At 37.6% G+C, this 72,089-nt stretch overlaps 1 pseudogene across 1 annotated transcript; it reads right to left on the reverse strand.

Annotated features, from left to right (window-relative positions):
- Nucleotides 1-23,702: 23,702 nt before the first annotated feature.
- Nucleotides 23,703-25,737, reverse strand: LOC114287288 (ethylene-responsive transcription factor RAP2-4 pseudogene; annotated as a pseudogene). Its single transcript, XR_014332708.1, has one exon. The product of XR_014332708.1 is annotated as an ethylene-responsive transcription factor RAP2-4 pseudogene (transcript).
- Nucleotides 25,738-72,089: the final 46,352 nt, after the last annotated feature.

Raw genomic sequence — 72,089 nt, forward strand, 5'->3', positions numbered from 1 at the left:
CTAAGCAAAACCTCCCTTTTGTAGAGAGGCAACCGTGGGCACCAAGCCACAAGGCTGCCCACGTGTCCAATTCTCATTCATTTGCCATTAATTCATGCTTATCTAATAATTCATACTTATCTAAAATGCTTAACTTTAGGTTCATTTCTACTTTGGCCCAAATCTTAAACTAATTATATAACCTTTTTTCCGATAAAATATAATCCCTAATTTAATTACACTTTATCTCATACACCCATAACATTCAATATTTTATTTTACTCTTACCGAATATTTAATTAAACATTTAGGATTTTTCTCATTTATAATTAAATAATAATAATATAAAATTTAAGGGACAACTTAAATTTTCGAATTGTTACGCCTCCTAACTCTCATGAGGCCTTTTCTAAAGAATAAAATTGTAAGGCTCCGGTCAAAGCGGACAATATTGTGCTAGTAGGGTTAGGTTGGCAACTTCATTTGACACCGTCTTTGGGAACTCCCTCCGATGTGAGTCCTTTGGCATTCAGAGCCAATCAACTAGGGACTTATGTGGGAGCCTGAAATGGGTTTTATCCCACATCGGTCTGAGAGGCATCCACAACCCACTTAATAAGTTGACTAACTCCTCATAACTAGCATGAGACCTTTTCTAAAGAAGAACAAAACCGTGAGGCTCCGACCAAAACGAATAATATTGTGCTAGTGGGGTTGGGTTGCCGCATCATTTGGTGTTGTCTATGGGTACTTCCTCCGATGTAAGTCCCTTAGCATTCGGAGCCAATCAACTGGGGACTTATGTGGAAGTCCGAAATCGGTTTGTCTCACATCGGTCTGAAAGGCATTTACAGCCCACTTAATAAGTTAATTAACTCCTTTTAACTAGCATGAGACCTTTTCTCAAAGAGAACAAAATCGTGAGGCATCAGTCAAAGCCAACAATATTGTACTAGTGGGGTTGGGTTGGCAACTTCATTTGGCACCGTCTGTGGGAACTCCCTCTAATGTGAGTCCCTTGGTGTTAGGAGCCAGTCAACTAGGGACTTATGTGAGAGCTCGAAATGGGTTTTGTCCTACATCGGTCTAAGAGGCCAAAGCGGACAATATTGTGCTAATGAGATTAGGTTGACAGCTTTATTTGGCACCACTTGTGGCAACTCCTTCCGATGTGAATCCCATGGCGTTCGGAGCCAGTCAACTGGGGACTTATGTGGGAGCCCGAAATGGGTTTGTCCCACATCGATCTGAGAGGCATCCACAACCCACTTAATAAGTTGACTAACTTTCCCTAACTAGCATGAGGCATTTTCTAAAGATGAATAAAACCGTGAGGCTCCTGGCCAAAATGGACAATTTTGTGCTAGTGGGGTTGGGTTGGCAACTTCATTTGGCGCCATCTATGGGAACTTCCTCCAATGTGAGTCCCTCAGCATTCGGAGCCAGTCAACTAGGGACTTATGTGGGAATCCAAAATGGGTTTTGTCCCACGTTGGTTTGAGAGGCATCTACAACCCACTTAATAAGTTGACTAATTCCTTCTAACTAGCATGAGTCCTTTTCTAAAGAAAAATAAAATCATGAGGCTCCGGCCAAAGCGGACAATATTGTGAAAATAAAGTTGCCAACCCAACCCCACTAGCACAATTGTCCGCTTTGGCCGGAGCCTCACGGTTTTGTTCTTCTTTAGAAAAGGCCTCATGCTAGTTAGGAAGAGTTAGTCAACTTATTAAGTGGGTTGTAGATGTCTCTCAGACCGATGTGAGACAAAACTTATTTCGGGCACCCACATACGGCTCCAAAATGAAGAGAGAAAAAGTGATTGAAAATGAGAGAGAAGAGAGAAAAAGTGATTCATTGATATGTAATAGAGAGAAAAATAATTTTAATTTTTTTTAAAAAAAATTTATAATCAAATATATTTTTAAAATTTTAAAAAAAAATATATTCCAAAACACAAACTAAACACACCTAATATTTCTTTCCTCTGGCTTAATCAGTCATATGGTGACTTGACCATAAAAGTGTGTTTTCGGGTTAAGTGTAGCGACGGAAAAAAAAAAAAAAATGACATGAATTAACCATGCCGATTAACACAATTTTCGATGGGCCATATGAATCGACTACCAACGTAAGACCTCCAAATGCGTTTGTAATAAGGAAATTGAGTGGGCAGTAATATGGCAGTGGGTCTTATTCATTGTTACAGTTTGTATTATGTTTATTTTTTTTTTTATCATTTTATTAGTGGCGGGTTTAGAGTCATTAAATTAGTGGTCTCTAATATTACTATTGTAATAATTATACTTTGCTCATTTGTTTGGATGTGTAGCACCCAAAATTATTTGCTATTTTAAAAATGAGAGTTTTTTTTTTTTTTTGATAAATTCTCTTTTTAAGAGTTTTATTTCATTCAACACATATTGTTTTTGGCTATATTATTAGGTTCTATTTGAGGTAAGAAGATCAAAACATCATCAATCTCTCCTACCCCCTATTAATGTTAATATTTAATATTGATTATTATTATGTTTTGGTAGTTCACATGTATCAAGATGTTGACTATCATTATATTCATAATAATTTAAAATAAATTTTTGTCATTGTATTGTCAATTACATGACGTAAATATTCACATCATGCAATTGAAATGAATATTCACATCATTATATTCACATTAATTTGAAATGAATTTTTGTCATTGTGTTGTTAATTACATGATGTAAACGTTTACATCACTATATTAGCTGAGAGAGAATGTTCACATCACTACATGTTGTGAATAAGAATGTGTTGTCAATTAAAAATATAATGAACATTATTTTAATGTGTTGTCAATTAAAAATGAGAATGTTCACATGTTGTGAATGTTCACATCACTACATTAGATAAGAGAGAATTTTTCGGAAAGGTGTTGTGAACGTTCATATCAGATGAGAGAGAATATTCACATTATTTTTAATGTGTTATCAGTTAAAAATATATTCACATCAGATGAGAGAGAATGTTCACATTATTTTTAATTGTTGTCAATTAAAAATATATTCAAATTATATAATAATATGAAATAATAACATCAATATTATTTAATTTATGTATGAAATTTTTTATGCCTTGGTCCTTTCCCTTATCTTTCCTCCCCCAACATTAAATATCAATATTAAATATAAGGGCATAATAGTCTAAGAAAATAATATAAATCAAGAAAATGACTTTATGGAATAAAAATATAATATATAGGACTAAGTGGGTTAAAAAATTCTTCATGAACTTCTTAGGTTATAACACTTCTAAATGAGATTTATCAATAAAAAGCCCTTTAAAAATAGATAAATTATAAACACACTCGCTAAAATTTACTTAAATTATAAATTATTCTTTGTAATTCTAGAAATTATATTATGCCTCCTAAGATTTCTAATTTCATAGGGCCTATTTGATAACACTTACGTTTTCAGTTTATATTTACAAAAATTTTATAAACTAGTTTTTGTTTGTTTTTAGAAAAACATAAACTACAAACGCGTTGGATTTTGACAAAATGTTTGAAAATTTTAAAAATATAAACTAAAAGAGTGAGAAATGGCGAGTGGCGGTGAGTAGCGGGAGGTGGGTGGTGACGAGTGGTGGCGGATGGTGGCAGCGGAAGACGGTGGTAGCGGGTGGGTGGCGACGGAAGACGGTAGTGGTGGATGGTGGCGAGTGGTGGTGACGGAAGACGACGATGGCGGGTGGCGGGTGATAGGTAATAGCGGCAGGTGGTGGGTAGTGGCGGCAGAAGACAGTGATGGAGGATGGTGGCGGAAGACGGTGGTGGAAAGTGGTGGCAGGTAGTAATGATAGCGGAAGACGGTGGTGGAAAGTGGTAGTAGATGGTGGCAGATGGTGGGTAGTGGGTGGTGGGTGGTGTTGGCAGAAGACGGTGGTGGGAAGTGGTAGTAGGTGACGGGTGGTGGCGGTGGAAAACGGTGGTGTGGTGAAAAATGGTGGTGGAAAGTGCTAGTAGGTGGTGGTGGCGAGTGGTGGTGGCGAGTGGTGGCGGGGGGAGACGATGGTAGAAAGTAGTGGCAGGTGGCGGGTGGTGGCGGCGAAAGACGGTGGTGGAAAGTGGTGGAAGGTGGTGGCGGCAGAAGATGGTGGTGGAAAGTGGTGGCGAATGGTAGTGGTGGAAGATGGTGGCGGTGAGTGGTGGCGGCGGAAGACGGTGGTGGAAAGTGGTGGCAGGTGACGGCAGCGGAAGATGGTGGTGGTGAAAAGTGGCGGCGGAACATGGTGGTGGGTGGTGGTGGCAAAAGACGGTGGTGGAGGGTGGTGGTGGTAGGTGGTGGTGGCAGAAGACGGTGGTAGAGAGTGATGGTGGGTGGTGGAGGGGAAGACGGTGGTTGGAAATGGTGACAGGTGGTGGCGAGTGGTGGGTGGTCAAAAAAAAAACTAAAAACGTAAACTCATTTTTTGAATTTACAAATTTTGGCCAAATTTATAAACTGAGACCACTAGTTTATAAATCAAAATATTTACCAAACAAGTTTTTATTACAGTTTTTAAAATTTTTGTAAATATAAATTGAAAACTGAAAACGTAAGTGTTACCAAACGCCACCATAACAAATATGTCCTTTTATTAATAAATTATCAAGTTAATTAACAGTTTCAATAATGTTAAAATTTTATTTTAATTAATAATTTAGATAATTTTATTATTATATAGGTGAACAATTAGAAATTTCACTTTTTCAATTAATTCTATTAAATAAAAAATTCTGACAGGGAGATATTTGTAATTTTCTAAATCATAGAGGACAATTTGTATTTTAAACAAATCTCAAAAAATGTTTTTGTAATTTACCCTTTAAAAAATCAACGTTTCATATTATTAATATTAAGGATATATTTTATAAGAATTTTTAAGATAGTAACACAAATGTGATAGACTTTACTGTTAAATTCAATAATTATTAAATTAAAATAATATTATATAAATGTATCCATTATGTTTATAGATTTTAGACAATTTTTTGAAAGTTGCAAAAAAAAAATGTTTGGTATTTATTTTTGTTTTTAAAATTTATATATAATTTATAAAATTTAATAAATTCTTGTAACTTAAAAAAAGAAGAGAAAAAATAGCTTCACTTATTTAGAGAAGAAAAAAGTGTCCTTCTTCCACTTTCTTTGGCCATCACCAATCGCTCATCGCTCATCACTCTCATAAATCGCCACATTTGGGTAATCTTTTGACCACTGCCTCTTGCAAGGAGCCACCTTCAATAATCACCTCTAGAAGCCAGTCATCATCGTCAACAATCACCTTTCAGAGCTAGTCACCACCTCCATCAGCTCACCATAACCTCCGATCATCAGCAATTACATTTGCCCACCATATTCAACTATTGACAACTGCTTTCAGTCATCACTTCTTGCTAGGCACTTTTTTCACTTATTTCCAAAACAAGTTTTTAAAATCCATGTATACCAAACATATTTTTTTGATTTTGTTTGTTATTAAAAACAAACATTAACATATTTAATGTTTTTCATAAATAAAAAAACAAATTTATCAAATGATGCCTGTATCTCCAATCATTTACCTTTTCTTTCATCAAATATAAATTTGATGGGAAAATGCTCAAAAATCATCTTTAATTCTTTAATCAAATGTTTATCAAATTGAGAGAAAATTATTTTTTTCATCAAATTGAGAACTTATCAAATTACCAAATCCTTCATGAATTTTTTTTTTTAATAAAAAAAATGAAGCATTGAAGATGATTTTTTTTTTCCCGTCAAATTTGATAAAAAGAGAAATTTGAGATAAAAAAAAATTACAAAAAAATTGATGAAAATTTGATAAAAAGATTAGATTAGTTTATATCAAATCAAGTGTTTTATTCTTTCATGGCCCGAATGTCTCAAAACAATATCGTTTTAGGAGTAAAACGACGTCATTTTAATACATTTGAGGCATTCAGACCATACAAATTCGAACTACTAAACAATTTTCTGCTTATATACATGGAAATTAGTGTCGACAGCTAGAAGTAGTAATCAGCATATCATGGGATTGAAACCATTTTGTGGTTTAATGATTTTTACGTGTTCAATTTAGGTTCCTCAAACTCAGTTGATTGCAAGAAACAAAAATGATATTTTTGACTACTTTAATTCTCTTCCAAGTTGATACATTCTAGTGTTAGATATGTACTCTTGATTTAAGAAAGAAAAATGAATATTATTTGATAATCTAACGAAATACTATTGGATGAGAAAAAATAATGTCAATTCTAATCTCATTAGGTAGGGTGTTATCATTGGAGAGTGTCGATTTGTTCAACATAAACAAGACAGAATGAAAAAGTCACGTCTATCAATGATTTTGGTCCGGAATAGAGGTTAGAAACAATCCAACCAAATCAAATAATAAAGTTAGGAAAAGAAAGAACCATCCAAGGGCAATGCCCTTAGTTTTTAAGAAATTATATTTTAAGAGTTTTGAAAATATTTTTAATTTTTTCCTCTAAATATATATATATATATATACTCTTTAAATATTTTTCATTCTTCTCCCAATAAACTAAATACTGTTATTCCTCCAATGGTTGTGTGTGTGTGTAAAATGTAAATAAAATGAACAACAAAAATTAAATAATTCAGAAAATAATTAGATAAATTATATTCTGAATTAATTACTTACAGAAATTTAAAGTCGAGGTTTATGTTGAACACAATTTCCTTAAAGTAAATTTCGCCTTCGCTTCGGTGTTTCGAAAATTTATTAGTGTTTACTGACCAGAATGCAGCGACTACTACTTGATTTGTAGCATTACAAAATCAAGTCTGGCGAATCAAAGATTTGTTGTAACTCTTTCTTTCTTTTGCTAAAAATTATATGCTGAATATATACAGAAAGACAATAGGATGAAAAGAAGGAAGAAATGTTCAGGAAATCGGATAGATTAAAATGCTAGAGTGGCAAGCTGTTTATAGCCAACCATGCACCTGTTCAGGGAGGCCTTGGTGGCTGTTCGGACATGGCTGAAAAGTTGTGACCGGAACAGCACCGGCTTGGGAAGGAGGCGACTGGAATTTGAAAATTCAGAAATTCGAATTTGAAACAAAATTTGAATTATTTCTGTAAGAAAAAATTAAAGGTAGGACCCGACCCACACAACACACTCAGCTCAGTCTACGGCGCGCGTGGTGGTTTTGGACCAAGCTTAGTTTGTCCATAACTCCTCTCCTTACAAAACTTGGGATATCCCTTGAGGCCCATTCCAAGTATGGTAAGCTAGAGTATATGTGCTCATATAAATCCTTAAGCATTTCCTATGTAGGACAAGCACATTTCACAAATATGTAAGAAATCCACTTAAAGCCATTTCCACGAACTCGAAAATACGCGTTAAATTCTCATTCATCCGAAAATAGTTTTGAGCAACAAAATACATGATGTTATTCACTACGCGGCATTAAACATGAACCTAATTAGAAACGTCAAAAATAACACTTGGGTCCTACCTTAGTTAATGCTCAAAGTTAGTAAAAAATAAAATATTACAAAGCCATTTTGCAACAAATACACTATTAATTTGATCATGAACCTAAATAGATATCATATTTAATTTACAAATAAATTTAAAAATCATTTCCTTTTATTATGTGTATTTAATTGACAAATTTATTTATTTATTTTTTTAATATTACTTGAGACTTCTATAGATTTGAATGTTAAGATGTTTTACTGTATTGATATGTATAATATTTGAATAGTTTTGAAATATTAATAGTTGATATTTTATTATTTTTTTAACAAAACTAAATTTGACTTAACCTGTGTGTGGCGTTTGCTCCCATTGACTAAATCCTTGGCTTCACCACTAGAGAGTATGAAGCGAACTCCTTGGAGAGCAAGCACATAGTGGCTATAAACATAAGCTCTCATGATTTGGGACACAAAGAATAAGGATTAGGATCTTCTAATTACACTATATTAATGTTTCTTTACATTAACATGTACAAACCTTTTTTCATAGGTGAAGTGATTCAGACCTCCCTCCAATCACCACCCCCACCAACACACACGTGGGGGTTAATGATTGGAGGAGAACAAAAAAAAAAACAAAACAAAACAAAACAAAAAAAAAAACTGGCCAATCACAGCCAAAGGGGTTGTGGAGGTGTCTCCCCTCTGGGGTTCCAAATCATTTTTGTTTTTGTAGAGTACAATTTTTATTTTTCTATAGTTTTTATTTTATTATATTTTATTTATAATCTCATATATTAACATTATATTAATAACAAATATAAGTGATGTGATTTATTAAACTAATACAATATTAACACATGAGGCAATAATAATAATTATTGACAAAAGTTAGAAGAAAAAAACACCAAAGTAATGATAATATAAATGAATTAAAAATGTGAAGCCATGGAACAGTAGCTCGTCCCTCTTGGTGAGTTACTGTTGCTGAAGGACATCTCCTCGAGGCTTGGACTAGTATGATGGAGTCCAATTCAGAATTTCATGCTAAACAAACTAACAAAATAGAGCAAGTAGCAAGGCTGTTGTTGTTGATGCTCTTACATCCAGATCTTTTATTTATCAAAAATGATTGAGGCCTCAAATTTTTTGGCTCAAATTTGCCTCGAATTTGCTTTTTTTTTTTTTTTTTTTTTTTTTTTTTTTTTTTGCTGGGTTGATGCTTTGCTTATTATTATTATTATTATTTTTATTTATTTTTTTCTACACCACATGTTAGGCATCAAGAAACAAGTTACAGATCTACAATGCCATTTCTATATTCCATATTTATTTATTTAGTCATCATAAATTTGTTGAATGCAATAGAAATGACATTTTTTGAGAAAATTATAAATCAGTGAGAAGACTAAAAAAAATTACAAAATTATGTATCACTTTAATTATTTAAATGGGTAAGTTCTACCACTGAAATGCAGTAAGTTCTACCACTGAAATGCAATTTTTTAATTTTTTTTTTTTTTTGTCATGCACTGAAATGCAATTTGCCCTAATTTTTTTTCAATAAAATACACTTAGGTAGTGTTTGGTTAACTGTAATGAAACGGAATGAAATGATTATTCTATCAAAATATTCATTCTCATGTTTGGTTGACTAAATAAATAATGACAAAATACATTATAAATAGAATCATCATTCACTATTTTAAGGAGATGGACATTGCATATGAGGGCTTGAGGAATGATTATTTCATTCCATTTTAACTCAATCTAGTGAACCAAATAGAGCATAAAAGCAGTATTTGCCTCCTTTTTACTAGAAAAAATATATCTTATTGAGTTTATACATTCAAAACTAAGGGAAATCCTTCGTAAATTCATATTCTCACCCCAATAAGGCTACAAGTCATTAAGGATAAGGGTGATTCTATTGACGACATAAGGATATTTGTTGGTCAAAAGTTTATTAACAGATTTTATTCCATAAATACCACCTATCTGTTTAAATTTTTATTTTATCTATTTGATTTTTTGAACCTATTTGTTCAAATTTTTGTTTTATCTGTTTGATTTTTTGATCATTTTAACCTATTCAAAAAAAAAATTATCTATTTGATTTTGGAATCTAGTCTTGGATCTTTTTTCTGTGGACTCTCTAGCACGAACAAACAAATATACAAAATCAATTGCGGAGCTACTAATGAATTCCCTCTTTCGACATCAAAAATCAAACAAACAAATACACATACCCCACTGGACCATCTTCTTTCTTTCACCTCCTTCAAATCACATCTCTCTCTCTCTCTCTCTCTCTCTCTCTATCTCTCTCTCTCCCTCCCTCTCTCCTTCTATATTGATATATATATATATATATATGTAAGATTTAAAAATGATGTTGGTTATATCAATTTTTCCGAATCGACGGCCACTTTTGTCGATGATCCTAAACCTACATTTGTCGTCGTATTCTTATTCAACTTCGGCTTCTTCTGTTGCTAAAATTCAAGCAAAGCGAACAATTAGAAAAGCCCCAGACACGATTGGACTCAAGATGGAATTAAGTACTTCTACGACTCTTTTGATCTAGTAGCCTATGCCAGACTCAAGATTTAAGACATTGAGCTCGTCTCTCATGTGATGCTCTTGAGGTTCTACATGGCGGACGTAAGGGCCTTATATGATCTTCATCTCCTAAGCTGATTTGAAGAGATAGACAAGGGTTTTTTGGGCACAATTTGTATAGATAAATAGTCCTTATGGACCCAAACAAATTAGCGCATGTCCTTGTGGATCCAAACAAAAAGATCTTTCGATCTATACCCTTAAAAGTCTATAAAATAGATCTGTGGTCTAAACACCGCTAAAAACTATTTCCTTATTAAAAATCTATGGTGAGAGACTTTTAATTAACCAAATTTTGTTGGAAATAATGGTTTTATAGGCTTATTTTGGGCCAATTTTGAGCCCAAATTTGAGTGGGTCCCACACGTCTTTTGGGGTGGGTCCAAAGAGGAGACGTATTCCTTGTCGCTTGGCAAGTCACACAATGAAGACGGTTCATCAAAACCATTTATGAGTGAATAGGAAGTTGACATCGTTTTCAGGTTCGTAGAAAGGACAATTAAAGAGTCAATAGTGGGTTTCCTTCAAATGTTAATCCCACATTGAAACTTGAAGAGAACTTATGTGTGTATATAAGATCTAGGTAGCAACACTTGGGTTGGCCCCTCAAGGGGCACCCCAAGTTTTTAGAAATGAGGAGTTATGGACAAATTGAACCTTGACTCAAACCACTACACACGAGCGCTGTAGCTCAACTTTTCCGCTCCCCTTTTTGGAAGTTGGAAATAAGCCCTACAGTATCGAACTCTCGCGGTTCCGAATCTAATCTCACAAGTGTAATGTGAAATTGATAAACACCAAAGAGTCCAAATCTGGCAAATCTTTTAAAAAATCGATTTTAAATCAAAAATGCCAAAATTAGACTACTTTGCCAGATACAGAGTCCCTACCTAAATATTTTATTTTTGGGAAAAGTTTAGGAAACCCATGACTCGTGCCAAAGGCCACGTGTCCGTCATCACCAAGATTGTCTCGACTCGGGAACTTAGGTACGAGAGGGGATGGTCATGAATACATTTGAGCACCACCGCTCGTCCAATCAAAGATCAGCCTCAACTAATCATGATATGAATCTTTATTTACATTATATGCTCTTGCTCCAGTTATTAAGCTAGCATTACTATGTGATGTGTACACACAAGTATAGACTAAATCGCAAGAATTGGAACATTTCAAGTCATGTTTGTTTTGAAAATTGTTTTGAAATATGTACCACTTGAAAAAATGATCGCAGATACACATTACTCAAATTATTCCAATTCACGCGATTAACCTTCACCCACAGGCATTCAGGCAGTTTATAACATTTAAGCAATTAGCCTCATGGCAAGCATGCTAGACATGGCAAATACCACACACGATGCAATATGCTAAAGCGAGTGAAAGCTCACCTAATACTCCAAGCCAAAACAAATAAATAGTTAGAAAAAATGCATGATTCCTAACTATGCGAGATGACTAATGCAACACATGCAAGAATACAACTAAATAGGTTCGTCTACTTAACATGGCATATGAATCACTTAAATAGCATGCAATCTAAGCACGTATTCAAAGAAGTATTGAAACAACAATATAGTTAGAAAGATGAACCAAGCCTCGGTGCATGTAAGACAAATGGATGCAAACATGGAAAATGCTAATTGACACATGATGTCCCTAAACTAACCATCATAAGCTAGTAAATAAAAGGGAGAAAGATGTGGGGTTGGAAGACAAACACATTATTACATTGCGTTCTCACGAAGGAAAGTCCAAATGAATAAACTAGCTAACTAATTAACTAAGCTAAACTAATTAAGCTAATTATTACAAAACAAGTTAAATAAACTAGCTAAGCTACTTAACAAATTATTACAACACTTGAATTAACTAACTAGTTAACTAACGAACTAATTACAACACAAGTGCGATTAAGATAAGTAATTAAACTAAACAACTAATTACTATGCCTCAGGAAACGAGGGACATTCATGTGCATGCTTAGTTTCTGCCCGAAAAGACCATCATTTTGCTTCTAAATGCCTTTGTTTGCATAGTTGAACACCAACACTGCTGCTTACTCTATTCTGCCTTACAAACTCACAGCTAAATTTTGCACCAGTGGCCGGCTGGCCAGTGATGAGGGTTGCCGGCCACCTGTCGGCCATGAAAGTGGCCGACAAGTTCATCTTGCTGTAACAGAGGACAAACAGAGCATATACAGGGTATTTCAAGGGTTTGTTTGCACACCTCACCCCTCATTTTCATGAACAAATCAAATGAGTAGCAAGTTTGGTTCACAAACCATCAATGGATGCAATTTCATTGCATGATGGCTTGTGAAACCAAGCGTGCAATTTCAATAAATGCAAAACAAGACACAAAGCTTCTCCCTTTCATGAAAGATCAAGGGAAGTAGTTGACTTTGGAGACTTGACACATTTCATCACTAGTAAGTATGAAATGGTTCAAGCATCCATGTGTTCAATTAACGTCTAATTGAATACAACCAAATTATTATCTTGCATCATTTTAATTCCAAGTTACTCCATTTTAGTTTACCAACCATTCTTTAATTCAATTTAGTCCAATGGTGAATTAAAGTCCTCTAATGGAAAGATGGCTCAAAACACAAGTTGTTTTGAGTATGAAAGAAGCATTATACCGTTGGTAATGAACCCCCTAAAGAATTAAACCATTAAGTATGAAATCTCAATTTCATACTTGGGCAAACAAGTGACTTAAAAACACTTTCAAAGCAAAATAAAAGCCAAGAAAGGGGGAAGATTGCAGAGATTATTAGTGCTGAAATGAAGTATGAAAAGCCAAAAAAGAAGTGTTATCAACTCAAATAAGTGATGTCTAAGACCTAAAACATCAAGCTTATGAGTACTATTACACTAGAAGCATGCAAAACAAAGCTCAAATGCAAACAACAGCCCCAAACAGTCTAAAATAAATCCTAAAACATGCTAAAATTGAGCTAAAAAAGTCTAGATTAAAATGCTAAAATGTAGCACCAACTAGGCTGGTAAACAACACATAACGAGGGGAGGCTAACCCCTCCAAATTTGGATTTCAAAACATAATTTTAGCTACTGAAAAGGCTCTGAAAATCAGTGTTTAAAAGCTTGGGAAAAGATAGCAAAAGGTTGGGAAACACAAGGGCAAAGGCCTCCAAAACAAGGTACAAAGAAGGGTTATTAACCCCTCAACCTTTAATGGCCTTAAACCCAAGCTTCAGCCCAAAAAACATAGAGTTTTGACTGCCCGAAACAATGGAAAAATAGTAAGAAAAAAAGTAGAGAAAACAAGCAAATAAGTAGAGCCTTATATCTCTTGAAGAGAAGAAGCAATTCCAAGCAACAAAACAAGCAAACAACACCCTCTAGAGCTCAAAACAAGCTCAAAGACACCTCAGCTCAAAGATGAGAAGATTTGGTTAAGGGTGTATAGGGAAAGGTTAAAGGTTTATAGGTAAAAGTGTAGAGATTTGGTAGAGAGAGAGAATTGTAGAAAGAGAGGAAAATTTTTGAGCTCAAGAATTTCTAAGCCTCAAACATGAGAGAGGGGCCTCCTATATATAGAAAACATGAAATTTCCTCAAGGAGATCCAACCCTATATGTGGGGATAAATACATGCATCTATGCAAACAGATGGCATAAAATATCTGCAAAATACACTAACGGCCGGTCGGCCATCACTGGTGGCCGGCAGCGCAAAAGTGATGGCTGATAGCCTCTAGGGATGGCCGGCAGGCCACCAGAGGTTACAAGCTGGAAATACCAAGCCATAGTCCAAGAATGAGGCAAAAAAGGGGTAGGGTTTGAAAGGCTCAAAGTTGTGGCATTATGCTAAGGACTTCGAGCATTTGGCGAGCACATAAACTCATCATCGGGTGTACATACGAGGACGTCGAAGTCATAAGGGTCGTAAAAAATGGGGTGTCTATACGTGCGCTCTGCCACCGTCTGGCCGAGCCGAACACGTTTGTAGATCAGGTCAGTTCTAATATTAATTTATTTGAATTCTTGCAAGAAATTATTTGAATTTTAAAATGTAATTAATTCAAGTTTTTTGTCCAAAAATTGTGCCTTTTTCGAGTCTGAATTCCACAACAAATTAAAATATCCAAACAGATTTTTTAACCTGTTGCACCCGGACAGATTCAGTTTCTTCACAGAACATATTCAAATCTGTGTTCAGAAAAGTTAAAAATTGCCAGCAGTAATCTGTTCAAAACAGTTTCTGCACCTATTCATTTCAAACTGCATTTGTTCAGTTTGGGTTTGTACTTGTTCAGATCTGTCCAACAAGTTCCAATTTTCCTATAAATTTAGAATAATTCCAGCAGATTTCTTAAAGATAGAGCGTCACACACTTGACTTGATCTAATTTTGTACTTTTCATTTCAGTAAATAAATTCTATAAGTAATTAATTTTTATTTGTTTGATTTGGTTTCATATTATTTATTTTACACAGAAGATTATTCCAACAATCTTAAGACAGATTCGAATTATTTTGTTTACACAGAATTTTTCGTTTGTTTCCTTTTCTCTTTCTTCTTCTTACAGAAATTATTTTTTGTGATTTTACAAAATAATATTCTGGTTGGAAAAATAAATAGTAATAATATACTGTTTGACAAATAGTAGTAATATAATGTTTATTTTCTTTGACAACTAGTAGTAATATACTGGTAGTCATTAACAATTCAGAATATTTATTTTTGAAGTTTGTTAGAAATTAATTTTGATTTTCAGAAATAATTTCTGAGTGATCATTAATTCAAATTATGTTTTCAGTATTTTAATTTTTGAAATGTTACAGAAATATTTTTTTGTGTGGAATTAAGTTGTTTAAATAAAATTTTATTTTATTTTCAAATTAATTGGAAATAAAAGTTACAATTCTTGTTTCTTTTATTTTTACAGAATTTAATTATGTGGTTTTGGTTTAAATTTTTTGTGTAGTATAAAATTTTAATTATAATTTTGTTTTATAATTTAGAATTCATGACTACTGAAACTGGTCAAACTAATGCTCAAACAAGTACTGATATGGTGACTGGAATTACTCCAACCCCTCTTCTTGTTGTGACTGTGCTAGTTAATCACGGTGAGAAGCCATAGAAGTTCTCAGGAACTGATTTTAAAAGATGGCAATGGAAAATGTTGTTCTATCTTACTACTCTAAACTTGGCACGTTTCTTCCGTGAAAATGCTCCTACTCTGAACGAAGATGAAACCGATTGGCAAATAGTTGCTGCAGTCGATGCCTGGAAACATGCTAATTTCCTTTGCCAGAACTACATCTTGAACGGACTTGACAGCACATTATATAACGTCTACAGTCTTATCAAAACGGCAAAGGAACTTTGGGAGTCTTTGAAAAAAAAAGTAAAAAACAGAAGATGCTAGCTCAAAGAAATTTGTGGTTGGCAAATTCCTGGATTTTGTGGTGGTTGATTCAAAGACTTTGATCAGCCAAGTTCAGGATATCCAACTCATTCTGCATGACATTTATGCAGAAGTCATGTCTCTCAGTGAATCCTTCCAAGTTGCTGCCTTAATTGAAAAATTACCACAAGGCTGGAAGAATTTCAAAAACTATCTCAAACACAAGTGCAAATAAATGACTTTAGAGGAATTGATTGTGCATTTGAGGACTAAGAAGGAAAATCGTAATTCAAAGAAACGGGCTGGTAAGCATCCAATGGAGTCTAAGGCAAATGTGGTGGAACATACTTCAAAAGTAAAGAAACGGAAGTATTCTGGAAAAAGTTTTGCACAAGCCTCTAAAAGAGGGAAAACTAAGAAATACAAGTTCACTGGCAAGTGTTACATCTGTGACAAAGAGGGACATCAGGCCAAAGATTGTCGTAGCAAGCGCAAAAGCAAGGAAAGATCAAGCAAGAAGCCTGCTTAAGCCAATATAACCGAAATGGACAAAATTTCCAATAGTGTAGATGACATAAATCTTTCTGCAGCTGTTTCCGAGGTAAACCTTGTCGTAAATCCTAAAGAATAGTGGGTGAACACTGGCACTAGTCGCCATATCTGTGCCGACAAAAAGATGTTCACATCTTATTTTGTGTTAGACAACGGTGAATAACTTTTCATGGGTAACTCCTCGACTTCTAAAATTGAAGGACAAGGAAAGATTATTCTAAAGATGATATTTGGAAAGGAGCTCACTCTCAACAATTTGCTACATATACTGGACATTCGTAAGAATCTAGTCTCTGGATCTTTGTTGAGTAAAAATGGATTTAGGCTAGTGTTTGAGAGTGATAAGGTTGTACTTACTAAGAATGAGATGTATGTAGGAGAAGGTTACATGTCTGATGGCCTTTTCAAAATGAATGTAATGACTGTTGTAACCTCTGTTATTAATAAAAATACATCTTCTTCTTACTTGCTTGCGTCTTCAAATTTGTGGCATGGTAGATTAGGACATGTTAATTATGGATCTTTGCGTAGATTAATTAATATGGAATGTTTACCTAAATTTGACATTAATTTACATCATAAATGTGAAATTTACATTGAGGCAAAATTAATTAAAACTCATTTTCATACAATTGAAAGAAGTACGAAACCACTTGAATTAATTCATAGTGACATTTGTGATTTTAAATCAATTCAAACTAGAGGTGGGAAAAAATATTTTATCACTTTCATAGATGACTATACTAGATATAGTTATTTTTATTTAATGCGAACCAAGGATGAAGCTTTGGAAACTTTCCTTCAATATAAGAATGAAGTCGAAAATCAACTTGATAAGAAAATTAAAAAACTTAGAAGTGATAGAGGTGGTGAATATGAATTACCTTTTTGTGATTTTTGTAAAGAACGTGGAATAATTCATCAAACCACCGCTCTTTACTCACCTCAGCAAAATAGAATTGCTGAAAGAAAAATAGGACCTTAAAAGAAATGATGAATGCCATGTTAATAAGTTCTAGATTACTTCAGAACTTGTAGGGGGAAACAATACTTTCTGCTAATTATATTCTAAATAAAATACCCCGAAAGAAAGTGAACCAAACACCTTATGAAATGTAGCATGGGAGAGTACCATCCTACAAATACTAAAAAGTGTATGCATGTTTGGCTAAAGTGGTTATTCATAGTCCTAAAAAGACTAAGATAGGTCCTAAAGCAGTTGATTGCATTTTCATTGGTTATGCCAAGAATAGTTGTGCATATTGGTTTTTGATTCATAAGTCAGAATATTCCGAAATGTATGTAAATGCTATTATTGAATCTCAGAATGCATTGTTCTTTGAACATGTATTTTCGAATAAAGTTGGACAACAGGCTAGTACTAATAAAAGATCTTTTGATGCTACTACTAGTTATGATAAAAAACAAGAGCAAAAGATAAATCAAAATAAAGAAGAGGAACTTACGCGTAGTAAACGTGCTAGAACCTCAAAATCTTTTGGTCCAGATTTTCTAACTTTTTTGTTAGAAAATGAGCTTTTAACTGTCAAAGAAGCTATGACCAGTCCTGAAGCTCCTTTATGGAAAGAAGCTGCAAATAGCGAAGTTAAATCCATCCTGCAAAATCATACTTGGGAATTGGTGGATTTGCCACCAGGATGTAAACCTCTTAGATACAAGTGGATTTTCAAAAGAAAAATGAAAGTAGATGGATCAATTGACAAATACAATGCAAGACTTGTGGTCAAAAGTTTTAGACAAAAAAAAGGTCTTGATTATTTTGACACATACTCAGCGGTTACTAGAATAACATCTATTAGAATGTTAATTGTTATTGCATCGTTGTACAATATAGAAATTTATCAAATGTATGTGAAAACCGTTTTATTAAATGGTGAGTTAGATAAAGAAATTTACATAGAACAACCAAAAGGATTTTCTGTTTCAGAAAAAGAAAAGAAAGTATGTAAATGGTTAAATCATTATATGGTTTAAAACAAACACTAAAACAATGGCATGAGAAATTTGACAAAGCATGGATTCAAAATTAATAAATGTGACAAATGTATTTATATTAAAAATACATACAAAGTCTATGTTATAGTATGTCTTCACGTGGATGATATGCTCATCATAGGTAGTAATAATGACATGATTAAAACTACCAAGAAAATGTTGAATAAACATTTCGACATGAAAGACATAGAGATTGCTGATGTAATTCTTGGTATGAAAATTATCAAAATATCAGAAGGTTATGCTTTGTCATAATCACATTACATTGAGAAAATACTTGACAAATTTAGCAAAGATGATGATCATCTTGGTAGAGCACATGTGGATGTTAATTTGTTCATTTCTAAAAATATACAGGAAAGTATTTCTCAATTAGAGTATGTCCAAATTATTGGAAGTTTAATGTACTTGATTAACTGCACTCGTCCCGAATATAGCTTCTGTAGTAAGTAAATTAAGTAGATATACAAACAATTTCGGAGTAGAACACTAGAAAGCAATTATAAGGGTTCTAAGATACCTCAGATTTACTCGTAACATTGGACTGAATTATACTAGATATCTAGCACTACTTGAAAGATACTGTGATGCAAATTGGATATCGGATACTAGAAACACAAAATCCACTAGTGGGTATATGTTTACTCTTGGTTGGGCGGCTGTATCTTGAAAATCTTCCAAACAGACTTGCATTGCTAGGTCTACTATGGAATTAGAGTTTATAGCTTTAGATAAAACTAGGGAAGAAGCAGAATAGCTTAGCCACTTCCTTGAAGATATTCTAATGTGGCCAAAATCAATGCCTGCTATGTGTATACATTGCGATAGTCAATCAGCAATAGATAGGGCACAGAGTCATATGTATAACGGTAAGTCACGACACATTCGTCGTCGACATAACACCGTGAGACAACTACTCTCTAATGGAATTATTTCCATTGAATATGTGAAGGCTAAAGACAACATAGCTGTAACAACCCCGACCTCTGAATAAAGTTAATCCGTACTTAATTATGCCTAACAGTAATTTAGGAGGGATTTGGAATTAATTTGCATGTGTAGTGCATTATTTTTGTGTTTCTATCTGTTTGGTGTAGAAAAATTTGTTCATGTTTTAGTTTCGATTTGCGAATTGAAAGCCTTACCAGCGTCCGAATCAGAAATTGACTTGATTTATGTGCTAATTAGAATTTATAGAATTTTATGGTAGGTTTAATTGAAATTCAATTTGGAGCGATTAAATTAGATTAAATTAATGCCCACTAATTAACCCTATTAAGCACATTTTTGGTTTAAGCCTAATTAGGGCCATTTTGACCCCACTAAGTTGCCTTTTTATTTCATTCTTCCATTTCCTTGATGCCCAACATGAGAGAGAGGGAGAATTGAGGGATTTGGGTCCTAGGTTCAAGAATTGAATTCACGGGGAGGTTAGAAGAAAATTTGAAGCTTGCTTATCTTGTCCAAGATTCTAGTACCTAAAGCCCAATTAAACATCTAAGGTTGGAAATTCATTCTTTTAATTGTGGATTTAAGTTGTTCATGCATGAATTCAAGTAATTGGAGTTATAAGATGTGAGAATCAAGCTTAAGGAGTAGGGAAGTAGATCAATCCATGCATGCATGCATGTTTCATAGCATTTTGAAGATTAATTTTCAAGAATTCCTTCATGCATGTGTTGAGTTCACTCTAATTTTGGAAACACAATGAGTTTCATGTTATTTGGTAACATTTGATCATGATTTGGAGGCTTGAAGCTTAAATCATTTCATGCATGTCATGTTTTGGGTCACCTACAAAGTTTAAATTGAGTTTGTGCACAATTGGTTTGCTCTTGGGCCATGATTTCTTGAAAAGTTTCTTTAAACATGTTGTATTATGAGTTTTCATGTATTTCCTCAAGTTATAGGCCCAGAAAATTGAGTTTGATGCTTCAAAGGTCGACTTTGAGCTTGGTGATCAAATCTGAAAATTCTAGAAATTTGATCCACGCTCGAGCATGGAACTTTACGCTCGAGCGTGCACTCTGAGTACATGCACTCCACTCGAGCATGAAGGTGTACGCTCGAGCATGAAATGCATATACCCAGAAGTTTGTCCGCTCGAGCGAGGGAATTCACACTCAAGCGAGGTTCTAAGTCTCACACTCGAGCGGAAGTCGAGCTTTCGTCGAGCGTGAAAATCATGCATCTAGTGCTTTTTCATGAGTTTACAGTCCGCTCGAGCGGAGAAAGCCACGCTCGAGCGAAGCTTCATTGTCTGCATGTCCACTCGAGTGGGGAAAGCCACGCTCGAGCGTGGACCTTATTTTCAGCAAGTTTTAAGAAATATTTTCCAATGCATTCTTGCATCCTCATTCTATCCTAGGCATTCTTAGGCCATGTTTAAGACTCCATAATGAGGATTAAGGGTTAGAAACACACTAAGAGCCAACGAAATAAGTTATGTACAATTAGAACGTATCTTTCAAGTGTGTGTTTGTTATGTGTTATGTACGTCACGTGCCGCGTACTGTTTGACCAATTTGCTCCGTCTATCTGTCTTAAGGCCAACTGTGAGTAATAACATAGTAAAGTTATGTTCAACTTTATTTATTTTCGGTGTGTTGAACTAAGATCTGTTTTCTGAAATGATATGTTATGTACAATGAATGATTGTCCAATTTCTGTTACGTATTCGTGACATCCTTAGCATCATGTGATATCTATTGGTTGTTACCCGGTATTGGAGGTTCTTTTATGGAACTTAATCTGTCTGCACTCTGTTACCCATACCGGAGGCTCCGTCATGGGGGCTCAACGTGTTTATTCTCTGTTACCCAGATCCGAAGGTTCCTTTATGGAACTGGTTATTCGTAACCCTCACGTGCCTGCATCTGTTCTATATCTGCTCTGTAAATGCTAATGGATGTATCACGTATACTTAAGCATACCTTACGATTTTTGTATATGATCTAGACAAATTTCGAATTTGATACGAAACTGAATTATGATTTCTAAATCTGTACAGACTCATTCATTGAAACCCCTTTACTCTGTTATTGTTCACTGAGCTTTCACTTACAGTTTATATTATGTATGTAGGTGAGCCGGCGCGTGATCAGGGCCAGAGTTGACGGCTTTCATTTATATTTTTGTCAGCCAACTGTTGTAACTCCCGAGGAGGTTCCGGTCGAAGTCTAGTTACATGGTTGTTTTTGTACTTATGCTAGTCGCTGTCTGTTTTGTAAAGTTAGGTCCTGGGAATTACACTTTGTAAATGTTTGTAAATATCAATGTCCTTCGACCGACACGCTTATGTATATGCAAGTTTTGAAATTTTTTGTCCCATATATGTTATCACAGCTCATTGGATTCTGTCTATTTTGTATAATTGCTTCCGCAGCTCCTTACTATGTGCTTATCTGCTAAGAGGCCTTTGGTAATCCATGGATTACTGGCCGGTTACGAGGCTAAACCTACAGGGACAGGTTTGGGTCGTGACAATAGGTGATCCACTAACCAAAGGGTTAGCATGAGAGTTAGTTGAGAATTCATCGAGAGGAATGAGACTTAAGCCTATTAAATAAGAGTTACCATAACGGCAACCCAACCTAGTTGACTGGAGATCCCAAGATCTAGGTTCAAAGGAACAACTGAATTGTGAATAAAGATCACTAGGAAGTTAAACTTCTACCCATTTCTACGATAAAATAGTGATGTCTGCAACGTTTTAGGTCAAATAAAACTTTTAATGATTTTTATATTTAGGAATACCTACTGAAGTATGGCAGGATACTTTTCATAAGAATCACCTATATGAGTGTGAACTGGGCCGATTCTATGAGATTTGTGAAGGGCTACAATTCTTTAGAGCACTCATGAAAGACTAGGTTGTTCAGGGCCAAAATAAACACAATAGTGAGAACTAAACTGTGTCTGGTGATATACTGTAAGTTCTATTGTCTTGGTTTACACAAATGACTGAACAGCTCAAGGCATCATGTTCACTGGCTAGCTAGTAAATCCGATAGTATCTCACAATGGAAGGTTCAAAGCCAAAAGCTATCTATCCTTTGTAGAATTTTTCAATTTTTGTACTCTCAATAATTAGATCATGTTGTTACATTTTCTCCCCATCAAATTCCATTTATGTGGGAGATTATTGGAAATAATGGTTTTATAGGCTTATTTTGGGCCAACTTTGAGCCCAAATTTGAGTTGGTCCCACACGTCTTTTGAGGTAGGTCCAAAGAGGTGATGTGTTCCTTGTCGCATGGCAAGTCATACGGTAGAGACGGTTCATCAAAACCATTTATGAGTGAATGGGAAGTTGACGTCGTTTTCGGGTTCGTGGAATGGACAATTAAAGAGTCAATAGTGGGTTTCCTTAAAATGTTAAGCCCACATTGAAACTTGAAGAGAGCTTATGTGTGTATATAAGTTCTAGATAGCAACGCTTAGGTTGGGCCCCAAGGGGCACCTCAAGTTTGTAGAAGGGAGTAGTTATGGACATATTGAACCTTGGCTCAAACCACCACACGCGCGCACGTGCCGCCGTTGCCGTCTGACCAGCCGGGCACGAGTGTGGGTTATGGGTCAGGTCGGTTCGGTTCTAACATTAATTTTTTGGACAAAATTTATTTGAATTTTTTCAAATTCTTACAGGAAATTATTTGGATTTCAAAATTTAATTAATTCAAATTTGAATTCCAATTTTTTGTCCAAAAATTGTGCATCTTCCAAGTCCAAATTCCACAACAGATTAAAATATCCAAACAGGTTTTTCAACCTGTTGCACCTAGACATATTCAGTTTCTTCATAGAACAGATTCAAATTTGTGTTCAGATAGGTTGAAAACTGCTAGCAGTTATCTATTCAAAACAGTTTTTGCACCTGTTCATTGCAAACTGCATCTGTTCAATTCGGGTTTGTACCTGTTCAGATCTGTCCAACAAGTTCCAATTTGCCTATAAATTCAGAATAATTCTAGCAGATTTCTTGATCTGAAAATTCATTTTGTTGCTGTTCAAATTTTGCTCTCTTGCATATATATATTCTTTATATAAATTTAGGAAATATTTGAGAGTATAGAACACATATTTGGTTCGACGTACAAATTGTTTGGAATGCTACTGTAATTTATGAAGATCTATCCTGTAAGTAATTTATTTTTATTTGTTTGATTTGGTTTCATATTATTTATTTTACACAAAAGATTGGTCCAACAAATTTCTCTTTTTTTTATCTAATCCTTAATTACAAAATGAGAGCAATACTGGAAGAAGATAACCACACAAAAAAATAAATAAATAAAAATAAAAAAAAATAATTTGAATGAACAATGAATTCTTATAATAATTCAATACCCTTTAATAGATTAGGACTTTCTGCAATAATCATTCTTATAAATAATCTTGCATTGATGGTTTATAAAACACAATCAATAATGGTTTAAGTAAATATTTTTAAGCCCAAATTACAAGTATAATGAATTGCATAATGTTTTGGTCATTTTTTTATGATTTTGAATTAAATTTTGAATGTTGGTAAAATATTTGAAGTTCTTTAACATTTTTCAATTATGAATGAATTTGTAAATCTAAAATTTATTGACAAAAGTAATGAATCATCAAATTGTACATTAAAATCTAGTGCATTTTTATTTTTATTTTTAAATACCAATTGACATGAATCACAATAAAATGAATATTCATATATTATAAATTTTGAATAATATCGAAATATTCCCTCACTTTAAGCATGACTAAACATTAAACAATAAACACTACTCTTCCCTTTGTCTAGCAAATAAAAATCCAGCTGACCACAGGGAAGATGATGATGCATACATATCATTACAAATGACCATTATATTGAAAAAAAAAACCAACCAGACCCTAACAAAAGACTCTACACACACAGACTAGTAGGCCCTGCAATTGTCAAAAACTTCATTGCAGTGACCACCCATTACATTATATAAATAGCATATAACAATGGTGACAATTATATTGAATCCCAATCAATTTCATGAGATGGGTACTTCTGCAACATCAACGACGCATCCCACTCTTCCTCCTCCTCCATAAAATCCGGAAACCCAAGATTCGATGACGCCGACGACCCACTTCCCGACATCGCCGGTGAACCCACCTCCGCCGTACGCGGCTGCGCTGCGGCGGTCTCCGTCTTCTTCTTCGACTGCCTCTTCTTCTTGGCGGCGGCGTCGACACTCTTTCCAGCCTGGGCCAAGATCGCCTGGACCTTATCGTCGACGATATGGGATCCACTGTGGCGGAGATTGGGGAAGTTCAGCCTCGCGCCGTCGCCTCGGAGCTTGTACGCCGCCCTGTCGTACGCCAGCGCCGCCTCTTCGCCGGTGTCGAAGGTTCCTAGCCAGAGTCGGGTCCGGTTCTTGGGTAATCGGATCTCGGCGACCCATTTTCCCCAGTGCCTCTGTCTGACCCCTCTGTAGAGCTTTGTGGGCTTTGGGGGTGAGCCCATTAGCTTCATGGGGGTGGGCTTTGGGCGCAGGAAACTCAGGGTCTGTTGCTGCTGCTGTGGAGTTGGAGCACATTGATTGTAGAATGAAACTTCTGTGGATTGGGCCATTTGTTGCTGTTGTTGCCGTTGGAAGTTTAACTGGGCTTGGATCTGTTGGATCTGAGAAGGGGTAAGGTGGTTGAGCCCAACTAAACCCGGTTGCTCATGACCCGTTAACCCATGGGAAAATATTTGGGCTGTGGATGTGGAGCAGCCATTTGGGTATGACATGGGCTGGTGGGTCGAGAAATTGTAAGCATTGTAGGGAAAAGAATAAGAGGTAGAGGAAGAAGGAGGTGAAGAAGTAGTTTTAGAAGAAGGGAGAGAAAGGGGATTTGAAGTAGTAGTAGCGGTTGGGGAAGCACTTTTCATAAAAGGTTCAAGTGCTTCCATCAGCTCACAATCTGACTGAAATGCTGTGCTATCCATATCCATTGTAGCTTGCATTCCACCACAAATTTACAAAAATCAAAAACAAACAAAAATATAATAATAATAATAATAATAAAACAACCTGTTTCTTAACAAAAATCAAAGAACAGGGAACAATTGAAAAAAAAAAAAATACAGAAAAAACCTAGTAAAGAGGATTGAAAATAGATAAGCCTCTTTAGTCCAAGATCTAAAAGAACCAACCTTGAGGGGGATACAAAAAAACTACCCTCTCAGGTGATTTGATGAAACAAAGAAAACAAAAACAAAAAAATAAAAATAAAATTGATCGCTATTCTGAAAACACCTGGCTTTCGAGAAATCCCACTCTAAGTTTGTTTTTTTATATTTTGAAACACAAAAACAAACCCAAAAACTAGAATACTTTGAAAAACAGATGATTTGCAGAAAGGGATACAGAGAAGCGGGGATGATACAGAGGGGGGAGAGAAGAAGTAGAAAACTTAAAGAATCAGAAAGCAAATTGTTTTACAAAAACACCTTCACTCATTTGTTTTACTATGAATTGTATAGTGTTTTTCCTCACAACCTCTCTCAGTGTGATCTTGATTTCAGGCAATGGGTTGGCTCCACTTATATATAGGAGTGTCGGTAACTTGTTTACCGGTTTTTTCCACGTCGGAAATTACGATTTTTTTTTTAATTGTTGAAGTTTATGTTTACGTTTACTTTACCGGGTCAGCTTCTTGTGATGCTGACGTCATATTCCACCTGTTAATTTATTTGATGGATGCACTAGAAGAGAAACACGTGTCCCATTTTACCGCCACCTGTCCATCTTCAAACGGCAGTTCCAAGCGCGGATATTTCGTGGTTCCTTCGCAAAGTTTGTTGACCATATTTGAAGTGTTCACACCATATTTTTGAGTTTTCTTGTTGCAGTCTCTAAAGTTATCAACTTCTAATTTTAATTTTTCGATGGGCTTAAAAATAAATTTAATATTTGTATGGGAAACTTCTAATTTTAATTATAATTAAGCTGAATTCGTCTTTACTCTATTAGAAGTGGATACCAATTAAGCTGAATTTGTTTTTGATTCACCCTCCCCCTCTAGAGTGAATGGTCACACCTAGTGGGTGTTTGAGAAGTGAATTTTTATGTAGATTTTTTTAGTTGTAAGATTTTATTGAAAAAAAAGAATTTGTGTTTGAAAAGATAGTTAGATTTTTTGCGATTGAATATGATATTTGTGAGAGAAAAAGTAAAATAATTATAAGATTGAATATGATATTTTATTTAGATGTATTTTTTTTAATTTTACAAAAAATTTGTCATTTTATAAAAAAAATCGAAAAAAAAAAACCCAAGGTGCAAACTTCTCAAACACCAAAACTTCATCATTTGGTTTTTTTAAATTTGAGCTCCAACCTCGAGCGCACCACTAGCTTGTCCACAAGCCTGGCATGTTGGCCTGTTGGAAGATAAGCTATTGGTTGGCATAAGGACTTCCTCATGTATTGTGTATCGGTTGAAAAGTGGAATTTACGATTTTATGTTGAGTGATGAAAAAATATGAAGAGATATGAGAGTTTATAATTAATTTAAAATATGATCATGTGATATCCTAAGATCAATTAATAATTTTTTGTTAGAGTTGGCCTATTAGAGTGTTAGTCACGTCGGCATGCAAACTCGTCAAATATTATGAAACAAAATACCAAAATAATGAAAAGGAAAAAAAAAACAAATCAGAAGTAAAATTTTTGGTCATTGGGTTAAACCCACGGGACGATCCGTTAGCTCTGTCTGCAAGCTCGCCTAGGAAAGACAACCTGAGCTTGTAAAAAATATCTATTGGGTTTAGCATTCCAGCAGGCTTAAGTTCCTCTTTTGCCAGTCTTGTAATAAGGCTTTGTCACAATAGCATGCACGCTGCACTATTTGTTTGAATTATTTATTGGAATCGTAAATTTTGTTTTAAATTTCAAAAAGAATGACACAGTTAATATTTGTAGATTATATTGACTCAAATTATACATGTGATTGTATACATATCATTTAATTATTGGTGTGTTTACTTGTTTTGAATGACCGATTAGTCGATGATCAGATCAACTTTACAATCAATGATTACACTTTTAACTAGGAAAGCTAAATATACAACCATGTGGTAGAAGTTTTTGCTTACCAGGTTAGTATCATATTGAGCAAAAACCTGCTATTGTCTACTGTGACAATTAGCATGGAATTCATTTGATGAAAATTAGATATAGTATTTTTAAAGAAGACATATTAGTGTTCAATTTTACTTTGTTTTAAATCTGTATTAATAGAAGGTATGTTGAAAAAATTTGTCACAAATATTTATTTCCAATATTGTTTGGATTTAATTCAGTTGGAGCATATTTTAACTATTTTACATGCACCTTAGAATGTGACTTGAAAGTGTTTGAGAATACAATAATATAAATAATAAAATTATCTTATTCTTTAATAGTTTAAGTTTTTAAATGAATGAATATAATATAAATAATCAAGTTGCGTCATTTTCTAATAGATTAAAGGACGAATTACATTAACGGTTCTTATAGTTTGGGATTCACGTTGTTTTGGTTTCTAACTTTTCAATTGTGACACATTTAGCTTTGAATTTTAAATTTTGTTTCAAATAAGAAAAATTGAAGATATCATTGCTCAATTTTAAGAATAGAGTCATCAATTTGATAAAATATAAATTAATTTGACAAAAATAAGTTTCAAAAAAAAATTAAAAAATTTTTAAAAATTATTTCTACCCACCAAAGATAAAATTATATAAAATTTATAAATCTTTTACATTTTTATTTTTTTAACAAATTAATTTTTAGTATATGTTTGGATGTTGATCATGTATTGAGTGGTTATTTTTATTTTCATTAAATTAATTTTTATTTTTTCAAAAATCGAATATGGCGACAATTTTGATATCATTATTAAACTAATCCAACAAAACAAAAAATTCAAAATTAAAAACATTTCATATATTTAATATATCGATTACACATTAAAAGTTTAATAACTATCCATTACATAATAATCATCCAAAAATATTTGTTACCAACAAATAAAAGCATCGATTACATGATAGCCATCGAAAAGTATCAACAAAAACAACCGTCCATTACATGATCATTAAAAAAAATAAATGTTTTTTCAATTTTAAAAGATTTATCAATTTTACATAATTTTATCTTTGGTGGGTAGAAATAATTTTTAAAAATTTAAAAATATTTTTTCACACTTATTTTTGTCAAATTCGTTTATATTTTATTAAATTGATGATTTTGTCCTTAAAATTGAGTAATGATATTTTTAATTATCATTATTTAAAATATGATTCAAAATTCATAATCAAATGTGTCATAACTAAAAAATTAAGAACTAAAGTGACACGAATTCCAAATTATAAGGACGGTTGGTATAATTCATCCTAAATTTTTAAACCTTTAGATAAATTAGACTTTCCTAACCCACAAATAAATTAACTTAACTAAAGTAATGATCAACAATTCAATAGAAGGCAACTCACAATTTGTAGTTAAGAAATCCTATCATTATTCTCAAGTGAAGTGATAAAGTAGTTAAAATCTTGCTAAGGAAGAGACATGTTACTTTTGCTTGATTTTGAAGTAAGTGTTTTTATTTGCAATCACTACCATTTGAACTTGATTGAGATCATTTCATTATAATGTTAATAGAAAATTTTCATGACGTCATTTATAATAACTTTTTAAAATAATAAAAAAGGAAAATGACTTGGACCCCTACAAAGGGGCACCCCCACGATCCCCTCTCTTTCTGATTGGCCAATTTTTTTATTTGTTTTTTTTTTTTCTTCTCCTCCAATCACCAGTCCCCACCTGTGTGGGGGGTGGTTGGGGTAGTGATTGGAGGGGGTCTCAATCACTTCCCAATAAAAAATATGTGATTATTTTTATAATTTTTAAAATTATATGAGAAATATTTTTATTATAATTATATAATACAGAGAATTTAAATTTTATTTTATTTTTTGCTGATTGATAATAAAGTAATTATATAAAAAATATTTACACATTTCTATAAATATTGAACTCGATTTGATTAAAAATCTAAATCCATTTATGGCAAAAAAAAAAACAAAAAACAAAAACCAAAAGAAAAACTAAGCATACACAGACAAATAAGATCAAAATTATTGATGAAGAATTCAAATTTAAAACACAAGGTGCACATTGGAAAGAGGAGGGAGGTTGTGTACCACGGCTGGTTTGGTTTGGCTTTGGGAAAATGAATTTGTAGAAAATTTTTAAAAATTTTGTTTGATTTATAATTTTTTTAAAAAAATTTTAAAATTATTTTCTCTTTTCTACACATCAATCAATTACTTTTTCTTTCTTCTCTCTCATTTTCAATCATTTTTTCTCTCACATACATCTACTCGATTATAATAAAATATCAAATAATTCCAAACTCCAAAACTATTTTTAAAATATGCAGCTAAACAAACTATAAAAATTTCTAAACTCTATTCTCAAAATATTTTTTAAAAATTTATCTCTTAAAATCAAACCAAACAAGGCCTATAGTATTTCTTAATTTTAAAGAAAAATATAACTCAACCATGGTTAAGGTTAGTGGTCAATCGTAGTTTGATTTCGGCGGAGGACGTTGCGGCGCAGAAACGTCAGAGAGCAAGTGGTCACGTGGGGAGACCACACCCACAGCACCAGCATGAGAAACATGCCGGGTTGGCTTTAAGAGGTCTGCTCCGACAAGTTCAAGACCCACGCGCAACACCGAGCGTCATGAAAGAATACAATGTTTAATTTCCCTTAATCGAAGGTTTGTCTTCCACGTGTTGTATTACAGTAGAAAGTAGATTCACGCGCCTTGAAACACGTGGCATTCGAATTTGAAGAATCTTTCGTAAAGGAAATTTGATGGTTGACCGAATTGGGCCCATGAGAATTTTGGATCACGTCGGGCGGAACCCGAATGCCCCCATAATGCTCTCCTCCAGCCTCCATGCAGTTGGCACGGCAATATAACAATAAAATAATGCGATAATTATTATTATTATTTTTTTAAAATAAAACACTACAAGATTTCAATCTTATAACAAAATAAATTTTATATTTATAATTTTACAAATTTAAATTATATTTTTAATTTCTTTTCAATCTAAATTATCTAGATATTTTCACTAACACTAACGAAAAAAATGATATTCCAATTATTATATTCAATGAAAAAACATATTTTAGATATTTCATGTACATTTATATTCTGTTTAGTGGTTAAAATATTATTTTTTCTATCAATTTTACTTAATAAAAATAGATAAATGATTTAGATTAAAAATAAATTAAAATATTAGAGTTTAAATTGATAAAATAAAAATATGGGATTACTTTGTTACGATTTTTTTTTTTAATTATTTCAAAAATAAAATAACAAAAGTTATATGTAATCTATTGGGTTTGTTTTTTTAAGTTTTTTGTTTTATGATTTTTTTTTTTGAATAAATGGAAACTAATTTGATAAAAATAAATACTCAAAAGATATTTTTGTAAAAAAAATCATTAAACAAATGATATTTAGTCTGTTTAGTTTTAGTTTTTTGAATTCAGTTTTTTAAAAATTGAGTATTTTTTGTTTTTCATATTTTTATTTTTAGTAAATATTTTTAAAATTTCAAGCAATTTTTTTACTTTGTTAGATGCACCTTAATTAGATGTATCTAAATAGTAAAATATTTGTGAAAAAATATTTTAAAAATTAATAAATACACAAAACCATGAAAAATGTACTGAATTTTTGTTTTTATTTTTTATTTTTGGTATTTAGTGAATTTTTTAATGATTTTTTTTACTAATATTATATTTTGTAAGCATATTTATGTTAGGTGTATTTAAAAATTAATAAAATTGCTTAAATATTAAAAAAAATTAGTGAAAACCAAAAAATACAAAAAATGAAAGAGTAGAATTTTTTGAAAGGTGAATTTTGAAAACTGAAACCAAACAGAATAAGTGTTTTTCAATTTTTCAATTTTTTTCAAGAAACTAGTTTTAGTTTATTTATTTATTTATTCAGAATATATATTTTGAAAACAAACTATACAGTCTACAATTTAGGGTCATACTGTGCATTACACATTTTTTAATCAAGAATTGCAAATCAATGTGTGCAACTTACAAAGATGGTTATAATATAGAGTTTTTTAAAATTACTTTGGAAGTTTGTACTGGAATGTTTTGTATAATTTCTATTTATAATTTATAAGATATAAATAACGTAAATAAGATAGAAAAAAATTATACTAGAAGTTGGGAAATGCATACTATGATGATGTGATTTAGAAATATTCTAGAATCCAGTCACACGTCCCTAATCCTTTGATTGCTACCTGAAAAAAAGGATGAACACTCTGGTCAGGAGTGCTGAAATTAGCATTTCGACGGACAAGTTAGTATTCTCTCTAGTTTACTTCTATTTCAAGTTATTTCGTATCTTCTCACATATCTCTTTTTGGCTGACGTTCCTCATTTTTTATATTACATCTGGGCCCAAGGGTCACGCCTTCTTTTAATCTCGCACATGGTTACTTACTTGGCCTTCCAATTGTGTGTTGGTTCCTATTCGGCTCCTTATATGGCCGATTTGTACATTCGACTTTATGAGCCACTAGTCAGGGCCAAATTGTCTTTGGCCTGATGTCGATCAAATGTCTTGGCCTTCCTAATTGATTTTATTCGGCCTCCACAATTGCCCCCCGAACATCTAACTAACACCAATTAGTCGGCATGTTTGGTTTTACGAATGGAAAGTCAAAAATACGGTGCTCACACTCCTTCTAATACCGAAGCGTCAGAATGAACACGGTTTGGAAATCATTATAACTTCCCGTCCCTTTGTACATGTTGCTTATTTAATACGATATGAAACCGCGTTGTCCCTTCGAATATTTTTTGAATATGCAAGGCTGTTTGGTTGTCTCACATTATCATTTCTTCACGACCTCTACGATTTCCACATGCTCCCCATTGTCCTTCTCTTTCTAACCTGTAAGTTCTTTTCTTCTTTGCTTTTCTTCCTTATTCCAGCTCTCATTTTCTTGTTCATTTTTAGTTAGCGTATTTTCTATTCCAATTTGAATGGTGTAACATTTGAAAGCTCTTCTTTCTGCGGACCGTGTTTCTACCTTTCGACGCCATTTTTCAATTCCAAATGACGTCCATCTGTCACTCGTAGCGAACAGTGTAGTTAACATGGAGAGGACTGATGCAAGTACGATCATCTTTTCCCTCCTGTTAATCATTAAGGGTGGAGTCCGTTTCCCCCTTCACCCATTTTTTAGGGTCGTTTTTCACTATTGAGGTCTACTCCCTTCACAGCCAAAAGTAAATTTTTATCGAATCATAATGGGCATAGTAGAATTAAATCACCAACTTAGGATTAATCTTGGAATCCCAGCTATTCGGCATTGTTATGCCTTGGAGAAATCTTCTGGTCGACAAGGACGCTACTTTCTCAAGGCCAAGGACACTGATCACCATTTGGTGACTATGCTTGCCAGCTTTGGAAAGCGTGTTGATGACGCCATGGTCATTGTCTGAGGCAACTAGGAATTCGGCGAAGGCAAAGATCACCTGGATCCTGTGCCTAGACAAAAAGGCGAACTAGGTGGCCGTACAGTCCCATTTATTTGCGCATTTCTTATATGTTTATTTGACTTAGATTCCATGTACTTATTGTTTTGTTTGTGCAGGTAACGATTTTAAGAAAGCACTCACTTCGGCCGACAACACTGTACTTGAGCAAGTCAAAACCGCACTCAAATTCTTTGGCCATCCAAACCTCTAAAAGCAAGGGCGGGCCGCCCACGTACTATTGCGATACGACCCAACGTACTCTAATTTTTTGGCTGCAAATCATATCCCGATTCCAAGGGGTAAACAGCATCTTACGGCACTCATTTTCCCAAGCTTCAAGAGCCTTAAGGACATCGGTCTTGAAGGTTTAGATTTAGACCCCAGCGGTGAAGTCGGTGATCAGGTTGGTAAACAGTCGAACCGGTTCAACTTAGACAGTTCTAAGGGTCGTTTAGGGGAGGAAGTTAACGCGGCTCTCAATTTGGCTTTTGAAGAAGTCGGCTTCGACCTCCCATCCACATCAGATCGAATTGACCCATCAATGGAAAAAGACATTTTCACCGATCTAGGGGACCTGCCTGGCACAAACCCTGAAAACATGGCTGGGGAATCGCTGGCACAAATGGTGAGAAGGAAAAAGGCCAAACGGATGGTAGCCCGAAGGAGGGCCGAAATCGCTAGATCTGAACCTCCACCCCCTGTTCCAGTTGAGAAAATGGAACAAGAAATTGTTGTGGCCGACTTGGTCACTGAACATCAATCGGACAATTTAGTTGCCGAACAAAGAGGGGAGAAACACCCCGCCAAGACTGAGGCCAATTCCGAACAAAGGGGGGAGAAACGCCCCATCGAGACTGAGGCTGACTCTTTTGAAGATTTAACCGATAGACGGTCTTGAACAGAAGAGTCTCAAGACTTGGTGGCGCCATTTATCATCCAACCCAGAATGAAGAACGCGCCAATTTTGGCGATACATCGGCTATGAAAGATCTCGTCGTGGCCCTAAGCATGGCTTCGTCGATTTCTTTGCCAGTGGATAAGGTCGCGTTCCGTGCAGAACCGAACGTGGTTTCGATAGTATTAGTTGCTCAGTTGGCAATATTGGTACGTAATTGGCAAATTTCATACTTCATTTTTTTTTGTATGCCGATTAACTTTCCCATGTTTTGTTTTAGGCAGCGGGCAAAATCACAAAAATCGGTCACCGTCACTATGACGCCGTTGAGCAAATAAGCTTACTTAAAGCCGAGATTGAAAACGAAAAGGATAAAGCCAAAGAGGCGTTGGCCGAATTGGCGATGGCGTCTCTTAAAGCCGAGTTTTAGGCTAGGAAGGCAGAAGAGGAGAGAGCTAAGGCCAACGCTGAGGAAGAAAGGTCCAGGCGCCCCGACCTACTTAGGGTGGCCGCTGAGGAAAGGGCGAACATGAGTGATGACGTGCTCAAATTGGCTAAAGAGGCAATCGCAAGGCTAGAGGCTGACTTGGAAGAATCGAAGAAGACAAAAGAAATCACCGACTCAAAGATTTCCAAGGCGTTCGATGCTGGAGAGAACGTGGCCATGGAAAAGCACGTGGAGGAGGTACCTAAGTTTAAAAACCGGGGCTTCAAACACTACTGGCTTAAAGCCTTGGTGGATGCTAACATGACATTGGAGCAGCCGATTCTACACGAGCAGCTGGATGTTGAGCCGTTGGAATCTGACCCCGAAGAATAAATAGTGCTAGTGTAATTTTGCTTTATGTTAGGTATCTTTTGTATGTAGTTTTTGTAGGTTTTTGTTCATTTTGTTTGTAAGTTTTTGCTCATTTTGTTTAGAAGTCATTCGTAGGACAGTTTTCATGTGCAAAGTGAGGGTTTGTTTTTTGTATTCAGTTTATTAATGAAAATCGCCATTTTTGTCTCTATTCTGAATTTGCTAATTTAAATTAATGGCTAAGTAGGACAATGTAGCATAATTCCGCATTAAACTTACCCTTGCAACATTTGGCTATAACATAATCTGTTGAATCAAATATACGGCTTAATGCTAAGCTCGTCTGGCCAAGTGGAACAGTGCAATGTGATTCGGCTATAACATAATATGCCAAATATTCATATATTTGCCCCTGCCCTATTTGGATGTCGTTCTAGAGGCGAATAACACATGCAGTTTGCAACGTTTAACATAATCTGTCGAATAAAATATACGGCTCAATGCTAAGCTCGTTTGGCCAAGTAGGGCAGTGTAACGTGATTCTGTTATAACATAATATGCCAAATATTCATAAATTTGCCCTTGCCTCATTTGGATGTCGTTCTAGAGCCGATTAATACATATGGTTTGCAACGTTTGACTAACATAATCTGTAGAATAAAATATACGGCTCAATGCTAAGCTCATCTAGCCAAGTGGGGCAGCATAACGTGATTCGACTATAACATAATATGTCGAATATCTATGTATTTGCCCTTGCCCCATTTGGATGTCGTTCTAGAGCCGAATAACACATACGGTTTGCAATGCTTGACTAACATAATCAGTCGAATAAAATATATAGCTTAATGCTAAGCTCGTTTAGTCAAGTAGGGTAGTGTATCGAGATTCGGCTATGACGTAATATGCCGAATATTCATATATTTGCCCTTGCCCCATTTAGATTTGTCGTTCCAAATCCGACTACAGACGCGGAGTTAGCTGTGAGGCGCATTGGAAATGCTGCATCCGTAATTAATGAACGAGGTATCTAGTATTTAAGAGGACTCAGGCGTCGTGGAGCTGATCTAGCACAAACAACGAAAGAGGTAGTCGATAATTTGAGAGCAAGCAAAAACTTGAGTGTCTACTGTGGTCGTGAGCGGGGCCATAGATGTGTTAGAGGTTATTTTTTCAACAGTAAAAGAGAAGGAAGGAGCGTGGCGGGACTGGACGCTGAGATGTATCGCGATACTGGGGGCGAAGCTTAGAGAACAAGAAACGTGACAATAGAGGGGAGAGAGAGATATCGGTCGCCTAGACGTCAGAGTAGGTCCCCCCCGAAGAGGTAAAGTAGCGCTGTTCCCCAGAGATAGGGCGCAGTAATGAGGGAGCTCAAAGACCGCGAGTGGGCATGCCGCTCCATGAGGTGAGCCGAGCAGACCATCGCGCCCGCTGAGCTTTGCGATCTTTATGTTGGCCAATCGTGATATCCACAAAGGGCGCTCCGAATTCGGAGTCTTTGTGTTGGCCAGCAGTGATATCCACGAACGGCGCTCCGAATTCAGAGGCTTATTCTGCCCAAACGTGATATCCACAAAGGGCACTTCGAATTCGGATGCTTACGTGATATTCACAAAGGGCACTCCGAATTTGGAGTCTTTGTGTTAGCCAATCATCATATCCACGAAGGGCACTCCGAATTCGGAGTCTTTGTGTTGGCCAGTCGTGATATCCATGAAGAGCGCTCTGAATTCGGAGGCTTATTTGGCCCAAACGTGATATCCACGAAGGGTACTCCGAATTCAGAAGCTTATTTGGCCCAAACGTGATATCCACAAACGGCGCTCCTAATTCGGAGGTTGTTTCATTATTCAACCATTATTAACGAAACGACAATAAAAAAGGAATTGCATTGTGGAATTCATAGATGTGTACATGTTAGCATAACAGCAAAAATTTGAAACAAACTAGCACGTCGTACAAGTTGGCTTAATGATAAAATTTATGCAAATGTGTGGAATTCCAGGGGCGTGGCAAACTTCTGCCAGCCATTTCTGAAAGCCGGTACATCTCTATTCCAGCAATTGAATCAATCTGATAAGGACCGTCCCAGCTAGGGCCAAATTTACTGTATGTTGGATTCTTAGTGGCATGAAGCACTTTCTTGATGACCAATTCTCCAAGTGTATAACGACGCAACTGCACGAGCTGGTTATATGACTTAGCGAGCTGCTGTTGATACTGCGCTATGCATGCAAGAGCACGATCTTGGCGTTCTTCAATCAAAGTCAGATCTAGGGCCAACATGATGTCATTACGGCCCATGTCAAAAACCTTAGATTTCAGTGTGGGCAGACCAATTTCAAAAGGGATAATTGCCTGTGTCCCAAAGCACAAAACGAATGGTGTTTCTCCAGCAGATTGCCTCGGAGTAGTGCGATAAGCTCACAACACACTTGGCAATTCTTCAACCCACCTACTTTTGGCTTTTTCCAATCATTTCTTGATGCCGTTTAAGATCACTTTATTAGAGGCCTCAGCCTGACCGTTGCTTTGTGGATATGCTGGCGAGGAAAAGTAGAGCTGGATACCATATGTGTTGCATAACTCCCCATAAACGCCAAAATTGAATTGGGTGCCATTGTTAGAGACAAGTGCTCTCGATATGTCGAATCCTCACGTTATGATGTTTTTCCATACAAAATGTTTAACATCGACATCTCGAATATGTGTTAATGCCTCTACTTCGACCCACTTTGTAAAATAATCTGTTGTGACAATCAGGAATCGCTTGTTCCCTGGAGCCCACGACTTTGGTTCGACGATATCAAGTCCCCATTGATCGAATGACCAATGACTAATAATGGAATTTAATTCTTCGGCAGGCAGATGAGTTAAAGAGGAAAACTTTTGGCATTGTTCACACTTTTTAACGTAATTCTCAGCATTCGTTTGCATGGTTGGCCAATAATATCTTGCGTTACGGCTCTGTGGGCCAATGAACGTCCTCCAGAATGGGCACCACAGCTACCCTCATGTTTTTCGACTAAGAGTTCCTCAACTTTATCTGGGTGAACACATTGCAGGTACGGCCTAGAGAGAGACTTTTTGTAAAGCTTTCCTACGGATCCAGATAGTATCGCAAGGCTTTGGGTCACAGCTTGTGGGCTTCTTTCTTATCCGTTGGGAGCTATTCTAAGGAAAGGAATGCAGCGATAGGTTCCATCCAACTTGGTCATGGTTCAATGATGTTAATCTGAACTGGTTCAGAAGAGGTAATGCTCGGCTCTGGGATGAACCCTACTTCGATTGTTCGTTTGAATTTTGAGTTAATGGCAGAGGCTAGGCAAGCAAGGGCATCTGCATACGTGCTCTGATCCCAGGTTATTTGATTCAACTCGTGGTGGTCGAATTTTGTGAGCAAGGAATTCACCGTTTTTATGTAGGCTGTCATGCAGTCATTTTTAGCTGTATACTTTCCTTTTAACTAGTTGATGACTAATTTCAAGTCACAAAAAATCAGTAACCGCCGTGCACCAAGGTGAAGTGCGTTGTGAAGGCCGATTATCACTGCTTTGTGTTCAGCCTCGCTATTTGATGCATCAAAGCCCAATTTGACCACCTGCTCGATTGTTGCCCCTTCGGGAGTCATGATCACTACGCCTACCCTGCTGCCACGTTGGTTGGATGATCCGTCACAGTACATCTGCCAAATGTCTCCAACATATATTCGCCAGTCGGGTTTAGGTTACACTTGATCGGACTTTAAGTCGCATGGCATCCCATGAACTCGGCTACAAAGTCAGCGAGCACTTGTCCTTTGATGGCAGTTCTAGGCAAAAACTAGATATGATACTAGCCGAGTTCCAAAGCCCATTTCAAGACTCGCCCTGAAGCTTTCGCACTATGGAGCGTTGACCGGAGGGGATAGTCCGCTACTACCCTTATGGTGTGAGCCTGAAAATAGTGCATCAACTTTCTTACAGCCACCACGAGATCAAGGATGAGCTGTTCCAGTGGTAGATATTGTGTTTCGGCGTCAATCATTGCCTTGCTTACATAGTAAATTGGTTGTTGCTCCCCGAGTTCTTCCCTTAGTAGCACGGCGCTGACCGTCCGATCAGATACTGCCTGATGCAAAATAAGCGAATCGTCTGCCGATGGGGTTGCCAAAAGTGATACTGATTGAAGATAAGTTTTCAAGCCGTCCAATGTGGCCTGGCACTCGGGGGTCCACTCAAATGCTTTGCCCTGCCGAAGTGTGTGAAAGAATTGTCGGCAGCGGTTTGAGAAACGGCTAATAAACCTATTGGGGGCGGTGGCCATTCCCATTAACTTCTGAACTTCTTTGACTGACCGAAGGAAGCCAAGTTCTAGAATTACTGAGATCTACCTCGGGGTTGGCCTCTATTCCGCGATGGTTGACAATATAGCCGAGAAACTTGCCGGATCCGATGTCGAATGCATATTTTGAGGCGTTCAGTTTCATCTTGTACTTTTGTAGAATGCTGAAGGTTTCTGTTAAATCGGCTAGATGAGCGTGTTTTCTTTGGATTTCACCACCATGTCATCGATGTATATTTCCATGGTACGACCAAGCTGTTCCTTGAACATAGTGGTAACCAGTCTCTAGTAAGTTGCCCCGCATTCTTCAGCCTAAAGGGCATGACCTTGTAGCAATAAATTTCCCTTGGGGTGAGGAATATGGTCTTTTTCTGATCCTCCGGATGCATGGCAATTTGGTGATAGCCTCTGTAGGCGTCCAAGCAGCTTATGAGTTGATGATGTACCGTTGCGTCTACAAGTTAGTTGATTATGGGAAGAGGAAAACAATCTTTAGGACAAGCCTTGTTCAAATCCTTGAAATCCACACAGACATGCTTCTTCTTTACAACCACGATATTTGACAACCACGTAGGGTACGTTACTTCACAAATTGCCCCGGCATTAAGCAATCTGTTAACTTCATCAACAACGGCCGATGCATGCTCTGCCGTTGACCGCCGACTTTTCTGAATGATTGGTTTGAATTTTGGATCAATGTTTAAACAATGCTGAGCGACGTCTGGATCCACCCCCATCATTCGTATGGTGTCCATGCAAACACGTCGATATTGCCGAATAAGAAGGAAACCAAATCATGTTTGTCAACTTTGTTCAGGGAAGTGCCGATCATGAAGAATTTGTCAAGGCTCCCATTGATTTCGATCCGGTCAAGGTCTTCAATTGCCTTTTCACTAGGGGTTTTCCCAATGTCCTCAAGGCCCTCTCAATCCGGTATTTCAATCGAGTTCGCTTCCAGTTCCTTTGACCTCTTTACAGCAGCAATGAGATAGCATGCCTGTGCCGGTTTCTAATAACCCCGAATTTGCTCGATGCCATGCTCAGTTGGAAAGCGGAGAAGTTGATGGTAGGTGCTCGGCACAGCCTGTATAGTATGAAACCAAGTTCTTCCCATGATAAGATTGTAGGGTGACGAGAGTTTGACGACCAGAAAATCTACGTCTACTAATCCGGTACCCGCCCATACTGGTAGTGTGATCTTACCCAAGGGGTACTCAGGGTTAGCGTTGAAGCTGAACAATAGGTAATTAGCCGGTAACAGATCCGAATCAGTGAAGCTGAGTTTTACAAACGTCTTCTAATACATTATTTCTAAGGTACTTCCTTGATCGACGAGAACACGTTCAATTATGAATTTGTTCACGCCTAACTCGACGACGAGGGGATCAGCGTGGGGGAGAGTTACTCTATCTAGGTCTCAAGTATACTTCAATTCTTTATTAGCACCCAAACTTTTTTAGGAGGCCATCTGGTCAATGAACTGCGGAGAGGACTATCAGGATGTAATCAGGATGACCATGGAATCATTGCAGGCGGTAATGGCCATGGAATCATTGCAGGCATCATCCACCAGGTTGAAACATTCCCAATAGCGCGCCGAATACTCACGAAGGGTCTCTTCTGGTTTATTTGTATTGCCTAGAGAGAGTCGACTTGCTCTGGCTGAACTTTGTTGGTGATGAATCTTGCCCTGAAGGATTTTTAGAGTTGATGAAAGCTTCTTATTGACGCTGACTCCAGTTTATAATACCATCTGACGGCCAACAGTCCCAGGCTACTTGGAAACATTCGACACATGAAGGCTTCATCATCAGCATGCAACGTCATCACTTGTTTATAATGATGAATATGGTCAGTGGGATTTGATTTTCCATCGTATAGGGTGAATGTTGGTGCTTTGAACTTTTTAGGCAGCACAGTTCTTGCAATGTGTCGTACGAAAGGGTCATGTTTATCCTCTTTATCTGAATTATTACTTTCTTTCTCCCACCCATGCCATAAATATGGACTTCCTTCTGATGAGCTGGATACATCGACTTACCCCTTCTTTCTGGGTGCCTGAGATGGTGAGTCGGAATCACTGCCATTATCATGTTTTCGAAGTCAACGTCGTCGATCATCCTTTTTCTTTTCTAGGGATCGACCTCGGTCATGGTGTGCTACCTGTTGGGATTTGGTTAACCCCAAGGCCAATTCCTTATGCATACGCTCATTCTCAGCCCTCATATCATCTAGACACTGTTCATTTTATTTTGCTTGATCCATGATCGTTTACACAGTTTCCTGCATAGAAGTTGAGGGTGAAGTTTGAACTGCTGGGTCGAAGTTCAAGGCCCGTTGCGCAGTGATATTCTCCGGTCCAAGCATGTTTTTTGAGTAATGTCATCTCTTGGTGTAACATTGTCAGCAACTATCGAAGGATCATCTATCATGCCTGCCATAGACGCACTTGAGTATTCCCACAGACGGCGTCAATTGTGATGATGTAGTTTGGAAATACTCCAGAATCCAATCAGACGTCCTTGATCCTCTGATTGCTACTTGAAAAGGGGATGGACACTCTGGTCGAGGGTGCCGGAATTAGTACTCCGACGGACAAGTTAGTACTCTCTCTAGCTTACTTCTATTTCAAGTTAATATCCTATCTTTGGCTGACATTCCTTCCTTTTTATATTACATCTAGGCCCAAGGGTCGGGTCCACTCTCAATCTCGCACATGGTTACTTACTTGGCCTTCCAACTGTGTGTTGGTTTCTATTCGGCTCCTTATATGGCCGATTCGTACATTCAGCTTCATGAGCCCCTGGTCAGGACCGATTTGTCTATGGCCTGATGTCAATCAAATATCTTGGCCTTTCTAATTGATTTTATTCGGCCTCCACACCAACTTTTAAATTCTTACTTTCTAAATATTAACTTTTAGTTTAAATAAAGTGACATCAAACAAATAGGCAGTTCTCACTACAAAAAAATTCGTTTTTTGCGATGGTAAAAGGCCGTCGCAAATGCCCCGGAAGCCGTCGCTAATACTTTTTGCGACGGTAATGTGGCTTTTTGCGACGGTAATGGGGGGTCGCAACAAAGGGGGTTGCAAAAGAGCTTTCGCGACGGTAAGTACCGTCGCCATTAGTTTATGCGACGGTAAGGTGTGTTTTTTGCGACGGCACTTTTCCTGTCGCCAATAATGGAAAAAAAATCAGTTTTCGCGACGGCACGTAATTCCCGTCGCTAAAAGTGAGTTTTTGAGACGGCAACATTACCGTCGCTAAAACTTTGGCATCTTATAAGTATTGGCGACGGCAACGGTTACCGTCGCTAAAGGTATCTTGTAAATTCCAATTGGACAGCTTTTGCGACTGTGTTGGTGCCGTCGCAAAAGCCTATTATTGTTTTTTGCGACGAGTTCTTCTCCCGTCTCAAAAAAAAAAAAAAAAAAAAAACCTGCTGAAAAATTATTAAAAAAATTAAAATAACCTGTATTAGATAAAAAATAACTATAAAAAAATTGAAAAATTACAGAATAATATAAATACGTACATAAACAAAAATTGACAAATAATGAAAATTAATAATATTGTTCCATTCATAACAATACATAGATAAAAATTCATAACAATAAAAATTATGCCACTACATAACGTCGTATAATACATACATAATGTTGCTCACAAATTTAAATAACATAAATCAAAATCAACACCAAAAGTTTTCGTCTTCATTCGTTCGTGGGTTACAAAAACAAAAATTGGTCATAATCTTGATACGTCCGTATTCCAGAAGAAGCCAACTGCTACTCAGGAAATATCTAAAAAAAACAAGATAAAAATAATTAAAAACCATATAATGGTGTTAATATTTTAATTATAGAAAAATATAAAAAAAAATTGACTACTATATAATTAGAAAGATAGTTTAGTAAATAATTTTGACTGGACCGAAATCCGGCTCTAACTCCCAAACCGGGAACCCGATTCGAGCCCCGTCTTCTCCCACAAGTCTCTCGTGCCTAGGCGGTCGTGTGTGCCAAGTTTCGTGCTAAACCGACGCCGTTTGGTGATTTTGGGGCGTTAACGCCTCGAATTAAAGTTTCTTAAAGAAGCAGTTTGCCTAAAGTGAAATCCGACTCTAACTGCCAAACCGAGAACCCGATTCGAGCCCCGTCTTCTCCCATAAGTCTCTCGTGCCTAGGCGGTCGTGTGTGCCAAGTTTCGTGCTAAACCGACACCGTTTGGTGATTTTGGGGCATTAACTCCTCGAATTCAAGTTTCTTAAGGAAGTAGTTTGCCTAAAGTGAAATCCGGCTCTAACTCCCAAACCGGGAACCCGATTCGAGCCCCGTCTTCTCCCACAAGTCTCTCGTGCCTAGGCGGTCGTGTGTGCCAAGTTTCGTGCTAAACCGACGCCGTTTGGTGATTTTGGGGCGTTAACTCCTCGAATTCAAGTTTCTTAAAGAAGTAATTTGCCTAAAGTGAAATCCGACTCTAACTCCCAAACCGGGAACCCGATTCGAGTCCCGTCTTCTCCCACAAGTCTCTCGTGCCTAGGCGGTCGTGTGTGCCAAGTTTCGTGCTAAACCGACGCCGTTTGGTGATTTTGGGGCGTTAACTCCTCGAATTCAAGTTTCTTAAAGAAGTAATTTGCCTAAAGTGAAATCCAGCTCTAACTCCCAAACCGGGAACCCGATTCGAGCCCCGTCTTCTCCCACAAGTCTCTCGTGCCTAGGCGGTCGTGTGTGCCAAGTTTCGTGCTAAACCGACGTCGTTTGGTGATTTTGGGGCGTTAACGCCTCGAAAAGAAGTTTCTTAAAGAAGTAGTTTGCCTAAAGTGAAATCCGACTCTAACTCCCAAACCGGGAACCCGATTCGAGCCTCGTCTTCTCCCACAAGTCTCTCGTGCCTAGGCGGTCGTGTGTGCCAAGTTTCGTGCTAAACCGACGCCGTTTGGTGATTTTGGGGCGTTAACGCCTCGAAAAGAAGTTTCTTAAAGAAGTAGTTTGCCTAAAGTGAAATCCGGCTCTAACTCCCAAACCGAGAACCCGATTCGAGCCCCGTCTTCTCCCACAAGTCTCTCGTGCCTAGGCGGTCGTGTGTACCAAGTTTTGTGCTAAACCGACGCCGTTTGGTGATTTTGGGGCGTTAACTCCTCGAATTCAAGTTTCTTAAGGAAGTAGTTTGCCTAAAGTGAAATCCGGCTCTAACTCCCAAACCGGGAACCCAATTCGAGCCCCGTCTTCTCCCACAAGTCTCTCGTGCCTAGGCGGTCGTGTGTGCCAAGTTTCGTGCTAAACCGACGCCGTTTGGTCATTTTGGGGCGTTAACTCCTCGAATTCAAGTTTCTTAAGGAAGTAGTTTGCCTAAAGTGAAATCCGGCTCTAACTTCCAAACCGGGAACCCGATTCGAGCCCCGTCTTCTCCCACAAGTCTCTCGTGCCTAGGCGGTCGTGTGTGCCAAGTTTCGTGCTAAACCGATGCCGTTTGGTGATTTTGGGGCGTTAACTCCTCGAATTCAAGTTTCTTAAGGAAGTAGTTTGCCTAAAGTGAAATCCGGCTCTAACTCCCAAACTGGGAACCCGATTCGAGCCCTGTCTTCTCCCACAAATCTCTCGTGCCTAGGCGGTCGTGTGTGCCAAGTTTCCTGCTAAACCGACGCCGTTTGGTGATTTTGGGGCGTTAACTCCTCGAATTCAAGTTTTTTAAGGAAGCAGTTTGCCTAAAGTGAAATCCGGCTCTAACACCCAAACCGGGAACCCGATTCGAGCCCCGTCTTCTCCCACAAGTCTCTCGTGCCTAGGCGGTCGTGTGTGCCAAGTTTCGTGCTAAACCGACGCCGTTTGGTGATTTTGGAGCGTTAACTCCTCGAATTCAAGTTTTTTAAGGAAGCAGTTTGGCTAAAGTGAAATCCGGCTCTAACTCCCAAACCGGGAACCCGATTCGAGCCCCGTCTTCTCCCACAAGTCTCTCGTGCCTAGGCGGTCGTGTGTGCCAAGTTTCGTGCTAAACCGACGCCGTTTGGTGATTTTGGGGCGTTAACTCCTCGAATTCAAGTTTCTTAAAGAAGTAATTTGCCTAAAGTGAAATCCGACTTTAACTACCAAACTGGGAATCGATTCGAGCCCCGTCTTCTCCCACAAGTCTCTCATGCCTAGGCGGTCGTGTGTACCAAGTTTCGTGCTAAACCAACGCCGTTTGGTGATTTTGGGGCGTTAACGCCTCGAAAAGAAGTTTCTTAAAGAAGTAGTTTGCCTAAAGTGAAATCCGACTCTAACTCCCAAACCGGGAATCGGATTCGAGCCCCGTCTTCTCCCACAAGTCTCTCGTGCCTAGGCGGTCGTGTGTGCCAAGTTTCGTGCTAAACCGACGTCGTTTGGTGATTTTGGGGCGTTAACGCCTCGAAAAGAAGTTTCTTAAAGAAGTAGTTTGCCTAAAGTGAAATCCGACTCTAACTCCCAAACCGGGAACCCGATTCGAGCCCCGTCTTCTCCCACAAGTCTCTCGTGCCTAGGTGGTCGTGTGTGCCAAGTTTCATGCTAAACCGACGCCGTTTGGTCATTTTGGGGCGTTAACTCCTCGAATTCAAGTTTCTTAAGGAAGTAGTTTGCCTAAAGTGAAATCCGGCTCTAACTCCCAAACCGGGAACCCGATTCGAGCCCCGTCTTCTCCCACAAGTCTCTCGTGCCTAGGCGGTCGTGTGTGCCAAGTTTCGTGCTAAACCGACGCCGTTTGGTGATTTTGGGGCGTTAACTCCTCGAATTCAAGTTTCTTAAAGAAGTAATTTGCCTAAAGTGAAATCCGGCTCTAACTCCCAAACCGGGAACCCGATTCGAGCCCCGTCTTCTCCCACAAGTCTCTTGTGCCTAGGCAGTCGTGTGTGCCAAGTTTCGTGCTAAACTGACGCCGTTTGGTGATTTTGGGGCGTTAACGCCTCGAAAAGAAGTTTCTTAAAGAAGTAGTTTGCCTAAAGTGAAATCCGACTCTAACTCCCAAACCGGGAACCCGATTCGAGCCCCATCTTCTCCCACAAGTCTCTCGTGCCTAGGAGGTCGTGTGTGCCAAGTTTTGTCCTAAACCGACGCCGTTTGGTGATTTTGGGGCGTTAACGCCTCGAATTCAAGTAAAGAACGCAAAGATGCATTTTAGCTTAGAATGCAAAGATACATTTTATACCTGATCTTCTGGTGGTGGTGTATATGGATTCTCGTTTTCAGCAGATTCCCTAAATGCCCGGTGGCCACTCGATGCCTCAGGAACCTATGTTAGTCAGTGCATAATGTGTTAATCATATTCGAATTTCATACATAATCTTGAGTGAAAATTGAACTATCAAACAATTGTGATGTTTATATGGAACCTGTCTGTTGGGATCCACACTCGCCCCCTGTGACACAAGGGCCATCATCTCAGCTCTCATCTGCTGCAAATGTGTAGAGAACTCTGCTCGCAGCTCCTCCCTCAACTCATCCCTTAGCTCAGCACGAACCTGCTGCGTGATCTGATCAATAGTCGATGGCTGGGGTGTTGACTGTGATGGCCCAGCACCATCCTTATACACCACTCTCCGAGACACGATTCTCCCGTATGTGCGACAATATCCATGTCTGTCATGACCTATCAACTCATGGAAAATGGCATTCCTAGCCTCCAAAGTCTGACCATCCTCAGGTAGCATAGAGAGTTGACGATTAAACTCATCCTGTATTGAATAAGACACACAAGTATACGCCAAATTAAGATGGTTGACACACAAAAAATAAACTTTAAATACAATCAAAGGTGTTTGGAAACTACCAAGGTCTGGATAACCTCTGGGTCATCTACTCTACGTGTCATAAGCCAAACATTCATCTTATCAGTAGACTCCCCCTTACTGGTCATCTAAATTTTTTTTAGAAATATGAAAATTAGAATCCAAATAATTTGCAAATATACAATGTTTATTTATATACAAAAATAAAACAATAAAATGTAAACCTCATGCCGTATCTGAGAGAAAGTAGTACGCCCTGTGGTATGAGCTATGCCGTGAGCTCGCCGATTTTTAGCGTTCCTACTTGCAATTTTCTATAGCAAGTTCAACAAATGTAAGTATGTAAATATGATTTGTATGTTTACATATCATAAATATAACGTAATTGTATACCTCAGCATCGGAAGTACGCCAATACTCCACAAGTTGTTCCCACTGGCTTGGCACAACGTTCATAGGAACATCATCCTTCAGATTAGGATCAGAGCTTCTAGGCTCGAAATACTTAGCCTTAAGCTTGTTCTTGTGATCCTTCCATATGCTGTTGCAGTTTTTCATGCAGATTGGCTTGTACTCCTCTGGACATATATTCAAATTGTCCTATAAAACACAAAGTTTAAGGCTAAGTATAACACAAATTTGGAATTCGAATTTGTGGACAAAAATATACTTTTACCTTCATATCCTTCCAGATAGCATCAACAATATCATCAGGCACACTGTTCCAGTCAACAAAAGTAAGAGGAACAATGTTACCATTCCGGACAATAATGCCAAGTTGAGTAGTTAACTTGGCCACGTTATCCCCTATGGGGCAGTAATTTTCATCAAATTGTATGTGCAGCTTTTTACCAGTACCCCACTCTTTAATGCCCTTGGCACATCCTCTACCACGCCTAGTTGAGGTTGATGAAGAACTAACATGACCTGCGATATACAATAATAATAAACAATATGCAATGGTAACAACCAAATGCAAATTTAAATAATGTGAATACAAATCATATCAAATAAACCTGATGTGGGCTGTGAAGAAGTCGAAGGGTCTGCAAAATACAATGAGAATAAACAAGTTATATATAATGAGCATAAATAAATGTATGTGTAAATAATTTTCATGCAAATCAAAGCAAATTTAAATACCTGCGGATGGCTCATAAGCTGATGATGATAGCTGCTGTGGTGCCATTGATGGTGGACGCACCGATGGTAGGCGTGGAGGCTGAGTACATGGTAGCTGCTGTGGTGCTACTGATGGTGGTCGATACGGTGGTAATGGCCCCTCAGATGGTGGTTAGGAATGGCAACGGGGCGGGGCGGGGCGGGGCCGGGGATCACCCTCCCCGTCCCCGATCCCCGATGGTAAGAATGTCCCCGTCCCCGGCCCCGATCCCCGACGGGGAACCTATTACCATCCCCATCCCCGTCCCCTAACGGGGATCGGGTTTCCCCGACCCCGAAAATTCCCCGGATCCATAAAAAAAAAAAAAAAAAAAAGAAGCAAACACAATAGTAACATCCTCAACATCAACATCATCAACAACAATATCATCAAACAACATTAACAACACACAAATAAATCTGAGTAGAGAGAGATAAATCTAAGTAGAGAGAGAGAGAGAGATCCATCTGCTCAGATCTGGCGTGGCAGAGGGAACGTCGTCGTCGGAGGTCTCGGAGGAGAAGGAGGTGGCCCTCGTCGGAGGAGGAGGAGGAGGAAGAGGAGTTGGCGGTCGTCGTCGTCATCGTCGAAGGAGGAGGAGGAGGTTCTGATTCGGTGGAACGTCGGAGGAGGAGGAGGGAACGTCGTCGTCGGCTGTAGACACTTTATTCGGCAATGATTCTGTAGACACCTTATCTGCCATTGATCTTCACAAGAGCTACACAGCCGAGAGAGAGAGGGGGAAAGGGGCTCTCAGATCAGAGATGTGAGTGTGATGTGAGTGAGAGAGAGGACCTAAAGACATATAATATAATATATATATATATATATATATATATATATATATATATATATTATAATAACTCTAAACATATAATATAATATATATATAACCCTAAACATATAATATAATATATATATATATATATATATTATAATAACTATACCCGGGGATCAATCGGGGATCTGTCGGGGGCGGGGCCGGGCCGGGGTTGGGGAACTTATCCCCGTCCCCGGCCCGAAAATCACCGGGGATTTAATTTTCAATACCATCCCCGCCCCTATGGGGATAATTTTCGGGGAAAAATCGTTCTAATCGGGGTCGGAGGATCGGGTCCCCATCGGGCCGGGTTTAAATTGCCATCCCTAATGGTGGTGGCACTAATGGCCCCTCCGATGCTGGCCGATGTGATGCCTCCTCTAATGGTGGTGCTACTGATGTCCTGTTATGTAGCACATCAGACATCATGCGCCAGGGATGATCAGGCTTCCTTTTCCTTCCCATAATAATCTGCAAGCAATATAACATTAATTGACATTAGAAACATAGACAATGGTTTGTCATCAACTATAATATGACATGAATTGAACTAATACAATTACAAAGACAAAGTAAATTAAGAAATTGATGATTAACTACAACCTTGGCCTTAATTGAATTACTAATGTTGATTACATATCAGCCTATTTGAACATCAACTGTTCCCCCTTCTGCGGCTTCCCTCACCCAACCAACTTCTTCATCACGAAGCATTATATTTTCTTCCAATTGTTGGCTCATGTATGGCTCAATTTGTGGATCAGTTGAACTCATATAAAATAAACCTCTTTGAGACATCTTCACCACGACTTGCCAGTCTGGTTGTAACGGGTCTGCAACATACCAAACTTGCTCTGCTTGGGACGCCAAGATGAAAGGTTCATTGGTAATTCAATCATCTCGGTACAACAAATGATTGAAGTTCATCAACGTAAAATTGAAGACATCTTCTTTCTTTCCGTGAATGTTGTCAATCCAATCACACTTAAACAACACATGTTTCTTCTCATTAGAATATCGAATCTCAACAATATCTGTCAATTGTCCATAATAGTACACAGACCCCAGACGAGGATTCTTGTCTTTTCGATTAGCATAACTTATGGTATCTGCCTTCAAAACTACACCACAATTTTGTGTGGCTCGACGATCATCCATGGCCTTTACTCGATACCGAAACCCATTCAGTATATACCCGTTGAACCTCCTTGCCAGGTTATGAGGACCATTTGCCAATAGAAGAATCTCTTTAGAAAGTATGACATTAGTAGTCCTTCGCAAAGTTTGGACCTATTTAACACGAAATGTAAAATTTAAAATGTAGATCGACTTAAGTAACTAGAATCTATAGAGTTAAATACATACATGTTCCTTGAACCAAATGTGAAAAGTTTCAAGATGTTCACGCCGAAGTTGATGATCGTCGACACGAGGCATTTTGAGCTTAAGTACTTCAAGGTGTTTGCTGTGTAGATTGAAATTTTAGCCATACAAAAATTTTAGTTGAAAATTCAATAAAACATAATAAAATATTGAGTGAGTGACTTAACCTACTTTATGAATGGTTGAACCGCGCTTGTATTGCATAAGATGTACCGATGAGCTTGTACCCAAGAAGTATTATCAAGATAAAAGCTTGTGTTTTCACCAGTAGCATGACCCAAATTATCAGCACCACTATAGTTCCTCACGGGTCGACTAGATTTGGTTTCCACATCACTGAGATATTGTGCACAAAAATTCATGCATTCTTCCATAAGATATCCTTTAGCAATTGATCTTTCAGGACGAGCTCTATTACGTACGTATTGCTTCAAAGTAAGAAGATACCTCTCAATTGGATACATCCATCGAAACTGAATCGCTCCACCCAATAACGCTTCATCAGCTAGATGTATAGGCAAGTGCTCCATTATATCAAAAAACCTCGGAGGAAATATTTTCTCTAGATGACAAAGTGTTACAGCGATACGATCTTTAATATATTGCAAATCTGTCGCACGATTCACTTTCGAACACAATTGTCTAAAGAAATTGCTCAATTCAATCAAGGGTTCAATTACATTCTTCGGTAACGATCTGCGAATAGCCAATGGAATAAGTTGTTGCATCAGAATATGACTATCGTGGCTCTTAAGACCCCCAATGCTTCTATCATGTAAGCGCACACGACGTGATATATTGGATGAATACCCGTCGGGAACTCTTACTTCCTTCAACACTTTCAAGAACAAATCTTTCTCATCCTTGGTCATCGTGAATTGTGCTGGTGGTAAATAGGCTTTATTCGACCCTCTTAACTGCAAATGTATGGGTTTTCTAATATTCATATCGTGTAAATCACGCCGAGCATTAACACCATCCTTCGATTTTCCTGCAACCCTTAATATTGTCCACAACACATTGTCACAAACATTCTTCTCTATATGCATCACATCGAGGTTGTGTCTTATTAGATTGTGCTCCCAATATGGCAATTCATAAAAGATACTCTTTTTCTTCCAACTATGGGTGCAATGTCCAGCTTTCTCCTTCCCTACTTGTCTCCTATGCCTCTCCTTAAGGTCATCCCTATTGTATTGGGTTAAAATACCCTCAGATTCTAATTGTAGCAACATCTCAGTTCCAGACAACAATTTTGGTTTGAGTCTGACTTCCCGACTACCATCAAATGATACTTTATCCTTCCGGAATTTATGGCCAGTAGGTAAAAATCTACGATGACCCAAGTATGATTGTTTCCTACTATGCTTCAACCAACACGATGTAGTTTCCTTATTGCAACAAGGACATGCATATTCTCCTTTAGTGCTCCATCCTGACAAGTTTGCGTATGCAGGAAAATCACTAATTGTCCACAGTAAAGCTGCATGCATTTGAAACATTTGATTTGTTGATGCATCAAATGTTGACACACCCTCATTCCATAGTTCTTTCAACTCCTCAATCAACGGTTGCATATAAACATCAATCTTGTCACCAGGACCTTTCGGGCCGTCAATAAGCACGGATAAAATTAGAAATGGTTGCTTCATGCACATCCATGGCGGCAAGTTGTATGGAATGAGCACAACAGGCCAAGTGCTATGAACTATGTTCATCGTCCTGAATGGGTTAAAACCATCAGATGCTAAGCCAAGCCTTACACTTCGGCAATCATTACTAAAGTCAATATTCCGACGGTCAAAATCTTTCCATACAAGGGAGTCAGCAGGATGCCTGAAGACACCATCATCAGTTAGTTCCTCTGCATGCCATCTCATTAACTTGGCCGTCTTGGATGACATAAACAACCTCTGCAACCTTGACTTTAAAGGAAAATACCTCATCTGTTTTGCAGCTATTTGTTTGCCACCTGTGCTAGGACCATTTGAACCACCATCACCATTTGATTTCCATCTAGAACTGTTGCATATGACACATTTATCAAGATTGGCGTCCTCGTTTCGAAACAACATGCAACTGTTGGGACATGCATCCCACGTCTCATACGTGAAGCCCAAATCTGTTGTGACCTTTTGAGCTTTATAATATGAGTCCGGGAGTTTCACACCCAACGGAAACGCCTCATTCAATAACTCAAGCAACATGTCAACAGACTTGTCCGTCCATTGATTAAGCACCTTCAAATGTAGAAGTCGAACAATGAATGACAAAGATGTGAACTTCTGACAACCCGGATACAATTCACTTTGTGCATCTTGAAGAAGTTTGAAATACTTTGCAGTCTCTGCATTTGGACCGAGCTGGGGTTCAGATGCACGGGGATCAGGCCCCTGTGGTTCATCACCCTCAACATTTATACCGGCATGTGGATTTCCCATAGCCCCTTGTATCATTCCAATCATATTATCTCCAATGTCTAAATTAGCTAATGTTTCATTCTCTCGATTACTATGCAGAGATATGTAAGATTCCCCATGATTAATCCAATGTTTGTATTTTTTAAAAAAACCATTCAAAATCAGATGCTCCCGTACACCATCTCGTACAAAATAGTATCGATTCTCACACTTCCTACACGGACAACTGATCATCGAACCTTCAACCCTATTGGTGTAGGCAAACACAAGGAATTCATCAATCCCATTAATGTATTCACTCGACATCCTATTTGGCAAATCAATCCAACTCTTATCCATCATCTGTACACATCCACAAGAATATCTCACCAAAGTAACTCTAAATATAATACCTACACATAAATATTCACTCGACATCCTATTTGGCAAATTAACGAAATGTCTAAAATTCCTATTTAAGGTTTAAATTAATTAAATTAAAAATTTAAGATTTATTTTATTATAAGGGTTAAAATCCTGTTTTTTTTTTTGTATTTTTTTTATTTTCTCTTAAATATTTTTATGACTTATTTAAACATTTGCAATTTAAATTTGTAATCGAACCATTACATGTGTATGATATCAAAAATACAAAAAAAAAAAAGAAATTCTATCATAATAAACAGATTTATTATGGTACTGTATTTTAAGATTATTGTATATATAGACAGATTTATATAGACATCTCTGAAATCTGTTTATTGTATTTTAAATAAACCAATAAACAGATATATATAGACATCTCTGAAATCTGATTATTTAAGATTATTTTATATACAATAAACAGATTTATAAACCAATAAAATAGATTTATAAACAGATTTATAAACCATAATAAACAGATATATATAAACCAATAAACCAATAAACAGTTATTTAAGATTATTTTAAATACAATAAACAGATTTATAAAAAAAATTAAGATTTAAATACAATAAACAGATTTCAGATTAAGATTAACAGATTTATACATATATAGACAGATTTATATATATATATAGACAGATTTCAGATAAACAGATTTATATATATATAGACAGATTTCAGATTTATATATATATATATAGATTTATATACATTGCATATATATACAGATTTATATATATAGACATTCATCTATATATAGACATTCATCTATATATATATATATATATATATACAGAGACCGAGAGAGAGAGAGAGAGAGCATACGTAGAGCGAGAGAGAGTCGTCGCCGGAGCACCACTACTTGTCGCCGTCGCCGCCGCACCATCGCCGGCTTGCTTGCCGCACCACCGCTGTCTTGCTCGTAGCCCGTTTGAGAAATTTGGGGGTGAAGTTAGGGATTTGGGGAGGAAGGATCGAGCGGCAACAGGAAAAAGAAGAGGGGTGATTTTTTTATTTTGACTTTTTGCGACGGTATGCTATAGAGCGTCGCAAATAGAAGGCAGCAGGTCGTAAAACGGCGCCGTTTGAATTAATCCTTTTTTGCGACGGCAAATTTCCGTCGCAAATGAGATGTGCCGTCTCAAAAAAAAAGGTGTTTTGCGACGGTTTTATTTAGCATCGCTAATACTTCCACATTTCCGACCCCGCCGCTTAGTTTCATTACCGACGAGTAAGTGCCGTCGCTAAAGGCTATTATTTGCGACGGGTGAAGTTACCGTCGCAAAAAACCGTTTTTTGCGACGGGGGGCGCGGCGTCGCTAAAAGCTCTGTGTTTTTTGCTATGTTTTCCTGTAGTGTCTATATTTTAATGCATGTGAAAATTGTAAGTCTTAATTAAATATTTTGATTTAAACTAAAAAAAGAAATATTTACAAAAGACCAGTGTGAGAATTATGGATGAATTAATCAGCTATGTGATCATGATATCTATTGGAAACCATTTGTAATTAGTGGATCAAAATATGACTTGATGCTGGGTCATATTTAATTAAGGGTAAGTTAAAAATACTCCCAATAGAGGTTTCTAATTGTTTCCAACCCTTTACTAATCATTAGTGAATTGTCCATTTTGCTTATACTAGTGCATGGGTAATACTAATTTAAGTTGTTTATCTATTTCTTTTCGCAAAATATTTATTACTATTAAGTCATATGAAAATCTTAAAATATAAACATCTTGACACGTCATTTAATAATTGTAAATGTTTAAAAAAAAAAAAAAAAATTTAGAAACAGAAGATCTTGTGCTTTGTGTGGACTTTTTAGGCCCATAATCCGATATAAAATCCCACATGCAGTTGAGTTAAGATTTTCCAAACCCACCAAACCTTAGATTGCCAATGCCATTTAATTGAAGTTGATGGGTCAAGTTGGATCATGTTCATTTAGACCTAGTACAACTCCATACATGTGCTTTACATAGACGGATGAGAGCATAAAGTGTTGGGCTGGTCTGTACGAGAATAAATGAGGCTTTTCTTCGATGCGGCCCAGACTGGCATCCTCCTAAACACGGTGTGAGAACCGAATTTCATTACTAGATCTATCTTTGTTGGGACGAATTATATTAACTGCTTCTGTTGTTTACAACCTGTGTTATTTTAATTTTTAGCTTTTTAATTGTGATATATTTAATATTTAATATATGATTGTATTTGTTGTTAAACAAATATTTTTGAATAGTTATCATGTAATGAATGGTTATTAGGCTTTTAATATGTAATTAATATGTTTAATATATAAACTATTTTTAGTTTTGGATTTTTGATTTAATGAATTGGTTTAATAATGACATCAAAATTGTCGTCATGTTTGATTTTTGAAAAAATAGAATCTAATTTCACGAAAATAAATATAAAAAAAAATTTATTTTAAAAAATTATTTCTACCTTCTCAAAAGATAAAATTATATAAAAATAATATGCTTTTAATTTTTAGTTTCTTAAAAAAAAATTCTAAAAATATATTCTAAAAACCAAACCAAACATAACTTTATAATTAAAAAAGTTTCAGCATTATTCATTAAAAAATAACAATTACATTTTAAATGGCATACAAATTAACCAATACAAAATAAGATGTATGACGATTTTGCCCTTTAAATGAACCGTTTGCAAGTGAAATATATTTAATTATCATTGTTTGAAACAAAATTTAAAATTCAGAATTAAATATATTACAATTAAAAAATTAATAATCAAAATGACACAAGTCTCAAACTACGGATTCTATTAATGTAATTCGCCTTATTTTGGGGTGTACATTTATCACATTCTAGTTACTAAAAACAAAAAATAAAAACACTATCAAACTTGCTTTTAGTAAAACCCGTAAATCTATGATTGCCTTTAAGTTTATTTTTGTCTATTTATTTATCGGAAATGCTAGAGACCCCAGCATTTTGGCACCCCCAGCACCCCCAGTGCCACATGGGGGCTGCCAATGGCCAAAAACAAAGAAAAAAAAAAAAAAAGTTTTTCAACCAATCACAAAGGACCCCAGCACCCCCACTGGGGGTCCCAAGCTTTATTCTTTATTTATTTTGTTTCTGTTTTTGATGATAAACATGAAGTTTGAAAGAGTACTATATTAATTAATTTATTTGTTTTTGTGTGAGTGATTTTCTAACCACACTGTCCGCTTAGTAACCAATTGGAGAGCATCGACAGAATAGATAGCACCTGGCTGACCTGCAACAGAAAGAGGAGATTCCGGCGGTAGTTCGTCCACCTGGGGATACTCCGACGATTAAGTCAGTATATCTCTCAAAGATAAATCAAGTGCTAAACTTACTGCTCAAAACATAAATTGCGTACCTTAAACCTACGAGGGTGCCTCTCTTTTATAGTTACCTCAATCCAAATCCTATTAGAAGCCTGACTTCTATGGACTCCAATTCAGTACTTACTTTGGACTTCTCAAGAGATAAAGATAAACTCCCCAAGAGTTTTATCCTTATCTTGGCTAAGTCTCCTCTTCATTCTAGGACTCTTGTCCCTTATCCTTTATCCAATTATCTCGAATTCCGATATCTTCGGAGATAACCTCGGTGTATCCGAGATAACCTCGGCGTCATGACCCTGACACGTGACACCTCGGCTGACACATCGACATCTCCTTGCCACGTGTTGGTACTCAGAAATATATCCCCACAACTGCCCCCTAGGTTCTATTACCTCGGCATTCTAAGGTGATGGAACCTATATCGGTACTTCTTCCTGTATATCGGCTCAAGAACTCCTCAGCCGAGATCATTTTATGGCCGACATGTTTTCTTCAGCAAATAAGAATTCCAGTGAACTCTTTCACGTGTATGAGCTGTCAAGCATCATTTACTCAACCGTTTCATTCACGCGTCTTCACCTCATTGGACCGGGCCTATAACGCGCTTGCAAACCGCCTTACGTCTGTGTGTGTCGTCTGACGTATGCATTGTTCCAGGCTCATTCAATGCTCCGTTTTGCCGCCGTTTCAAATTTGACAAAAACTTTTCCCCCTTTCTTCACTTTTCACTTTTGCATTCGATTTCTCTTCGCTTTTTCTCTCTCTAGCTCCTGAATACGCCATTGTTTCAGTCCTCAAGCTCTGCAACTGCCTTCCGTTCTCCTTTCCTGTGAAGCTTTCGTCGTTCTTGTTACATCTGTCACTGTCGTCTGACTTCGGCAATATTCACACCGGCTTCATATTTTCTGGTAAGCAATTTGTTTCTTCTTATTCCAGTTTCTTGAGTTTTTCTGGAATTTCTTGTTTATCACTGCCTTGTTCAAACACTTAATTTGTGAATCATACATTTGAATGTGTTGATTTTGCTTTTCGCTTATGCCTTAAATACATATACTATTCATAGTTTTCTTGCACGTCTTGCCACTGTTCTGGGCCTTCAACCCTTTGTATTCTTCATGTTCTTGATAGTCCATCTCTGTTCTTGATTCTGAAACTCCGCTTTTGTTTTCTGTTTTTTGTGTCTTTTCCAGATCTGTGTCTTTGATCTTCCTCTCCATAGTTTTAGGTTTGGGATTTGTTTGTAGAACCTACATTTTAGGGCAAAACTGAAACATCCCTTACAAATCTCTTCACCAACTAAAACCTAGGTTTTTTGCTGAGGTCCCAATAACCCTATTTGAACCATCTTCTTATTGAAACCCAATACCTTTAGTTATCCTGACATCATGGGTATGTGGGAACATCGGGTAAACACTCCCTTTGAGCTGGAATTTTTTAGGCAAGAGTTTGAAATCCCAGCTGATGTCAATCTGAGGTTGGCTGGGGATGATGACTCCATCATGCCTACAGAAAACTTCACGCCCTTCCTTGTGGTTGCCTTTATTAAGTGTGGACTCCAGTTTCCACTTAACATCCTTTTTCGCGAGATTCTTCATTACTACAAGTTGAACCCCATGCAACTGGCCATTAACTCTTATCGAGTGATCCATGGTATCATTGCCTTAGCTAAACAGGAAAACGTTAGGATCACCCTAGCCGATATCCAGTACTGCTATACCATGTGTGCTCTTAATTTGAAAGAAAAAGGCTACATTTATTACCTTAAGCCGAGGTCTATAGGATTCAAAATCGTAGTCGACCTCCCAGACTCCAACAAGGGGGCTAGAGATGACTATTTCATTACCTCGGGAAATTGGGAGTTTGCTCCAGACGAGGACATCCATCTCTACCCTCTTCCTCGTTCAGTTTTAGAGGGCAAGGGTAAAAGCCCAGTATTCAGTTTTGCCTGTTTTCTTTCAAAGTCTTAAATATTTTATCTGTTTCTGACGTCTGTTCTTTTTGCAGCTGTTCGTAAGCCACCGAAAAATTTTCGCCAATCCTTTGTTCCCAGCAAGGATTTGAAGAAACTTCTGGACTTGTCAATCCACAAAAGGAAAGCGCCTGTGCTTCTCAATTTTATTCCAACATATAAGTCAACTTTGCCCGACGTTCCCAAAAGGAAGAAGAAAAGCCTCTCTCCGCCTTCTGCCGTAACTCCACAGACCGCATTCACATCTCGGATAGATCAGGGGTCAACTTCTGATCCAGCCGAGCAACCGTCTACTTCAGCTCCATACTTGGTTCCAATTTCGTAGCGCCGCCGCTGACGCCGAACAGTTCCTACTGCCGAGATGGGTCGCGCAAAACCAGTTGCAAAAGACCTTCTGGCCAACATTCCTTCATCCGTAGATGATCAACCAGCACAAACCCTGCTCCCACCGAAGCCGAAAAGATTAAAAAAAGCTCAGCCAAAACCTAAAGTTACCCAGGTTGAGTCTGAGGATGCTCTTCCAATCTCCAAGTTGGCTGAGAGTGACAAGTCTCAACCCTCTACTGGGAAGTGGCCCTCTGAAACCCAGCCATCAGAATCTCAAAAATCAAAGAAGCCGAGGTTTTCTTCCGCTACAACCTCGGGGTCTAAGAAGCCTGCTGCCCCCTAGGCACCTGAAATTACTTTGAAGGATAAGCCAGTCATGGCGAACGATAGTGCCGAGGATATTAATGTCGGCGTTGCGCTTAGCATTGCTCTGCTGCTACCAGACGACTTGGAGCAAAACGTCGAGTTGAGCGAATATAAAAATTATGCGTTGATGCTTCAACACTCCGTTCAAGTAAGTGTCTTTCATCTGGTACTTTTTTCTTTTCTTTTTCATACTTAGAAATTTTTGCAATAACTTTTACCCTGTGTTTTCTTCAGGCCATCTAGCATGCCCACTCTTTTTCTGTTCAGTCTTTCGAAAATCGATAGAAGCTGGTTGAGATGAAGAAGGAGTTCTCTTCCCTCTAGAAGACCAACAAAGGTCTCTAATTAAAGATGAAAAAATTGGAGGACCAAGCCGAGGCTGCAATCAAGGCTCAGACCAATGCTGAAGAGAAGGCTGAGGCTGCTGAGGCTATCAGGAAAGTGGCTGAGTCTCAGAAGAGAGAAGCTGAGGAGAGAATGGTTCAAGCCGAAAAGGAGCTTCAGGAGGCATTGGCCACCAAGGAAGCCAAAATAAGAGATGCCGACGAGAAGGCATATGCCCAAGGCATGGCCGACGTCACTGAGGCCTATGAACTTCAAGTGAAACAGGCATGCAACGAGGGTTTCACCCTTGGTTGGATGTCTCTTCTGAAAAAATTCAATGTCCCTGATGATTCGCCTCTGAGGAATGTCGATGATATTCCTCTTCCATTCCTTCCACCTCAACCTTCAAGTCAAGACGTCGGCGAGTCTGAGTCTGAGGATGGTGATGAGGAAGAGGATGAGGCATTGGTAACAAAATCCAAGGATGTTGATGGGGCCAAGTCCCCTCTTCAAAATGAGCAAGTCCTAGACTTGACTCAGGATGAAGAAGGCGATGAGGTTAACAAAGATGCTGCTGATGATAAGGAATCAGCTGATGCCATCCTTGCTGATAAAAATCTTGAAAGGCTGCTGAGATGTCTTCTCAACAATCATCTGATCTTCAAATTCAACTAACTGGTGGAGAGGAGTCTTAGCTTTATGTTTTTCTTTTGCTTAATTGTATTTTGTTTCTTCCTTATCTTTTGGAACAATATAAGCCTTTTGTATGGCCGATGTGCCCTTTTCTTAATGAATGCTAATGCAACTTTTTCTGTCTAAGTGCTTGTACTCTTGTATTCTCTTCATTGTTTCTGCATGATTCTATACTTAGAATATTCTGCATGTCTTTCACACATTTTTCCTTCTTTGTACAATCTTCTGGGGGTGACACACTTCGGATAGACAAACTTCTTGTAAACTTTTATCAAGTGTTGAACATCATACTGGTTTAACTTAACTTGTAAATTGTCCACAAATTTCAACAAGCATTAAGTATTACTTCAACTTGTAAATTGCTATAGATTTCAACAAGTGAAGATAACCAATAATCTCGGCTTAACTTCAACTTGTAAATTGCTATAAATTTTAACAAGCGTTAAGCATTACTTCGGTTTAACTTCAACTTGTAAATTGCTACAAATTTCAACAAGTGAAGATAACTACTAATCTCGGCTTAACTTCAACTTGTAAATTGCTATAAATTTCAACAAGCGTTAAGCATTACTTCGGTTTAACTTCAACTTGTAAATTGCTACAAATTTCAACAAGTGAAGATAAATAATAATCTCGGCTTAATTTCAACTTGTAAATTGCTACAAATTTCAACAAGTGAAGATAACCAATAATCTCGGCTTAACTTCAACTTGTAAATTGCTACAAATTTCAACAAGCGTTAAGCATTACTTCGGTTTAACTTCAACTTGTAAATTGCTACAAATTTCAACAAGTGAAGATAAACAATAATCTCGACTTAACTTCAACTTGTAAATTGCTACAAATTTCAACAAGCGTCAAGCATTACTTCGGCTTAATTTCAACTTGTAAATTGCTACAAATTTCAACAAGCGTTAAGCATTATTTCATTTTAACTTCAACTTATAAATTGCTACAAATTTCAACAAGTGAAGATAAACAATTTTGTCTTCTCTCTGCCCCCAATGTGAACCTGAGTTCCACTTGGGTTCTCATTATTTTGAAACAACATTATGCATCTTTTATCAATTCACAAGTCTTGGAGAATTTTGCTAAGATTTTATTGATGACGTTGGCAAAAAATAACAAGGAACATCTAATGATAGAAAAATTTCAAATTACAAGTGTTCTAGGGTCTTGGCAATGCTTTGCCCTCATTATCTTCAAGCCGGTATGCTCCATTGCCCAATATCGAAGTAATTCTGTAGGATCCTTCCCAGTTTGGGCCAAGCTTGCCCTCTCTGGGATCTTTCTTGTTGCCAACAACTTTTCTTAGGACTAGGTCGCCGACCTAAAAATTCCTTGGATTGACCTTCTTATTGTAAGCTCTAGCAAGCTGCTGCTGGTATGCTGCGAGCTGAATTTGCAGCTTTCTCTCTTCTTTCTTCTAAGAGATCTAGATCTCGGGCTAGAAGTATGTCATTAGTCCCATTCTCTACTCCCTGGGTTCTGATTCCTGGGATGCCGATCTCTAGTGGGATGATTGCTTCTGTGTCGTAAGCCATGGCAAAGGGGGTTTCCCCTGTTGATCTTCTCGGCATAGTCCGATATGCCCAGAGTACATTGGATAACTCGTCTATCCACTTTCTTTTTGCTGCCTGCAGCTTCTTCTTTATCCCATTCAAAATTACTTTGTTGGATGCTTCTACTTGCCCATTGCTTTGGGAAAAACTTGGTGTTGAAAAGTAATTCTTTATCTTGAATTTCGCACAGAAGTTCTTGATGAGTTTGCTGTCAAACTGCGTTCCATTGTCGGCAACTATTGCTCTTGGAATGCCAAATCTGGTGATGATGTTTCTCCATATGAAGTTCTTGACGTCCACATCTCGGATTTTGGCAAGAGGTTTTGCTTCTATCCACTTCGTGAAGTAATCTGTTGCTACCAGCAAGTACTTCATTTGCCCAGTTGCTTGGGGCAACTGTCCAATGAGATCCATACCCCATTGGGCAAATGGCCATGGACTGGATACAAGGTTCAGGTCAGCAGCTGGCTGGTGTATCAAAGGTGCGAACTTTGGCATTGTTCACACTTCTTCATGTAGGCTTTTGCATCTTTTTGCATGTAGGGCCACCAATGTCCCTGGGTAATGGCCCTGTGAGCTAGTGATCTTCCCCCAGCATGGCTTCCACAGATCCCTTCATGAATTTCATATAGAAAATCTTCAACCTGCAAAGGGTGTACGCACCTTAAAAGGGGTCCAGTGAAGGACCTTCTGTAGAGATGTTTGTCTGCTGTCAGATTGAATCTTGCCAACTTCAATCTGACCTTGTGTGCTTCCTTATGGTCTTCTGGTAGCTTTCCCTCTTTTAGGATTGCAACAATTGCATCTGTCCAGCTTGGTCTCAAGTCCACACATATTGTTTCTTGTTCTGTGATCGGTGGTTCTATGCTCGGGCCTGACAAATAGTCAATCATTATTGTCCTTGTTTTTCCAGTTTGTATTGAACTTGCCAAGTTGGCCAATGCGTCAGCGTGGCTGTTATCATCTCGGCTAACTAGTAGAAGTCGGCAGTTGCGAAACGAGGCTGCCAGCCTGATGATTTCCTTTGCGTATGCCGACATTCTCTCATCTCGGGTTGAAAACTCTCCTGTTGTTTGATTCACTATAAGTTGTGAATCACAAAAAATTATTACCTCATCTGCTTCTGCTGCCACTGTCAGCTTTAGTCCTGCAATCAATGCTTCATATTCTGCCTCATTGTTTGAGGCCTTGAACCCTAATCGAATGGACTGTTCTAATATCTCCCCATCAGGAGATATTAACACTACTCCCACCCTCGCTCCTTACCGATTTGAGCTTCCATCGACAAACAGGCGAAAGGAGTTGCTGATATAAATGCTGCAGGGTCTGAGTTTTTCCTTTCTTTGTTCTTTTGCCTTTGGCTGGGCTTCTCCTTGTTTGCTTGGATATCGTTCATCTTGGCTCAACGAAGCCCGATGTTCGATGGATTCTGACGTGAATTCGGCTACGAAGTCGGCCAAAACTTGGCCCTTAATTGCTGTTCTCGGCCTGAACTCCAGGTTGTACTGGCCCAAGGCTACTGCCCATCTTGCTATTCTTCCAGTTAAGTCTCCTTGTTGTAACAAGGACTTCAGTGGGTGCTTTGTTAGCACTATAATCTTGTGCGCTTGAAAGTAATGGTTCAGCTTCTTTGAAGCCATTACTAAGGCCAGCATTAATTTCTCTAGTGGTAGGTACTTTGTTTCTGCATCGGCCAAGGTTTTGCTTACATAATAAATAATATTTTGCTCCCCTTTTTCCTCTCGGATTAGCATTGCACTTACTGCGTGTTCTGAAACTGCCAAATACAAAAACAGTTCTTTCCCAGGTTCAAGTGTTGAGAGGACTGGAGCCGTGGTCAGATATTTTTTTAGGTCAGTCAAAACGGCCTCACATTCCTCAGTCCATAGGAAGTCCGTGGCCTTCTTCACCAGGTTGAAGAAAGATTTACATTTGTCTGAGCTTCTGCTGATAAATCTGTTTAGGGCCGCGGCCCTTCCAGTTAGCATCTGCACCTGTTTTGCCGACGTCGGGCTCTTCAACTCTAGAATGGCCTTGATTTGATCTGGGTTGGCTTCAATGCCCCTTCTAGTTACCAGGTATCCTAAAAATTTACCAGATCCAACTCCAAATGCACATTTTGATGCATTGAGTCAGAGCCGATATGCTTTAAGGATTTCAAAGACTGCTTTTAGATCGGTGAGATGACCCTTAGGCTCCTTGGTCTTAACGACCATGTCGTCGATGTAGACTTCTACTGTTCGGCCAATCAGGTGTTTGAACATTTTGGTTACTAGCCTTTGGTAAGTTGCTCCTGCGTTTTTCAACCCGAAAGACATTACTCTGTAACAGTACAGGCCTTTTGGGGTGATGAATGCGGTTTTTTCTTCGTCTGGGGGGCACATGGCGATCTGGTGGTACCCTCTGTAGGCGTCTAAAAAACTCATTCTTCCATGCCCTGAAGTGGCATCTACTAGCTGGTCAATTTTGGGCAGGGGAAAGCTGTCTTTGGGACAGACTTTATTAAGGCTGGTAAAGTCTACGCAGACTCTCCATTTACCGTTCTTCTTCTTTACCACCACTGTATTGGATGGCCATGTTGGGTAGTGTACTTCTCTAATGGCCCTGGCCTCCAGAAGTCTGTCTACTTCTTCTTCTACTGCTTCGACGTGTATCAACGTCGGTCTTCTGGCTCGCTGAATTACAGGTTTGGCCGACCTGTCAACATTCACTTTGTAGCAAGTGATCTCGGGGTCAATGCCAGGCATTTTGTAAGGTGTCCAAGCGAACACCTCAATATTTGCTCTCAAAAAAGTTTCCAACTCTTTTTTCTCTTCTTCAGCTAAGCCCGAGCCGAGAAGAAAGAAGCGTTCTTCATCCCCATCCTGGACGAGGATTTTCTTTAGTGCTTCTTCGCTCTTCTCGGCTGGTTCTTTGCCGACGTCTTCTAGGACTTCCACGTCTTCATCTTCAATTTCTGCATTCTCTGGCCCTCGCACGCTGCAGGTGGATTTCATTGCTGCCATGGAGCAATTCTTCGCCTGTAGCTGATCGCCTCTAACTTCCTCTATCCCATGCTCTGTTGGGAATCGCAATAGTTGATGCAATGTTGAGGGAACTGCCCCCATTGCATGCAACCATGGCCTTTCCAAGATAATGTTGTAAGGGGAGGCTGTGTCGATGATGGTGAATTCTGTCTTGATTTTTCTAGTGCCAGCCTGCACCTCCAAGCTTGTTGCGCCCAGTGGCCACGTCGGTATTCCATTGAAGCCGACCATCGGGCCATTGGACTGCTCCAAGTCATCAGGATGAAGGCCCAGCTCCTTGTAACATCTAACATACATGATGTTGCAAGAGCTGCCTTGATCAATCAGGATGCGCTTCACTTGGCACTCCCCAACTTGGAGGGATACTACCAAGGCATCATTATGTGGATGCTGGACCATCTCTAGGTCGACTTCAGTAAAGGCTATCATCGGTCCCTGGCATTCTTCAGGCCAAGGTCTTTTATGTCCGACCTAGTTTACGTGCTGTAGGTGTTTTACCTTCTGGGTCTCCCCTCGTATGTTGTATTCGTTCACCTTTGAGTGAATTACATTGACCACCCGTGGTCCTCCTGCATGTGGTTGCTGTGCTGGGGGAGGCGGAGTTGCTAGTGCTTGAGGCAATCTTGCCTGTTCTTCCCTTGTCCTAGCCTCATCGACAAGGTCCCTCAGATGGCCTTGCCTCACCAAGTCTTCTAAGTGTACTTTTAGGGCTTTGCAACCCTGAGTTGGGTGCCCTTCTTCATTGTGGTAAGCACAACGCCTACCCACGTTTCTTCCCATAAATTCCCCTGGTGTTCTTGTCGGTGCTCTAAAATAGGGTTCGTTTCGTATTTGATCCAGGACTTTGTGGACCGGGATTCGGAACACAATCGTTACTGCCTGTTTAGCCCTCAATTCTGTTTCTTGTTTGATCGATCCATTGTTACCTCGGCTTCGCTTCGGCGAGCCGTTTCCTTTCTCCTACTTTGTCTCTTTGTTTTCCGACGTATCCTCCTCGGCTCTGGCGTACTTCTCGATTCTTGCCATGAGTTCTTCCATGCTTTTTGGCAATGCCTTTGTCAAAGACTTCCGTAGTGGGTAGTCATCTTTCAGGCCGTTCTTGAAAGACATGACCTTCACCTCTTGGTTGCATTCGGGTATTCGATTGAACACCTCGTAGTACCTCTTTGCGTAGGCCCTAAGGCCTTCATCTTTTGTGATTTTTAAGGCCATCAGTGCGTCGACCCTTAAGGGCTGTAGTTTGTTCGTTACAAACTTGGCCACAAACATCTCAGCCAGGCCTTCCCAAGTCTTTACGCTTCCCTTCGGTAGTTTATGGAACCAATCTGATGCAATCTCCCCGAAGGATGAGGGAAATACTTTGCAGAGCAACTGCTCGTTCCCACTGTATAATGCCATTGAATTCAGGTATAGTCCAACGTGAAAATTGAGATCTGACTTACCATCATATATTTGGAACCTCGGCATACTGAATCTCTTTGGTGTTTCAAATTTGTCAAGTTCCACCGAGAATGGTGTCCTCGGCTTAATCGGGGAAGTTACCTCAGCTTCAGCATTTTGTTGTTTCCTCTTGAGGTAATCTCTCAAGTCTTCTTTACTCCTCCCTGGAGCTCGGCTATCTTTGGACTTCAATCTTTTCGGCACACTACTTTCGGCCTCGTGGTGGGCCCATTTTAATCTTTCTCCATGGGTTGTGTCAAAGCAGAGCGCCTGCCTTTGAACATACCGATATTCTTTGGGCTCTGGGTCCTTCGTGTGATACGTCCTTCGGGGCTCCTCTCGTCCGACTTCCCTGGAAGGTCGGTGAGAGTGCCTTCCGCTTTTGGTGTGCCGAGGGGCTTCGGGGATTGTTTTCCTTCCTCCTTTCTGGGTATTAGTTGCTGGAATCGGCGTGTCGTGCTGTGAGAACCCGAATATAAAAATTAAGTAAATAATTAAATAATAATATTACAATCTCAAATATTTTGGTGGTAAATCCTAAGGTGCAAATTAAATATTATTGGAGGATCTTTTAATTAATTTTTAAACCTAAAATAAATTTATGGTGAAAGTTTTCAATTTAAAGGCAAGATTTATTATTTAAAAAATAAATAAATAAATAAATAAAATAAAATAAAACAAAGGGTATTTTTATCTAGAGTCATTTATGTTATGTATAACAAAGAAAAGAAAAACCCTAGGTTCCTAATCAACACTATAAGAGCAGCCACAATAGCCACGGGGAGAGAGAGAGTTTGAGAGAAAAGAAAGAAAAAAAAAAAAAAGGGGGATTGCAAACAAGGAGTAATTTTTGGGTGTGGTAGGTCTTCATCTTTCTTTTTTTTTTCTTTATTTTTGTTCTTTATTCTTACTCTATTATTATTTAGTTCATTGATGGAGAGGTTATAGATTTATGTATTTTGTATATATGTATACTCTTAAGAAATCTAAGGAGTTAAATTCATGTATAAAGAATGGTGTAATTCTTAGTCCAAAAATTCTGCACAGAATCACAAACTTTAAAAATCAAGAAACCATATCAAACGGATGAATTTTAATCTGAAATTTTTATAGTAGATCAATTACATATTGAATTGCATATCTGAATTTTTTCATAATTTTTGAGAGTCAAAATCCATATAAATTGAGGTATTCAAATCTGTCCAGGAAACCAGTCTGAAACAGTAAATTCGGGAGTGTTGTTCTCTTTGGATATAAATCCAAAAATTATCAAATTAGTGTCATTAGAACCGGTTACGAGTCTAGTTTCTTGCTTTTTTTACCTTGCGTTGATTGCTCGTGTATACTAAGAGAACCGTTGATTTCTTTAAAGTGCTGCAGAAAACAACCTGTTTGGATATAATAAATTATAGATAATTATTTTGATAAGAAAATCAAGTGAAACCAATTAGGTTTGAAACTTAGGATATATTAGATCATATCTGGAGGTTATTGGAATTTTTCGAATAGCATGGAGTGGGTTTTGTAATTTTCAAAATTAGCGAATAAATTGTGAAAACTTGTTTAAAACTCTGTTTTATCTTAAAGTTATTTTTAGTGAAGTTTCGATCGAAACCTATGTCTTGGGTGATTTTAGACCTTGAAGAACATGAACTTAGGTAATATTTAAGAGTAACGGTGAGTTGGGTTGAGCCGTGTTAGTGCGCTTTAGTTTGGGGTTACTTAGTTCGTATTCTTTAGTATTTTTAAATTAGTAGTGACGTGTAGTTTTCATATTGGTTCAGGGCACTAGTTGGACGTTCACACTCTATTCGAGGATTATATTATTTCGTTTTCAGGTGAGTAGTTTCATGCTACATATTTTTATAAATGTTCCCTTACCCTGAACTATTGAAAAATTAAATTGTTGTTTTAAGACTAAACTGTTTTGATAAATTATTATATTATTAATGGAATCAAATTATTTCTAAAACATGTGTGAACTTGGCATACTGTAAACTATTTGTTTTGGTCTCATGTTTATAATGATGAACTACCATGTTTTGCGAAACTGATGTGTATTGATTATTGGGACCATGTGTGTATTTAGTCCAAGGAAATTATTCCACTGTGTGTGGTGACTCTGGCCACTAGGGAACAGATCCGGGTTGGGCCGTGATGACTCTAGTGCTCAACGATTGTAAGGAAAAGACCTTTAAAAACAATTAGGTGACCTTCAATCGGATCGTCTCTGAGAAAAGGCCTAGGTGCCACCCTAACGATGACTCTTAGTTCGATATTGGATCCAACGGGGCTTATAGCCTTGAGAACTGTGTGGCAGATTATTTGTTTTTGTTGGTACCCAGAAAATTATTGGTGTTCAGGTTATAATCTGTTTTAAGTGGAAAATGTCGTTTATCATGTTCTTGCGAGACATGAGTATTTTAATGTTGAACTGTACAACCTTCTTTTGAAACAGATTGTATTTACCAAACTGTATGCCAATCTAGTTTCTGTGATATATATCTTATTTTGGAATTGAGCCATGTTTTCAAAACTATATTTACTATCCATGTTGCTACTCACTGAGCTATCAGCTGACTTAGTTTTTTATCACTTCCAGGTGGTAGAAGGACTTAGAGTGGATTCATGGCGTAGAGGGGACTCAATTGCATGGACCTCTAGGGCATTTATTTAATTTGTTTTAGGTTGCTTTGTCGAGTTTTGTGCATACATTGTGGTTGGGTTTTATTTAGAATTATTTTATTTTGTGGACGGTTTGTGTTCCATTTAGTATATATATGTTTTTAGGAAGTTATTGGTTATGACTTGATTTTCACTTGTGGTATGTCACTGGATTGAGTGTTGATTTATTTATTTCTGGGCTATCATCACAATTATTCTTTATGGTTTTGGGTTCATGTTTAGGCTTACGTGTGCCTTGGGCTAAGTCCCTGTGGGCCACGGCCGGTTATGCCCAGATTTGGGGTGTGACACGTGCAGCGGGTACGGTGGCTGCATGACATTGTTTTGCATCATGAAGTTGACGACCGACTGCAGGTCTGCCAACTTGTTTGCCAATTCTTTTACTTCTTCATCCCTCCGCAGGCACCTATCCCTCCATACTTGGAGGTTATCTTCGTTATAGTACTTGCTTTGGTCTGTCTTCTTTGAAGTGTCGCCCTCTTGGCCGACGTCTTTCTCTCCGTCGCCCTGGTCACGGGTTTCTGCATTGTGGTTGTCTCCTTCAATATCAAGGTCGATTGGTCTGCCACTCCCAGCAGGAGTGTCGTCTCCAATCTTTTTCTCTGTCCGTTACTGGCCATCTATTCTTCTAAGTTTCCCACAGATGATGCCAAATTGTGTGAGTGATTTTCTGACCACACTGCCCGCTTAGTAACCAGCTGGAGAGCACCGGCAGAATAGATGGCACCTGGCTGACCTGCAACAGAAAGAGAAGATTCTGGCGGTGGTTCGTCTACCTGGGGGCACTCCAACGATCAAGTCAGTATATCTCTCAAAGATAAATCAAGTGCTAAACTCACTGCTCAAAGCATAAATTGCGTACCTTAGACCTACGGGGGTGCCTCTCTTTTATAGTTACCTCAATCCAAATCCCATTAGAAGCCTGACTTCTATGGACTCCAATTCCGTACTTACTTTGGACTTCTCAAGAGATAAAGATAAACTCTCCAAAAGCTTTATCCTTATCTTGGCTAAGTCTCATCTTCATTCTAGGACTCTTGTCCCTTATCCTTTATCCGATTATCTCGGATTCCGATATCTTCGGAGATAACCTCGGCGTATCCGAGATAACCTCGGTGTCATGACCCTGACACGTGACACCTCGGCTGACACATCGGCGTCTCCTTGCCACGTGTTGGTACTCAGAGATATATCTCCACAGTTTTAATAAATTATGCTTAATGAAATACTTAGGTTTGGTTTAGTTTTCTAAACGAGTTTTGAGTTTTGAGTTTTGAGTTTTGAGTTTTGAGTTTTGAGTTGTATTTTGAAAAATAAGCTATTGAATATAATTGAAAATTGAAAATTGAAAATTTATTCAGTTATGAGTTTTGAAAATAGTTTTGAGAAGATTTGTAAATTTTATTTATTTTTTAGTTAAATAGATGGGTGCAAGAGAAAATTTGATTGATTGATATGTAGAATGTGAGAGAATGAGAAATAAGAGGAAAAAAAAAATGATTGATTGATTTATTAATAATAAGAATAAAAATAAAAAAAGAGGAGAGAGAAAATTAAAATTGTATTTTAAAAGTTTGTTCACCAAACAAACTTTTTTTGTTTTTTTATTCAAGTCATACTTCGAAATTACACCTAGAAGTTAGAGAATGGGTACTTTCTAAATATTAACTTTTAATTTAAATAAAGTGATATGAACAAATAAGCAGTTCTATATTTTGATGCATGTGAAAATCGTAAGTCTTAATTAAATATTTTGATTTAAAATAAAAAAAAAATATTTACAAAAGACCAGTGGGAGAATTATATCAGCTATGTGATCATGATATCTCTTGGAAACCATTTGTAAATTAGTGAATCAAAATATGACTTGAATGCTGGGTCATATTTAATTAAGGGTAAATTAAAAATAGGAAAATTCCCTAATATTAATATTTTATGACATAAAAGATATGTAATATTTTTATAGTGGTTGGGGTTCCTCAACATTTTTTTAGAGAAATTTTGATCCAGAAAAATTTCAAAACATAGAGAAATTTTATGTTTTGAAATTTTTCCGAGTTGAAATTTCTTTGATTTTCTGTGATTTGAAATTTGTTTGGGGTTGAATTTTCTCTGATTTGCTCACAAATTTCTCTGTGATTTGTTCACAATTTTCTCTGTGTATTCGACTAATTTTCTCCGTATTTTAACCAAACCAAAGAAAATTGTATCTTTTCATAGAGAAATTTCAGGCAACTTTCAACAAATACATACATAAAAAGATATTGAGGATTGAAAATGCTTTTACTCAAATTTATGCTTGAATCTAAGTTTATCCACTGGAGTAGTGAAATTGAGTATAATAATAAACTCATATGAATATATATATATATGACACAACTTTGGCAATTGTGTGTGTGCGCGAGAAATTTTCTCTGGCATTTGAAATTTCTCTGACCAAATTAGGCTTCCAGATTTGTGTACGATAGCTAGAGAAATTTATAAAAAAATAAATTTCTCTGGTATGTTGATTTTCTCTACAATTTCTTTGGCATTAAAAATATCCCTTTGAAATATGAAATTTCTCTAAAATTCTCCTTGTGCTTGTTAATTTTCTTTGAACTTTACTTACTACTCCCATTTTGAGTTTTTTCTTCAAGCTTGTTGTGTATGTGTAATTTTCTCTGGTATGTTGATTTTCTTTGTCATGGGATTTCTTTGCCTTTACAGTTAACATTTTGAAAGATTAGGATAAATTTTTGTGTGATGACCAAAGAAATTTGATTTTCTTCTCCTTTTCATGTTGATTTTCTTTGGCCGAATCAACTCAAAATCAATAAACAACGAACACCTCTGCTGCAAATCAACTTGAAATCGATATATATTATTTTCTCTGGCATGTTAATTTTCTTTGTCATGGGGTTTCTCTATTTTTACAGTAAACATTTTAAAACATTGGGTTAAATATTTCTATATGATGGCCAGAGAAATTTGTAGATATTCTCTGCCCAAATCACATACTCTTCCTGTGATTTTCTCTATCCAAATCAACTCAAAATCAATGAACAACGAACACGTCTACTGCAAATCAACTCAAAATCAACTCTACGATAAGAAAATCAACTCGAAATCAACTCGAATAATGTTTCAAAAACAAAAATCTCAAAAAAATTACAAAAACGCGATCTCCAAATCACAAATTAAAATAAAAAACCTAATGCGAACCCCAAATCGGAATCGAAAAGCTAAAGCAAAATTAGAATCCTTACACAAATCTAATTGAAATCAACGAACAAAGAATAACTTAAAATCAACTCCACTCCACTAGAACAAAGAACAACGAACAACGAAATTATAGAAGGTTGGCTATCTCACTTTCGGTCAGAGGTTCTGAACCTTTGTCCATCCATAGAGCCATTACTACTTTGATTTTGCTTCGCTATACAGAGAAAGAGAGAGGATAATGATGAGGAGAGAGAAAGAGAGTGGATTTAAAAGAAATTTGATGTCTGTAATTATGGGTGATGGACCTGAGGACCTTATACTACAGAAAAATATGTTGTGGACCTTTCATACTAGGAGAGTGATGTTAGATTAATTTTTCCTTAAAAATACATCCAATAGAAGGTTCTGATTGTTTCCAGCCCTGACTAATCATTAGTGAATTGTCCATTTTACTTATACTAGTGCACGGGTAATACTAATTTAGGTTGCCGAGAGTTCTCTATTTATTTCTTTTCTCAAAATATTTATTACTGTTAAATCATATGAAAATCTTAGAATGTAAACATCT

The sequence above is a fragment of the Camellia sinensis genome, chromosome 6, assembly GCF_055761805.1.
Source record: "Camellia sinensis isolate YWXY chromosome 6, ASM5576180v1, whole genome shotgun sequence".
Taxonomy (NCBI): Eukaryota; Viridiplantae; Streptophyta; class Magnoliopsida; order Ericales; family Theaceae; genus Camellia; species Camellia sinensis.